This window comes from Phaseolus vulgaris, chromosome 7 (genome assembly GCF_051622355.1).
Source record: "Phaseolus vulgaris cultivar YP4 chromosome 7, ASM5162235v1, whole genome shotgun sequence".
Lineage (NCBI taxonomy): Eukaryota > Viridiplantae > Streptophyta > Magnoliopsida > Fabales > Fabaceae > Phaseolus > Phaseolus vulgaris.
Window position 1 is genome coordinate 21,243,071 of NC_143504.1, and position 72,089 is coordinate 21,315,159.

The 72,089-nt window shown below is 42.6% G+C and overlaps 1 protein-coding gene and 1 pseudogene across 2 annotated transcripts; one reads left to right on the forward strand and one right to left on the reverse strand.

Annotated features, from left to right (window-relative positions):
• Nucleotides 1-30,720: 30,720 nt before the first annotated feature.
• LOC137816950 (Glycosyl hydrolase superfamily protein) lies at nt 30,721-37,852 on the reverse strand. 2 transcript variants are annotated; one of them, XM_068620138.2, is made up of 4 exons: nt 37,447-37,752; nt 36,256-37,364; nt 35,288-35,444; nt 30,721-31,273 (listed from the first exon to the last, which is right to left on the reverse strand). In XM_068620138.2, the coding sequence occupies exons 1-3, from the start codon at nt 37,496-37,498 to the stop codon at nt 35,373-35,375; spliced, it is 1,233 nt and encodes a 410-aa protein (XP_068476239.1). In that variant the 5' UTR covers nt 37,499-37,752; the 3' UTR covers nt 30,721-31,273; nt 35,288-35,372. The 2 variants fall into 2 exon arrangements, with proteins under 2 accessions (XP_068476239.1, XP_068476238.1); XM_068620137.2 differs by lacking the exon at nt 30,721-31,273 and adding an exon at nt 34,187-34,398 and having other exon boundaries at nt 37,447-37,852.
• A 3,217-nt stretch (nt 37,853-41,069) lies between these two features.
• Nucleotides 41,070-54,029, forward strand: LOC137816961 (uncharacterized; annotated as a pseudogene).
• Nucleotides 54,030-72,089: the final 18,060 nt, after the last annotated feature.

Genomic DNA, 72,089 nt, shown 5'->3' on the forward strand with positions numbered 1-72,089 from the left:
ATGAGCGAGTTCAGGCGAGTTAAAGACCTTCTCGCCTATGAGCGAGTTCAGGCAAGATAAAATCCTTCTCGTCTCGAACGAGTTCAGGTATGGTGTTAAGGGTGGACGAAGTTTGGAAGGTGGCTAAGGTAGGTTCGAAGAGAGCGCCTAGCCACCCGGTCTTTTGTTCTGAAGTTCAGGAAGGTAGAGAAGGATCCGAAAGACGCCTCTACCCCAGATAAAAGTACAATGGCCAAGGCATGAAGCCAGAAAGAAGTTGATATCGCCAAGAGTCTTTGGCGACCAGGAAAAGTTCAAACAGTGGCGAGAAAGTTAAAGACCCGTTTTGATGAAGCAGATCGGGTGAAGCAATGTTTTAAGCCAGTAGTTGAGTTAAAGTTCGTTGCTTGAAGAGTAATTTTACGCTAAGGTTAATTGCCTTAAGATTACGAGTTGTTAAAGTGATTATTGTTTGAAGTTGAAGTGGCTCGAAGCAGTTAAGTGTATGATTGCGCTCATGAAATTACTAAGTCATTTCTCTGAGGTAGATCGCGCAAGGAAAGTCAAAACAGTTAAAGAAGTCATAAGAGGAAATACACAGACTTTGCCATTGAAATAAGTATCAGTTCAAAAACACATATACAGGAAAATATGAAGTTTTTTTACAGTTACATACAAAGAAAAAGCATAAAGGTGGTGGATGAGGGAAAATTGATCAGTCTTCAGCGGGAACCACTTTCCCATCCACCACCTCATTGTTAAGGGACACCATGCTGAGATCCAGATCAGGGAACAAGCAGGCGAACTGTTCCCGGGCAGCCTCGAATCCAGCAGCCAGAATTTGGGCAGAACTCAGATTAAGTTCTTCAATTTGTTTCTTGAGTTCTTCAGTTTGTTCCTTCAGCCCCTTGTTCTGCTGCTCCAGCTTTTCAGCTTGCTTCTTGAGTTGTTCAATGGTTTCTTGAGCCTGGAGAAGGTCTTCAGCAACCTTCTTGGATTCTGCTTGCACGTGGCCCAATTCAGCAGCGATCTTCCCCTTCTCTTTGTTGGCTTCGGCAAGCTCAGCCATGGCGTCGTCCCTCGCCTTTTCCACCTTTCCCAGGAAGATCTCCCGATCAGCTGACCTCTGCTCCAGTTTCTTCACCTTGGCGGCGTCAGTCTTTATTAAGGCCTCTAGGTCAGCCACCTTAACGCGATAAGGTACAATCTTGCTTTCCAGCTCAATCTTCTCTTGAGCCAGAAGCTGCACCTTGTGGCGTAGATCGGTGGCCTCCTTGCGCGCCAACCGGAGCTCGGTGCTCATCGCATCTTCTACTCGGGAGTGTTCAATCTCCGCGAGTGTCAGATTGAAGGACAACTTCTCCACCTCAACCCTCATAGTGCCATTTTCAGTTCGAAGGTTGAAGAGGTCATCCTGGAGCTTCCTGGTGGAGCTCTCCACAGCTCTAGTTATAATGGTGGGGATGTCCTCTGCCATCATCTTCAGTTTGGCCGAGAAAGGCTCCCACACCCTTGTGACCTCGAGAGAGAGGCTTGCTGGTGGAGGCACCGGGTGGGCCTGTTGTTGGCTCTCGCCGCCACCTTCTTTAGTTGGTTGTTCAGCAGGTGCTTCTTGGCGCGGTGGCGACGTCGGGGATTCAGTAATCAGAATTGGAGAGTTATGGGCAACTTCATCCCCGATTGGAGCAACGTCTGCGGCTGAGGCATTTGAAGGGAGACCCCCTCCAGCTGTTGCACAAGGCGTGGAGGCGCTCGGGGGGTCCTCCATGAAATTTGGCTCGGGGGCTTCAACCGCAGGTGGCACAGTTGCCAGTGGGATTGCTTGGACTGGTGAGGCAGGAGCTGGCGGAGGAGGCAGTGTTGGAGGTGGAGCAGGCGTGGATGGCGGTGTTGATGTTGGAAGAGGGGGTGGAGCAGGTGGTGAAGAAGGTGCCACCCTCTTCCTCTTCGTAACCAGGCCATCTTCAGTGACCTCGTCGTCTTCCTCCTCCTCCTCGTGGACTACTTGGGGAGCTTTCCTCTTGGGTTTTCTGAGGACAAGCTTCTTGCGTTGAGTGGCGGGTTGGACATCGGGAGGCGAGGGACCCTTGGGTGGCGATCGGCCCTGTGCGGCGGCGATCTCCACCACCGAGTTTGGCACGGTTTGTGAACCCGTTGCCAACCCGTGGGTTCGGGCGAGCGCCCTCAATTCAGCGAGCTTGCCCTGGCCCAACATATTATCTGCATGGAGCAAAAATGCATGGGTTAGTTCAGAGAGAAAATAAATGCATAAGGCAATATGCAGCGAAGTAGATAAAGGGTGCAGAAAAATAAAACCAAAAGTCTTGCGCACAACGCACAAGACGCCCAGAAACAGTTAACAGAAGTAGTATTAGAACAAGAACTTAAATGTTCTAACCTATTCGAACTTCGAGTTGGTCCTCGAAGAACTCGAAGCAGATGAGTGTGGTGGTGAGGAAGGTGATGTTGGCGTCCGCCACACTCTTCCAGAAGAAACAGAGATCTCTGTCCAAAGCGCCCATGCTATCAGGACTCCTGGGTCTCCTGAAGCTGCTTTTTGACTCTTTGTTCCCCTTGTTTACCCAGTACAAGGGGAAACCGTCGAGCAAGGAAGCATCCTTGTCGTTGGGGCGTATCTGGACAAATTTGCCCTTCCAGTCTTTATAGGATTGCTGGAAGATGGAGAGGATTGACCTCCCAGCAATCCCATTCAAGCTTACCCACAGGCGGTCTCCTGGGTGCTTGGCTTCAAAGAGAAACAAGAAGACATCCACAGATGCTGGCAACCCCAGGTGGTCGCACATGACTTGGAATGCCCGCACAAACGCCCAACTGTTGGGATGAAGCTGGGCGGCGGCGATGTTGAGCTCGGTGAGAATCTCCCTCTCAAAGCGAGTGAAGGGAAACCTGAGTTTCACCTTCTTGAACAAAGTTGTGTAGACGAAACAGAAGGGTCAATCATTGTTTGCCTTGTCGTCAGCGCAAACTGGCAGGTCGGAGGGGCAAGGTAGCACCGTCATTTTCTCGTCGTGCTCCTTGTGGAATGATTGGTAATGCTCATCCCCCTTCGTCAATCGCAAAACTGCCCCAGCAATATTCACAGAAGATGTTTCCCTCAACAGGGTCGAGTTGGCCCAGGGATAGAGTTTTTTGAAGTCTGGTGGGGGGACGGAGGCTCCTCCGGTGACAGGCGGAGTCGCCTGGGCCAGGTTGGGGCGGGAAGGTGCAGGCCTCTCAGCCTGAGAAGACGAAGCGCCGCGTGCTCGCGGTGGGTCGTGTGCTTGTAAGGAGAGGTTTCGTGATGAAGGAGGAGGATTTGGGGTGATCTTTGAGCGAGTCATTGTTGAAGCTGCAAAGGAAGAAGAAAAGGAAAAATGATCAGGGTTCGCAGAGGCTGACTCGATCATGGGAGAAGGGTGAAAAACGAACGAACGTAGGTTCGTTGCAACGATTGACGAAGCCCTAAGTTACGAGAAAGGAGAAATGGAAAAAACAACCCACAACGTATGCACCAGACAGTTACAGGATGATGCGAATCGGTTAAAATGCAGGAAAAACCAGCAGAAGAAGGAAAGGAAGTACCTTTTTATGATCAGGAAGGCGATGGAGAATGTTGGTGATTCAGGAAGTTGAAGAACGTTGAGAGCTTTTTTGCAGAGGAAAGTTGGAGCGTTTGAGAATACGAAGAAAAGTGATTTTACAGTGGAGCGAAAATGGGTTTAAGGGTTTTTCGAAATGGGTTCGGGAAGCGCAAACGTTAACTGAAGGTAACCGTTGATGAAGCCACGTGTCGAGCGATGGGTGAGGGGTTTGGTGGAGCGTCAGAGAAGCAGAAAGTACAACCGCTTGAAATTCTGCGTCAGTGCCACGTAGATCGGTGTTGACGTGACTCTTTCAGTCTTTTCGATGGACAAGTCTTCGCTTAAGACTGGGGGGCTTGTGTACCGCCCTGGTAGTCGGAAGTGATGACGTGGCATCAAGCTACAGTGTAGGCGTGTTGACAAGGCGCCAGATTTGCAGAAGGGAAGGAAGTCGGGGGGTTCGTGTAGTCGCCAGTTATTAAGTTGGCGTGTTCCGATCTCCAGCATACCAGGACCGGCGATCGCCCAGTTGAAGGTGAAGTCGCCAGATGTAAACTCAGGCGACCAAGTGATCGGAGATCGCCAGAGCAAGCACATCGCCAGAGATGAAGGTGGTGCAGATTATGAAGGCGGCCGACGAGACCACAGGGAAGGTGTACGAGAGCACCCTAACTCGCCAATTCCAGTAGAGATCGCGCTCCCAAGTTAGCTATGCACTGGGCAGTACCATGCATAAGTAACTTAGCCAAAAAGAGAGTCAGAAGCAGCGCCCAAGTCAAGGAGGCTCCAGATGATGGCACGTGTACGACTGGGTGCGAACCACGTGTCCAGGTCTGTAACTGCCAGGAGAGAGAAAGTGACCAGGTATATAAGAGTTCTCAACGAACTTCTGAGGTAGGCACGTTCAGATTATACTCTTTACGCTTGCGAGTTCTTGAGCATACTGTGAGAGAGAACATTGCACGGTTCCTTGAGAGTTCTTGAGTGTTCTTGCTCTTAGTATTTGGTGGTTCGGTCACTGACTTGGGCGTTGGAGTGTGATCGGCCGCAGCGGCGCCGCTCTGTTCTTTTGCAGGTTCTTGAGGTGGATCGCGACGAAGGACGGAGTTAGAAGCGGTGCACACGTCGATCCAAGTTTGACGAGGCAAGTCCCAACGTTCTGGTCAACAGGCAGGATCACAAAGTGTTGTACCTTATGCGCAGTGATCTGTGCCATTGGTTCTGCCTCTATCCAATTCGTGAAGTACTCGATGACTATCAAATACTTCATCTACCTTATCGCGAGAGGGAAATGCCCCAGAATGTCAATCCCCCACGTGTGCAAAAGGCCACGGGCTGTAAATCGACCTCAGCTCTTCGGGAGGCGCCTTGTGCCAATCAGCATGCATCTGACACTGCTTGCACCACTGGGCATATCTCACACAGTCTTCTCTCACCGATGGCCAACTTGGAAACTAGTGATCTTCCCCCCACGTGGCTTCCGCAAATCCCCTCGTGAAGCTCTGACATGATCCTCGCACACTCGTCGCCACTCACGCATGTCAGAATTGGGTGTGTGAACCCGTGCCTAAACAACACTCCATCCACGAGAGTATACCTTGCAGAGTTCTTCTTTATCCTCTTTCCCTCCCCAGGCTATGCTGGGAGAATTCCATCTGCAATGTATCGCCTGTACGGCGTCATCCACGTGTCGCCTTCCTCCAAGGCACATACTTGCACACACTTCTCTCCTTCGGGCGAGGCCGCATAGGTGCTGATGCGGGGTGTCCTCGTCGTATCTTGAATCAAAGAGCGATGGCTCCTTGGTTTTCCTCTTGCCCCACTGATGTGAAGAACATCCACCCTATTGTCTGCCATGAACTTTCGCGGCGTTTTGAGCGTCTCCTGGATGACTGTTCTGCCTTCCCCCATTGCTTGAGCTGGTCAGCTTGGCGAGCAGGTCAGCTCTGGCATTTTGCTCCCTTGGGACATGCACCTGCTCAAAAGCGGCGAAGGCTCCCTTCAACACCTCGACGTACCTCAGGTACGCAGCCATCTGAGGATCCTTTGCTTGGTACTCCCCTGTTACTTGCCCTGTGACCAACTGGGAATCACTCTTTTCCAAGAGGCTCTGAGTGCCCATTTTCTTGGCCAAGAGCATTCCAGCAATCAGCGCCTCGTACTCAGCTTGGTTATTGCTTGCCTTGAAGGTGAAACGTAAGGGTTGCTCGATCAACACCTCGTTAGGTCCCTCCAAAACTATTCCCGTGCCACTCCCCTGTTGATTGGAGGACCCATCCACTGAGAGCATCCACTGTGATCCTAACTCCACCTCTTGAGGGCCTCCTCCTGGTGAGAGCTCTATGAAGAAATCTGCGTAGACTTGCCCTTTGATGGATCCTCTGGGTTCGTACTGGATATCAAACTCTGACAGCTCCACCGCCCAGCGAACAATCCTTCCAGCTACATCTAGCTTCTGAAGTACTTTCTGAATGAGGAGGTTCGTCATCACCACCATTGTGAAGCTGTGAAAATAGTGGCGGAGCCTCCTGGCCGAGAACACTACTGCCAATGCCGTCTTCTCCAACGACTGGTATCTCGACTCTGGGCCTTGCAAAGCCTTGCTTACAAAGTAGATGGGCCTCTGCACTTGATCCTGCTCCTGGACCAGCACAACACTGATAGCCCACTCAGTCACAGCGAAGTACAAACGAAGGGGGACGCCTGCCCGTGGCTTGCAATGCACAGGCGGCGTCGCCAAGTACTCCTTTAACTTGAGGAATGCTGCTTCGCACTCATCTGTCCACGCAAAACGGCTATTCCTCTTGAGGCATTGAAAGTAGGGGTGGCCCTTCTCACCTCCAAAAGATACGAACCTTGACAAAGCTGCCATCCGCCCAGTCAGCTGCTGCGCTTCTTTCACTGAAGTTGGGCTCCTTATGGCAATGATGGCTGCACATTTATCAGGGTTCGCCTCTATTCCCCTTTCTGTGAGCATAAAGCCTAAGAACTTACGCGCCTCAACCCCGAAGACGCACTTCTCAGGGTTCAGCTTGAGGCAGTACTTTGATATGGTGGCAAACAGCTCTTCCAGATCCGCTGTGTGCCGCCCCCTCTCCTGCGAGGTCACCACCATGTCGTCTATGTAGGCTTGCACGTTCCTACCTAGCATGGGTGCAAGGACCTTGTCCATTAGTCTTTGGTAGGTGGCACCTACGTTCTTCAGCCCAAACGGCATCACCTTGTAACAGTAACTGCATGTTTCCGTCATGAACGCCGTTTTGCTCTCGTCCTTTGGATGCATTTTTATCTGATTGTACCCCGAGAACGTGTCTAAGAAGCACAACATCTTGCACCCTGAGGCGCTATCCACCAATGTGTCGATGCTAGGTAAGGGGTACGAATCTTTAGGGCACGCCTTGTTTATGTCCGTGAAGTCGACGAACATTCTCCACTTTCCATTCGCCTTCTTCACCAAGACGATGTTGGCCAGCCACTCAGGGTATTGTATCTCCCTGATGTGCCCAACACTTAGCAATTTCTGCGTTTCTTCCTTTACGACAAGGCGTCTCTCTTCGTTGAATTTCCTCCTCCTCTGTCGTACAGGGCAAACCTTGGCGTCCATGGTGAGGTGGTGGCACAAAAAATCTGGGTCGGTTCCTGGCATGTCCGAGGCGGTCCATGCGAATGCATCTAAGTGGCGCGAGATCACTGCTGCCACTTCGTCTTGTTCTTCCTGGCTCAACAAACGCTCCAGCTAGAATGTCTTGCCACCAATCTGTCTCTCCACCACGTTGTCTACTGGTTGGGATCGCCTATCCCGCACGCTCTCTGCACGAGAATTGTTTATGCGATCTTCTCCTATAGGCGTCGCCTCATCGAATTTTCCTGTGGGCGAGGCCCCTCCGGATACCTCTTCCATGGGCGAGGCCTCCCCATGTGTTTTTTCTAGGCGCACATCTCCACTTGGCGTCGCCTCCGCGGGTGAGGCCTCGACAGGCGTCTCCACCACAAAAGTCGCCTATTCTAGGGACTCCACCTCCATCGGCGTAGCTGAGACGGGCGATCATTTAAGAACCATGAACACGCCTCTCTTTGTTTTTAAGCTATTTTATAGCATCTCCGAGCGTCCTCTTGATCAGATTTGATCACAATGCCCCTGCCACTAAGATCTGGCAACTTCATCTTCATGTGGCGCGTGGACGCCACCGCCCTTAGTCTATTCATCGCTGGCCTTCCCAACAAGATGTTGTAAGTTGAATTAGCATTCACGACTAGGTACCGGATGCTCTCGGTACGCGACGCCGTTCCATCAGTAAACGTCGTCCTCAGCTCCAGGTAGCCACGCACCTCAACTTGGTCCCCTGTGAACCCATACAAGCATCCAGTGTAGAGCCTCAGCAAGTCAGGGGACAACTGCAACTTATTGAACGTCGACCAAAACATGACATCTACAGAACTGCCCTGGTCGACGAGAACCCTATGCACCTTTCTCCCAGCTGTGACAACCGAAATGACCACGAGGTCATTGTCATGTGGGACAATATCTCGTAGGTCAACCCTTGTGAACACAAGGTCTGATTCCCACTGATCATCCGAACCCTCCTCAGCAACTGAGTTCACTGCCCTCACATACCTTTTGCGCTGAGATGCTGTTGGTCCTCCTCCAGAAAAGCCACCAAAGATGGTGTGCACTTCTCCATGGATTGGCATTTCATGCACTTGATCTTTCTCTGACGCTGTTAGGGCTGTGGTCATGGCAGGACCAACAAGATAATCCTTCAGAAATCCATTCTTTACGAGCTCATCCAACTGATGGCCCAGCGTCAAGTAGTTGTTGATATGGTGCCCAAACGCCTCGTGGAACTCGCACCATGAGTCTTTACGAGGTCCTAACACCTTGTCAGACTTCACTGGTGGCCTCAACCTGTCAGTTATGTTGGGCACAACAATAAGATCCTTCAGCTCCATCACGAAATTGTGCCTTAATGGCCTATTTCCTTTCCTCACCTGCATGTCCCACTCTACTGTCCCCCTTGCCTGAGGCCTCCTCGCCTCGTATGGGCGCTTCCTGTCTTGGTTCTTCCTTTCCGTCGTGGCCTTGTTGACCCTGGCGGGTTGTGCGCGCGACTGCGCTCTTGGGCGTGCGGGTGCGACACTTGTGTGCTTCTCGCACACCTCGCCTTCGGAGGTGATGTGTTCCACCACGCGACGCCTTATATCAACAAAGGTCTTGGTGCAGCTTCGTATGATCGATTCATAGAAGGGTCCAGGGCACATTCCTTTCCTGAATGTGTAGACGATCATAGGCTCCTCTGTGGTGCCAACCTTCACCACCTGCGCTCCAAAGCGATTGATGTATTCCTTGAGGGTCTCACCCTGATACTGCTTTACATCGAACAAGTCGTACGAGACCGGTGGTGGAGCCCTGTTTGCTAGATACTGCTCCCTGAACAGCTGAGGGAGCTGTGCAAAGGAGGTGATATGGCCATTCGGAAGGCTAATAAACCAGTCCATGGCCATCCTAGTCAAAGTGCTCATGAAGAGCTTGCATCTTACAGCGTCGGAGTCGCCTACCAGCATCATTTGCGTGTGGAACGCAGTGAGATGTGCTTCGGGGTCTTCCATCCCTGTGAAGGTTACCTTGGGCCCCACAAATGTGTTGGGGATCACCGTCTCCAGTATCGGCTGCGAGAACGGTGTAGAGAACTCCCTTGGGGGAGTGGAACCCTTGGGCTCATCCCCGTCGCGTAGCCCTGAGTTGTTGCGCCACCGGCGGCGCAACTCCTCATTCATGAGACAGAGCTCCTCATTTCTCGCCTGAGACGCCGCGAGATCCTCCTGCATGCGCTCTTGCTCAACCTTCGACGTTGTCATTGCCTCCTGCAGTCCCTGCACCATATCCATTACCTGCTGCATGGTCAGGTCTTCGCACTCAGCGCGCGTTGAACCTTGCCTCGTGGACCTCATCTTAGCGGTTTTCAGGAGCTTTTTCTAGCGGTCGTGCAACTCCAAGGGATGAAGAAAGTGTGCGGAACTCGAACTCAAACGAACACGATCAGACAGCGAACTGAACCGAAGGCAATCGGCGAAACTGCACCAATTTCCCAACGAACGGGGGATCTTGGTAAAATCTCGAAAGAACTGAATCGGAAACTGCAACTGGATAACTGAACACTTGCGGTGGGATTGGTGTTTTAGAACGAGCCCCACGGTGGGTGCCAAATGTTCTCACCGGTTGACTGGGAACGTCTTCGTGCGTAGCTAAGACTCGCGTATCAAGGACTCCTTCGTCTTTGTTCCAAATTCCCACCCTTAGCCGCCGTGAGTACCTGAAACAGAGAGAACAAAGGGGCGCCCTCGTGGCCGTTTGCACTTCGACGATCAAGTCAGCAAGCGAGAAACATCAAAAGACACACCTCCGTTTCGGAACACCGTGAATGGATGCTCTGAAGGTGGTAAAATAACTGAGTAACTAATTTCCCTCCAATTGCTTGTGCGTACAGTGGGTCAGCGAGCAAGCAACTAGAGAGTGTGTGTAAACTGATTCTCCCCCTGTCTCAAACGTCTAAAGCCCCCTTTTAAACGTCTAAAGCATTTAAAGCGTCTTAAAGCGTATTTAAAGCGTTTAAAAACGTTCAACGCGTTTAAAACGTTCAAAGCATTTAAAGCGTTTAAAGTGCTTTTAAAGCGTTCAAAACGTAAACGGAATAAAAACGTACCTTAGCAAACTTTCAGGGAAACTTATACACTTTGATGTTTCAGTACTTACTGCCATGTGTTCTTCTCACTTGATCGCTATTCTACGTGGAGAGCCTTATAGTGCTGTAACCCAACTTAGGGATATTCCATCGTGTAAGTCTTCCTTCCTCGAAGTGCATCTAGCGCAAGGGGTGAATTTCTGGGTGCCAACTCATGCGCCCCAGCCTCTAGTCACTCGCCCTGGGAGTGTATGATGTGAATGCAATAACAAGAATACATGATTCTTTGACATTCTTAGGAGCAACTTGAGTTGGTCATGAAATGGCACTTTACTTAGAATTGGATCAATGTTCTAATTCAAGAACTCACCAAGACTTTGCACCAAACCAAAGCTCATATGGAAGTCCATATATTGTCAAATGGAATCAAACAACAAGAATTGAAGAACAACAAATGGAAACCGAACAGAAATTGAAAAGAATGCTACTGCATCGAACAGAATTGGAAACTAAGTTAGAAAACACAAATTTAATCGGTGAAAATGAAAGGAAACACTAAGCATTAAGCAACTATCGAATGAAATTGACAAGGAATGAAAGAAAGAACACTTATGGAGTGAAGCTTGCTGGATTTGAGACTTGGAAAAAGCAGTCACACCACTTGGAGCCTTGTTCTAAGATAAGTGAAGGAATGCCGCCACTTGAAGCTCACCATTGGCACACAAGATAAGGCAAAGGCAGAAGAAGACAACAAGACTCACAATTTCTCTCTAAATTTGAGTATAGTCTCTTTACTTCTAATTTCCAAAATCTGATTTGTACAAGGGCAACACCTTTATTTATAGCCTATAAGGTGCTGAAACGCAAAGCCAAATGTGCCTCAAATGACACTCAAATTCGGCGCCAACTAGTGCATGAAAGAAGTGTGACTTTCCTTCCTAGTTTGGCACTTCCTAACTCCTATCTACACTCCCCCTAGCATCCCTTACTACTTACACACCTATTTATTACATCTGCACCCCTACTCTATAAAAGAAATAAGAAGAGCCATCTTTTGATACTCTTGTCCCAAAGCTCTTGCCATGCTCTTAGTGATTCATTGGGCTTGGGCCCCTTGTTGGGCTTGGGCTTCATGGGCTTGAGCATCCTGTACTTGGTTTCCATCAGTGTACCTACCTTCTTCTCGTACTACGCACATGGTTCGCCCCTGGGCGTGGCCCTTTCATGGGTCGTATCTATCCCGGGGGTCTCCCAGAGGTGGCGTGGGTACTTCACGAGTCAGGTTACCCCCTACTGGCACTAAAACCATGGCCACCTTTCTCTTATTGTTCTGAGGTACCGGGGCCCCTCGGGGTGTCGCCCCCTCCACGGTCTTTCCTACCCGTGGGTATCAGGGGGCGACATCGTCGACGCCTTAACCTGGCGACGCCTCATCCTGGCGACGCCTTAACTTGGCGACGCCTTAAGCGGTCAACCTGTTGACTTTCCTCCCTGGGCTCCCTGGACGAGTCCCACCATATGTTTGACTTTGGATTTGACTTTGACTTTGACTTTGGTCAACGCCCGGGGACGGGACGGTACAAGTGAGATAAAGGAGAAGCTCACCAACGACGCTGCTGGAGCCTATGGTGTTGGGTTTGAGGATGCCATGGCATAGGTTTCCTGTGTGCATCCTGGGGTGGACCTCTTCCAAACGGGCCTGAGCAAGAGAATCATTGTTGTGCAGCTGGTCGACGCCCAGGAGTAGCTCCTTCATTATTGTAACTTAACTATTTAACGAATAATTTCAGTAACCTGTGTACATACTCTTTCATTTATGAAACTTGCTGTATTTTTAACTTGCTCCTTTTTCGTTGTTAACTGCCTTGTCTGACTTTCTTAGCCTAACAACACTTTAGGGCCTTTACGAGTTAGGTAGCAGTTTTTTTACTGCTTGTTGACTTTAATCTTTGTAGAGCAATGCTTACCCAAGTTCTCACTTCACCCTAACCTTTGCCAAATAAAGGTAAGGGAAATGTCGCTCTCGACCTTGGCTCATAGGTCAAGGAAGATCTTTAACTAGGTATCGCACCACTCTCAACCTTGTCTCACAAGACAAGGGAGACTTTTGACTGGAGACCATGTTGTTCTCGACCTTGCCTTACGGGAGGTCTGCACTTAGCTGGACTCGACCTTCCTATACAAGGACAAGGGAGACATGTAACTAGCACCCATACTAGCCTTGCCTTACTATACAAGGAAGTGGTCTTTCTTTCTGACCTCGCCCTAACCGTGTAGAGGCAGGGGAGGATTTTAACTGGCAACTATTTTGTTCTCGACCTTGGCGTTCCCACACAAGAGGGAGGCTTACTAAGAACCATGCTCTTCGCAGTCTTGGTGTTTCTAACCCGAGGGAGATGGTCGTTTTACTGACCTCATCCTTGCCGCACAAGGGCAAGGGAGGATTTCTCTGGTGAACCATACTATTCTCAGCCTTGGTGAACTCACACAAGAGGGAGGCTCACGAAGAGCCATACTATTCCCAATCTTGACGTATGAAACCAATAGGAGAGATTCATTTTACTGACCTTGCCCTATCTGTACAAAGGTAGAGGAGGATTTTAACTTTAACTGACCTCGTCCTTACTGTATAAAGTTAAGGGACGATTTTAATAACTGACCTCATCCTTGCTATATGAAGTCAATGGAGGATTTTAACGGTTGAACCATACTATTCTCAGCTTTGGTGAACTCACATAAGAGGGAGGCTCACTAAGAACCATACTACTCCCGATCTTGGTGTATCAAACCAAGGGAGAAGTTCGTTAACTGCACTGTACAAAATATTTAACTGAATAACTGAAATCTTTATTGGGCGTTCTCATTAAAAAACCTTTATGAAGGAAAAAGAGTGTCCCCTAAAACTGTGTACAATGCAATAATCTTAACTGAAATAAAACTTGATCCGGTCGGTCATCGGTAGTCGGTGACGTCAGCAATAGATAGCCACGTGGACTGTTCTTAGTGGGACACGTGGGCCAGGGAAGCAGATGTGTCTTTGAGAGGGTCACCCAAGGGGTGATCGGTGATCAGGGGGTGATCGGTGGTCCTAGAGGATGCGCGATCAGCACCTAGGTAAGCGCCATGAGGTAGAAGGCGTGGTGCCATGATGCACCGATCGGTCGTCTGGGGTGAGTGATGGTCGTCGGGTCTTCGTGTTACGCGCGGTTAAACTGGGACTGAGGGGTGATTCCCAGCGAGAGCGTTGTATACGAGCCTTGTGTGGTAGAGTATCAGAGAAAGGAGAAGTTAAGTGTTTAGTAGTATCGCGCACGAGAGTGGCCTAAGGGAGCTAGTAAGCCAGTCGGTGATTGGTGTTCTCTTAACCCATAACGTGCATGGTGCAAAGTAGAGGTGATCGTTCACACAATAGGTGATGCCTAGTACGTGCGCTTAGCCAAGCCACACCTGGTATTCGCGCTGAGGATGCACGAGACACCTAGTAAAGAAACGCGCTAAGTTACTTCATACACGAATAACTTAGGCGCGCAACAGAGTATATAAAGGCATTCCGCGCTCAAGCAAAGGAGGCAAGATTCATTCTTGCAAGATACTAGTTTACACATAGAGAGAGAATCACATAGTGCTCACGAGTCTCGCTGAGATTCTTAGTTCTTAGTTCTTTGGTGGTTTTGCAAGGCTGACTTGAGCGTCGGAGTGCAATCGGCCGCTAGAGGCGCCGTTTGTTGTGTTTCGCAGGTTTGCTTGGAGTTCTTGTGGAGTGCTTGGAGCGTTCTTGCGGAAGACAGAGTTTGACGTGGCAAATCCTTCGACGTTTGAATCCCCTGCGAGATCAAAACTTAAGGTTGGTCATGTTCCACGTACGAGGGATTGCTCCACCTTCTAGAGTTTCGAGCTTGTATGGTCCGTTCCCAAGGGCCTTTGTCATGCGGAAGGGACCAATCCACTTGGGAGACAACTTGTTTTCTAGTTGGTGTGGGTGGTCTTCTCGCATCACCAGGCCGGTGACCTGGAACTGCCGACCCCGATCTCCCTCTCCAGAACCTCTTCTACAGGCTCGGGTTGTTGCTCCCGGGTGACCTCTTCTTCCCTTGGAGGTTAAGTGGTGACTGAGCACACTCCTCTCTTTGTTTTAAGGCTATTCTCATAGCACCTATTGGCCTCCTTCTGATCAGACTTCATGGTGATCACGATTCTTTCAAGGGAAGGCAACTTCATCTTCATATGGCCACTGCTCTTATCTTGTTTAAAGCAGGTCTGCCCAAAAGAATGTTGTACGCTGAAGGAGCGTTAACGACAAGGTACCTGATGTTGGCAGTGCGAGAGATTCCATCGTCAGTGAAGGTTGTCCACAACTCTATGTGCCCCCGCACTTCCATCTAGTCTCCTGCAAAGCCGTACAGACGTCCAACGTAAGGCCTCAGCTGGTCAGGAGACCGTTGCAACTTGTTGAAGGTTGACCAAAACATCACATCGGCCGAGCTTCCTTGATCAACTAGGACACGGTGCACCTTTCTGCGTACTGTCACCACTGAGATCACCACGGGATCATTATTGTGAGGGACCACGTCCTGCAGGTCAGTCTTGGTGAAGAAAAGGTCGGGCTCGAGCGTCAGGTCTGACCCCTGAGCTTCCACTGTCATCACTCCCCTGGCGTACTTGTTGCGTTGGGAGGCAGTACACCCTTCTCTAGATAATCCTCTTGCAATGGTGTTAATTTACCCATGGATGGGCACCTCGTGCCCCTGATCTCTTGTTGGGGCCGCTGTTGTCAGGGCCCCCTGCGGCTCTTGCTGGTAATCTTTCAAGAAGCCGCCTCTCACCAGTTCATCTAATTGGAAACCCAACGCCAAATAGCTGCGTAGGTTATAGCCAATAGCTTGGTGGAACTCACACCAAGCAGTTTTACTGGGCCCTAGCCTCTTATCAGTCTTTGGCGGGGGCTTTAGTTTGCTGGCCATGTCAGGGATGGCGATCAGCTCTTTAAGGTCTACCCAAAAATTGTGTCTGGGTGGAGTGTTTTCTCTCGTGCATCCCCTGGTTTGGGGCTTCCTTGCTTCGTACGACGACTGTGCTCTTGGGGCCTTTGTTTCCGTCGTGGCCTTAAGTACCATCATGGGCTGAGGACAGCCTGTTCCCCAAGGTCGGATAGAGCCAACGCTATTGCGTTTTTCTGTGACCGGATCCTCTGCGACGATTTATGCCATGGCCCGATGCCTGATCTCGCAAAACATCTCTGGGCAGTATTTGATCAGCGAGTCGCTGAAGGGTCCTGGTAGCACTCCTTCAGTGAAGGCGTGCACCGTCATGGCTTCATCCTTGGTGTGTAGCCTTACCACTTGTACCCCAAACTTGTTTAAGAACTCTTTCAAGAACTCTCCTTTGTAATGCTTTACGTCAAAGAGATCGTAAGAGATCGGAGTGGGAGCCTTGTTGACAATATATTGTTCTCTGAACATCGTTGAGAATTGGTCGAATGAAGTAATGTGTTCGTCAGGGAGACTGACGAACCAGTCCAACGCTGCGTCTGCCAGCGTACTCATGAATAGCTTACAGTACACGACATCAGAACCTTCTGAAAGCATCATCTGGGTGTAGAACACTGTGATATGTGCCTCTCGGTCCTCTACACCTGTGAAGGTGACATTTGGGCCCATGGACGTGGCTGGTATCATAGTGTCCATGATCTCTTGAGAGAACGGCATGGGGGGAGCCTTAACTAGCAGCGGCGGGGCTCGCTCATCCACAATACATTCTCCTACATTCTGCAAATTTTTACGCAGTTCCTCATTGGTTTTGCGCAGCTCTTCATTGTTTGCTTGCGATCTAGCCAGATCAACCTGGAAACGATCTTGGTCGACTCTAGACGCTACTACCGCCTTCTGAAGGGCGCGTATGGTCTCCATGAGCTGTTGCATGGAGACGTTGTCCCCTCCTGAGAGCGCATCAGATCCTTGTCTCGTGCTTCTCATGTTGCTGGTGGCTCCCAACAAGATTGTGAATGAGACCTAGTTTTATTGGGCCCCACGGTGGGTGCCAAATGTTCTCGTCGGTTGACTTGATTGCCAGTTGACTCGAACGGCAGTCTCTGGCCCGCCTGTCTCCATCTGAGAATCGAATTCCTTGGGTTGAAGAACGCTTTCCTGCAAAGACAAAGGGCACCCTAGCGGTCGTTTGCACTCCGACGCTCAAGTTAGTAAGGGGTAAAGAAACAGTAATGTGTATAAGCAGTTCCAGTCTTAGAAACGACGTACCTTGATAGTTCTTACCACCCTATTCATAGGTTGTAACTAGGGTTACTTCTGCGATGCTCACACGTCTCTTCGTGGACTTAGGGTTCCTTGGAGAATGTCCTTGCGCTGCTATCATACAATCTTAGCATAATCTGGCGCATAGGACTTCCCTTTTCTGGAGTGAAAAGACCTAACAACGTAGCCGCCAAGGTACCTATTCACGTACCAGATCTTGCGACATCATCTGTTTTGCGGGTGCCCTAAGTATTCACCTGTCATGCATACAGTCTTTCCTTGGAAACCCTAACCCTAACGGGCCTTAGCGTCTCCAAGGAACACTTGCTTGTGCCATACCCGAATGTACCATATACACCCTATGCATGATCCTCTCGTGACTTAGGTTTCTTCTAGTATCGGGGTGTTAACCCATGTTAACTCATGCAATTTGTTGGACCCAGCTTACGTGGCCCACCCTTACTATCAGTCCACCGATGTCCGATGTCTTTCTCTCAGGCCGATGACGGAGGTCTGACCTGCACACTAGCCATTTATTTTTTGTTTATTTCTCATTTTCTCTTTGCTTTTATATTTTTCTTGAATTTCCTTTTCTCTCAACTTCTTTTCTTTTATTTATTTTTATCTTAACTCCTTCTCTTTTATTTATTTTTCTCTCAACTCTTTTTGTTTTATTTAATTTTTTCCTTACTCTTTCTATTTTATTTATTTTTCTCTCAACTCCTTCTGTTTTATTTATTTTTCTCATCTCCTTCTCCTTTAATTTTTCTTTCTCTCAACTCATTTTTTTTACTAGCTCTTTTGTTTTTTCTCCATCTCTCTCTCGTCACAATTACAACATGTCTTTTTCAATACTCATCACACATTTTCTCTTCATAACTATACCCTTGCTCTTTATTTTTTTTCCCCTTCTCTCCTTGAATTTCTCTTTTAATTTTCTCTCCATTTGTGACACAACATCATCAATATCAACTTGTAATATGCATTAAGTTGAAGAGCACTTATAGCACAAGTACATGCCATAAGTCCAAATAAAAATAAAAATTGAAAATTAAAAAAATATCTTACTAAATATCAATAGGCGAAACTCCAATACCAATTGACAAGAACTTAGAAGAGGGATCATTATAATATTCATTTTAAAAAAGGATATTGATTCCACTCTCAAGAAAGATGAGGAGGTGAGTAGTAATTCACGAGATTTGATTGTCACAAGTACCCTAGTAAGGTCAATTCCGAGTTCTTATAACTCACAACTCTATAAAGTTCTCATAAAGAGAAACCTAAATTTTCTTTCAAAATTCACATCTCTCTATATTACAAGTGCTTCCTTTTATAGGATGAATTAGATAAATTCTCCTTTCAAAATTCTACATTAATTCTCATTAAATAATCTTTAATATCCACAGTAATTAACTCCTATTAGAGTTACCTTTAATTCCCACTAATTAATACTAATTAATATTTAATATCCACTAGTAATTATATTCCTACTACATGCATAATTATTTCCATCATGAGAAATAATTATTTCCCACCATGAGAAACATGAATGATTTACTTTGATATTTTTATTAATCTTCTCATCTTCTCATCTCACCATTCAACCTTTTAATTAAAAACATAATAAGAATTACGAAGAAAATTCAAAATTATATTCACCCCTCTAGATCATTTCACATAAGACCATCATTTTAAGGCTTTAAGACCATCACTTGTCTCACAATGCTTTAACGGGCTCTTGAGGTTTAGGTACAATGAGATTCGAGGGGTCAATTAATGGAGTACGAGTGCAAATATTACTTGACAGTGGATTTTCAGATAACTTCCTTCAGCCTCGTATTGCTCAAGGGTTGAAATCTCCAGTAGAACCAATTTCCAACCTCCAGGTTTTGGTTGGTGATGCCAGTTCATTAGTTGGAGAAGGATTGATCTTTGAATTGAAGGTGACAGTCCAAGGCCATACTCTTAAGCTGTCGATTTATTTACTTCTAGTCTCAAGTGCTAATTTGGTACTAAGGGCATCTTGGTTATCAACATTGAGCTCACAGTTTTTTTATTACAGTAGCATGACATTGATATTTTATTTGGACACTCAATTTATTACTTTATATGGAGACAAACCAGCTTTGCCACAACATGCTTACTTTAATCACATGTGGAGAATGCTACATACTTATGCCATTGATGAGCTTTTCACCTTCTAGTTTTCTATGTTGGATGGGCCCCATGATCAAATTTTAGCCTTGACATCTATGGAACCAAAAACTATGCTATTATATACTTATAAAACGGTTTTTGATGTCCCTACAGGGTTGCCTCCAAACCACTCTCAAAATCATTCAATAACACTAGTAGAAGGAGATAGCCCAGTAAAGATGCAACCTAATAGATACCCACGTAGCAGGAGGAATCAAATTGAAGTGATGATAACTGACATGCTCAAGGAAGGGCTCATTGTTCCCAACAAGAGCCCATTTCATTCTCCAATTTTTCTGGTAAAATAGAAATTTGGTACTTGCAGATTTTGCACCGATTGTAGGGCATTGAATGCCATTATAGTCAAGGATAGTTTCCTATTCCCATTGTTGATGAGTTAATTGATGCACACAAAAAATCAATATTATTTATGGATTTTTATATATAAATTTTAATTCGTAGGTAAATTCAGCATTACCTACGGATATTATTTACGGACAACATTATCTACGGATATTAAATTCATCATTACCTACCAACTATTACTCACGGATCTTATTACTTAGGAATTTTTATCCATGAATCTCTATTACCTACCGACTATTACCCACATATCTCTATTACCTATCAACTAATATCATAATAATTATATACATAATATTAAAAATATTATTATAATATAATTAATTATAAAATCATAAATAATATTCATAAATAATAATAATAAAAAATAATAATCATAACTAATAAGTATAACATATTATTAATATTATAAAATTAATAATATTTATATAATAATATAATTAGTATTATATTAATAATAATAATAATATTAATGATATTTAATAATATTACTGATATTTAATAATATTAATAATATTAATAATATTAATAATATTAAGAATATTAAGAATATTTATTAATATTAATAATATTTAATAATATTAATCGCACACCGGTGCTTGATAGTGGAAGTGAGCCACGTAAGGCGGGCCCCAGACACACCTATCAGGGATTGGTCAGTCATCGGACATCGGTACCGTAGACCTCGACGTTAAAAGGAGAGATCGGACCTCGCCAACAGAGGGAGAGATCAGACGTCGACGATCTGAACGTTTGTATTGGGCCACGTAAGGTGGGCCCTAGAATCATACTAGGTTATCAGCTAAAACATCATATATGAGGGAAGCCTAAGTCACGAGGGATCCATGCACATGGTGTGTATAGCGCATACAAGCACGACACGAGAAAGTAATCCTTGGAGGCGCTAAGGCCCATTAGGGTTAGGGTTTCCAAGGGAAGCTGCATGCATGGCACATGAATACTTAGGGCACCCGCAGAAACAGATGGCGCCAGAGATTAGGTGCACAAGTTGGTACCCAGGCGACCACTCTGTTAGTTGTTGCAAACCAGTTAAGGGAAGTTCTATGTTCCAGATACACTGAGATTATGTAAATAGCGACACAATGACGTTCCCCAAGGAACCCTAGACAAGGGTAACAACACAGAGGTAAATCCTAGTTTCAACCTATATAAAGGGTGCTAAGAGCCCTAACAAGGTACACAGTTGGTAAGACTGAAACTACTTTATACACTTGGTGTTTCTTTGCCCTTATACTGACTTGAGCGTCGGAGTGCAAACGGCCGTCAAGGCGCCCTTTGTCTTTGCAGGTGAGAGATTCTTTGATCAAGGAAGAGCGATTCTCAAGCGGAGATAGGAGGGCCAAAGGCTGCCGTTCGAGTCAACCGACGAAGCGAGTCAACCGACGAAGCAAGTCAACCGGTTGGAACAATATTGATAATCTTACTAATAAGTACAATTATTGTACCGACCCATCTTCGGGCGTTGACCAAAGTCAAACATACGGTGGGACCCACCAAGGGGCTCCAAGGAGGAAAGTGAGTGTGTTGACCGCTTTGGGCGTCGCCAGGTGTGGGTGTCGCCTAGTTTAAGCGTCTCCCACCTTAAAGGCGTGACTTGTTGTCCTAAGAGCGTGCTTTGGCCCAGATGGTGCCACCCCCCCGATACCCACGGGTAGGGAAGACCGTGGAGGGGGCAGCATGGTAAGAGGCCACGGTACGAGCGTGGAGGCCTCGGGCCCTGGTACCTCAGAACAGTAATAAAGAGAAGAGAAAAGTGGCTTCAAGGCCATATTTCCAGTACCAGCAGGGAGTGACCTAACTCGCGAAGTACCCACGCCACCTTTGGATAACCCCTGGGACAAACACGACCCGGGAGAGGGCCACGTCCCAGGGATAATCTACGTGCATGGTACGAGAGGAAGGCTGAGATACTCCTAGGGCGAGTGACTAAGGGCTGGGGTGCATGAGTTGGCACCCAGGTAATCACCCCCTACGCCAGATGCACTTCGAGGAGGGAAGACTTACGCGTTGGGATTTCCCTAAGTTGGGTTACAGTGTCGTAAGGCCTTCCACGTGGAGTTGCGCTTAAGTCATAAGTGACACGTGGCAGCAACACTGAAACCCAAGGTATATCAGCTTTTCTGAAAGCTTAGTGAGGTACGTTTTACATTCTGACATTCTTACACACACTTGAATCATTTGTGAGCCTACTCACTGTACGCACGAGTGATTTGAGCACCAGAGAGAAGTTTGTTAGAATACAGTTACGCACCTTCAGCGCACCACAGTTGCGGTGTTCCGATACGGAGGTGCATAGTGTTTTCTGCCTACTGACTTTAGCGTCGGAGTGCAAACGACCGCTAGGGTGCCCTTTGTTCTTCTCTATTTCAGGTACTCACGGCGGTGTAGGGTGAATATCTGGAATCAAGAACGAGGGAGTCTTTGATACGCGAGTCGCAGCTACGGACCAACCACAATTTGGTCAACCGGCAAGAACATTTGACGCCCACCATGGGGCCTGATTTAAAACATCAGTCCCACCGCAAGTTGTTGAAGGTTCAGTAGCAGATTTTGAGAGAGTTTTCCAAGAAACTTGCAAGATTCACCGTTCATCTTGAAGGTTACGCAGTTTCACCGATTGTTTTCAGTCTCTTTCAGTTTTCACCATTCATCTTTGGAGTTTCGCTCAGTTCCACCATTTGTTCGTGGTTTTGCTCAGTTTCACCGATCGTTTTCCAGTTTGGCTCAGTTTCTACCGTTTCTTTTCGATCTTGATCAGTTCCAACCGTTCGTTTGCGTTTCCGCTCGGTTTTCACCGAAGGATTTTCAAGAATCACCGTCACAGTTCAAAGTTCTTCAAGAAACTGCAAGAAATGAGTACAACAAAGCAAAGTTCGACGCGCGCTGAGAGTGATGACATGACCATGCAACAGGTCATGGAGATGATGCAAGGCCTGCAGGAAGCGATGACGGCATCAAAGGCTGAGCAAGAGCGTATACAGGCGGATCTGGCGGCGTCGCAGGCAAGGAATGAAGAGTTATGTCGCGTGAACAAGGAGTTGCGCCGCGGGTTGCGCAACCACCCTGGGAGTCGTGAAGCAGAAGACCGCGAGTGTTACACGCCACCTAGGGAGTTCCCCATGCCGTTCTCGCAGTTGATCATGGAGGCGATAATTCCTCACACGTTCGTAGGTCCGAAGGTAACGTTCACGGGGATAGAGGACCCCGAGGCACACCTCACTGCGTTCCACACGCAAATGATGTTAGTTGGCGGCCATGGATTGGTTTATCAGCCTTCCAGATGGCCACATAACCTCCTTCGCACAGCTGTTCCAAGAGCAGTACATTGCGAACCGGGCCCCTCCACCGGTGTTGTATGATCTTTTTGACGTGAAACAGTATCAAGGCGAGACCTTGAAAGAGTATATCAACCACTTTGGGGTGCGTTCAGGAAGGGGATGTGCCCCGAACCTTTGCAGAAATCAGGCGTTGCGCGATGGAGCACATCGCAACAGAAGGCGAGGTGTGCGAGAAGCGCACGAGTGTTGCACCAACACGCCCAAGAGCGCCGTCGCGTGCACAGCCTGCCAGGGTGAACGAGGCCGCGACTGGAAGGAAAGGTCAGGAGAGGAAGCGCCCGTACGAGGCGAGGAGGCCTCAGGCGAGGGGGCGAGCGGAAGGGAATAGGCCGATGAGGCATAATTTTGTGGTAGAGTTGAAAGACTTGATTGTCGTGCCCAATATAACAGACAGGTTGAGGGCCCCAACGAAGATTGACAAAGTGCTAGGACCTCACAAGGACGCATGGTGCGAGTTCCATCAAGTGTTCGGGCATCACATCAACAACTGTTTGGCGTTGGGCCATCAGTTGGACGAGTTGTTAAAGAGTGGGTTCCTGAAGGACTATCTGGCTGGGTCTTCTACGGCCGCGGCCCTGGCAGTACAAGAGGAGGATCAGGCACACGAGATGCCGATCCATGGGGAAGTGCACACCATTTATGGTGGCTTCTCATGAGGAGGATGCACTGCCTCCCAGTGCAAGAGGTATGTGCGATCGGTGAACTCAGTAGCTGAAGAAGGAATGGATGACCCGTGGGAGGCAGACCTTGTGTTTACAAAGGTTGACCTACGCGATGTCGTCCCCCATATAATGAACTTGTGGTCATTTTGGTCGTCATCGCTGGGAGAAGAGTACACCGAGTCCTCGTGGACCAGGGAAGCTCCGCAGACATCATGTTCTGGACCACATTTAACAAGCTACAGTTGTCCCCTGATCTACTGAGGCCATACACGGGATGTCTGTATGGGTTCGCAGGGGACCAAGTGGAGGTACGTGGCTACCTGGAGATGAGGACGACGTTTACAAATGGAACGACGTCACGTACCGAGAGCATCCGATACCTAGTTGTGAACGCCAATTCAGCCTACAACATTTTGTTGGGAAGGCCTGCGTTGAATAGGATAAGGGCAGTGGCTTCCACACGCCACATGAAGATGAAGTTGCCAGATCTTAGTGGCCGGGTGATCATGATCAAGTCAGATCAGGAGGAGGCCCGGAAGTGCTATGAGAATAGCCTAAAAACAAAAAGGGGAGTGGTTATGGTGATGGAACGCCCGCCCATTGCAAATACGCCTATGGAGGTGGAGCCTTTGGAGGAGGCGGTACCCGCGGGGGAGACGCCTGCCGAGGCCGTGCCTGCAGAGGAAGTGCCCAGGGAGGCCGCACCCTTAGAAGGAGCACATGGGGAGGCCTCGTCCATGGAAGAGGTATCCGTGGAGGCCTCGCCCATGGAAGAAGTATTCGGGGAGGCCACACCCACGGAGGAAGTGCTCGCTGAGGCGACGCTTAGAAGAGAAGGCCGCGTAAGTGAGTCTCGCGCAGAGAGCGCTCGAGATAGGCGACCCGAGCTTGTGGAGAATGTGGTTGAGAGGCAAATTGGGGGTAAGATCTTCAAGCTGGGGCGACTGCTGAGCCAAGAGGAGCAGAATGAGGTGGCAACGGTAATCTCGCGTCACCTGGACGCATTCGCATGGTCCGCCTCGGACATGCCAGGCATCGACCCCGACTTTCTGTGCCACCGTCTCACCATGGACCCCAAGGTCCGCCCTGTGCGACAGAGGAAAAGGAAGTTCAATGAGGAGAGGCGCCTCGTCATACAGGAAGAGACCAAGAAGTTGTTTATTGCTGGACACATAAGGGAGATTCAGTAGCCTGAGTGGCTGGCCAATGTGGTATTGGTGAAGAAGGCGAATGGAAAGTGAAGGATGTGCGTAGACTTCAAAGACCTGAACAAGGCGTGCCCCAAGGATTCGTATCCTTTGCCCAACATCGACGCGTTAGTGGACAGCGCCTCGGGCTGTAAAATGCTGAGTTTCTTGGATGCATTCTCGGGGTACAATCAGATCAAGATGCATCCACGTGATGAGAGCAAAACAACGTTCATGATCGAGACGTGTAGCTACTGCTACAAGGTCATGCCGTTTGGGTTGAAGAATGCAGGCGCCACCTACCAGAGATTGATGGATAGGATCCATGCACCTATGCTGGGCAGAAACGTGCAGGCCTATGTTGATGACATGGTGGTGACCTCCCAAGAGAGAGGGCGACACACAGCTGACCTCGAAGAGCTGTTTGCCACAATAGCTAAGTACCGCCTCAAGATGAACCCAGAGAAGTGCGTTTTTGGGGTCGAGGCAGGAAAATTTGTAGGTTTTATGCTCATTGAGCGGGGAATAGAGGCGAACCCCCTTAAGTGCGCAACAATCATCTCCATAAGAAGCCCAGCCTCAGTAAAAGAAGTGCAGTAGTTGACGGGGCGCATGGCGGTCCTGTCAAGGTTCGTATCAGCTGGTGGAGATAAGGGCCACCCATATTTTCAATGCCTGAAAAGGAACAGCTGTTTCGTGTGGACAACAAAGTGTGAGACAGCTTTTCTCGGGTTGAAGGAGTACCTGGCGACGCTTCCTTTGTTGTGCAAGCCACAGGCAGGCGTGCCCATCCGTTTGTATTTCGCAGTGACGGAATGGGCCATCAGCTCTGTGCTGGTTCAAGAGCAGGATTAGGTGCAGAAGCCTATATACTTCGTGAGCAAGGCCTTGCAGGGCCCAGAGACGAGGTATCAATCTTTGGAGAAAGTGGCCCTAGCAGTAGTATTCTCTGCTAGGAGGCTCCACCACTATTTCCATAGTTTTACGGTTGGTGATGACGATCTCCCCATCCAGAAGGTGTTGCAGCCAGATGTCGCTGGAAGGATGGTTCGCTGAGCGGTGGAGCTTTCAGAGTTTGATATAGTATACATGATGGCAAATTCATGAAGCTCTTCTTAGAATCATGTGAAAGATGGTGCGGAAGCCATGGTTGTAAATGTGCAAGATCCTCCTAGGAGCTATGGTGATCTTGAAGGTGCATGATATGTATGGAAGTAGGGAGGTTCGGCCAACCCTATGATAAGTGAGGAAGATGAAGATTAGAGCCTAGAAACTAGGTAGAAGCAAAGCATGGCACAATGTTGGCAGCATAACTTTACTCTCATTAATCTTGCAAAATACAAGAGATGGCCTTCCCTTTTATAGGCTAATGGGCCGTAAAAGCTAAGCTAATTACACATGAAATGTGAGCAAAAAGAAATGCAAATGAGAGGACACATGGCACATGGACCACATGGCCGGTCATGTGTGCTAAGGTTCTAGAATATGCACAAAATCTAGGGTAAATCACATATAAGACAAGTTTGTGCTTTCTAACACTACACTAATTACTAAGCCACCCCTAATGGGCCTCCATGTAACATGTATAAGGCCTTCTCTCTTCCATCCGTGGCTGCATCCATTTGGGCGTGAATGTGCTTAGCCATTGACCTTGTAATAGGGCCTAGACGGTCTAGGTCTCCTCCTAGACGCTCCATGTGTAGCCTTCCCTCATCATGTCCTAGACGCTCCCTTCTTGAGTCTAGACGCTCATCACGGTCTAGTTTTGGGTTTTGGCTTCCATGGTGAGGTGTGCTTGGCCCTCCTCCATCATCCCCTCTGATGGCAAATTTCATGAAGGTCTTCTTGAATCATGTAAGATATGGTGCGGAAGCTATGTATGTGTGTGTGCAAGATACTCCTAAGAGTGATGTTGATCTTGAAGGTGCATGATAGGTATGAACATAGGGAGGTTCGGCTAGCCCAAGGAGAGGTGAAGGATGTGAAGTTTCGAGCCTAGAATTCTAGGGAGAAGCAAAGCTTGGCACAAAATGGGAGCATAACTTTACTCACAATAAACTTGAAAATACAAGGTGTAGGCTCCTCTTTTTATAGGCTAAAGAGGACCATAATGCAACCCTAATGCTAATCAAAATGAAATGCAAATTTACATCACATGGAGCACATGGCCATGTGGAGAATCCTTCTAAAAAGTGACCAAATCTTTAGCAAATCTAGGTCAAGTCTCATGGAATCAAGTTTATGCTATTTACACCACAACTAATACTAAACTACCCCTAATGGGCCTTCATGTAGCATAAACAAATCTGCATGGATTCGCTTGGCCGTGGGCTTAGCAATTTGGTCCTAGACGCTCCTTTCATTGGCCTAGACGCTCTCCACCTTGAGCTAGACGCTCCTCCCCTTTGGCCTAGACGCTCCTCCCTTAGCCTTAGACGCTCTTGGTTTGGCTTTGGATGTTCATGTCTTGGCTTTTGTCTTTCTTGTGAAGTTGTGCTTGGCCCTCTTCCATCATCCCCTCCCTCTTGAAAAGGATTTGTCCTCAAATCCAAAGCTTTTTCTTCAACTAGGGGGATGAGTGTGGCTGGATGGTGTCCATCATCTCCTCCTTCTTGAGAAGATCTATCCTTAGATCTACAGACTTGATCTCGGATAGCAGCCTCTTGCTTCGCCAAAGCTTGTCCTCCTGGATCAAACGTCCACCTATAGAAATCATCAAATAAAGCATAGGTGTTAGTTTGAAAATCAATTTTACTATGTTGCCATTTTTGTTTTTCTTTTGGTTTTGGCAACTTTGGACAATGTTTCTCTTTTGATTGTTGTATGTGTTCTCTAATCATCTTATGCATTTTGAAATGTGCATTTGTGGTTACTTTATCTTTAGGCATAAATCCTATAGGAGATGGTAACAACTTAAAAGGAGAAAGATGATTTAGCCCACATATAACCTTAAAAGTAGAAATATAAGTAGTTTTGTGAACTACTTTATGGTATGTATGCTCAACTCTAGAGTTGTGTGTGCAGTTCATGATTATTCTAGGCATAGTAGAAAGAGCTAGATTTTCAAATGTATTTTGACCATGCGTTTGAGGATGATAAGAATTTAAAGTGTGTAACTTAGTTGCAAGTTTTCCAAAGGAAATCCTCAAATCATGGTTTGCGAAATTTGGAGCTTTATTCAACACTATGTTTGAGGATAAACCATGAAGATGTATCACTTCTCTAGAGAAGAGTTTATCCATAACCATGAAGATTGAATCAAAACCTTTTGTTGTCCTAGGGAGTTTTAATATGAAATTTATATCTTCCCAAGGATCATTTGCAAAAGGTGAAGGAGTATAGAGTTTATGAGACATTGCCTTGGGCGTAGTTTGAAAACAAGAATTGTACCTAAGGTAATGTCTCTGAACTTCTTTCTCATGGGGGACAAAAGTTTTCCTTTTAAAAGCTCTAGAGTTTTATCAACTCTAATTTGTCCCATGAGTTCTCCTTCATGAAGACTTTTTCTCTTATGTGTAAGGATAGTCTCGTTGTGACAACCATTGTTTATAAGGATTTGTACACTTTGCAATGGTTGTCTTAATAAGACATGACAAGTTTCTTTAGGCACTACTTCACATAAAAAATTGTTTTTGAAGATGCTTATAAAAAACTTGACATTCACTTGGTGATATCCTAGCACATATGAGAAATAATCTATTTCATTTTTATCTATGCAAGCTTCTTTTAAAGACTCTTCTTTTTCACTTAGGCTTGCAAGTGTTCCTTTACAAAAGGTAAGGCTTTGAGGTTGTTCAACAAGACACATATTTTCAAAGGTATTTTTAAATCTTTGGTCTTGTTGAATGACCTTGTGGGAAGGAACACTCTTCTCCCACGCCTTTTGTTCTTCAAGGGTCTTCTCATGCTTTTCTTTTTCTTCTTTTTCTTTAGCTTCCCTTTCGACTTCCCCTTTCTTCTTTTGTGTTTTTCTTTCCTTTCTTTCTTTGTGGGAAGCAAACAATTTTTCTACCCTCATTTCCCAATCTAGGCAAGCTTTTATATTTTCTTTTCCATGGAAATGGGGTTGGTCTACCCTAACCTCTCTTGGGTTTTCTTGTTCTTTTCTATCTCTTCTATGTCTTCTAGGGGGTGCTTGATAATAAACGTTTACTCTATTGCTTCCCTCCCCAAAAGAATCATGATCTTTAGAGATATATGCATGAGAAGGTAATTTTTTTAGAATGTGAGACTTCTCATCCTTTGCTTTAGTCAAACCGTTAAGTTTAGTCTCACTCTCCAATTGTCTATATGCAATTGATTGCACAGTTTGTGAAACTTCTTTCAAAAGAGTTTTTAAAGATTTTAATTCACTTCCAATAGACTTTGTAGAATGAGAAGAAGAAGACATGGCTAAAGCTTTGTGTATACAAGTATTTTACCTTGAGAGAAAATTTAGGAAAGTCAAAGAAGGTAGTTTTCCAGGTAAGGGAGGTGAGTCACAAAGGACTACTTAAGTACCAAGCCTTTGCCTTAGCCAAAAACTATCCCTCAATGTCTTCACACAAAACTTTCTCTTAGTAAATCACTTAAACACAATTAAGTTGGAGAAATCAAAATTTTGATGCAAGAAAGCAATGCAACTAGCTAATTAACCAAGCAAGACAAATTAACAAAGCTTATACAAGGCAACACAAATGGAAAGCGTAGCTAATTAAGCAAGGAAAGCAATTAAAGACAATTAACAATTTGCTAATTATAAACTCTACACTAGTCGGCCCTAGGTGAGGCTTCTTGGACACTTTGAGCCCTTGAAGACACACTCACCGTCTAAATCGTAATTAAGAGGTAATTAACACACATTAAGTTGCAAGGAAATTAAGAAAACTCCCTTTGTTGATCCTCTTTTTGCTAAATGCACTTCCTTGTTGTCTTTGCTTGTTGGCCCTCCAAGTGTTTGTAGTGTTTTTCAAGAAAGCTTGATTCGGCCTTGGCTTTGTTTCCCCTTAGAATGAAGGTCTTAATTCTCCAATTCCAGCACCTATCAAAAGACTAGACCTTACCCAAGTCAAGTTTCCATTCAATTAAGCACCCAAAGGAGAAATAAATTCCAGCACCAAATTAGAGGTCAAAGAACAAAAGCAAGAAACAATTTAATTGAATAAAACAGTACCACCAAAAGGAGTTAGATTATGACAACTAGAAAGAGGTTCAAGAAATATTAAGCAATCAAATAGAAGGTACCAAAATAAAGGTAGGCACACAAAAGAATCCTAAGAATATCACTAGAATTAGATGACCAAATAAAAAAACAGCACCACTGGAAAATGTTGTGGGCCAGAGACGTGTTTTTCCCCAATATATGCTGAGCTGTGTTTTTAAGATATGATTCTGAAATTTGATATGCAAGATATTCAAGATCTTAGCTAAAATCTGGCTTTGGAATCACTCAAAACTCATGTACCAATTTTTTTTAATAAATTTTGCAATTTTGGTGTTCAGTTACGCCAGCTGTAGCGCCTCAGATTTGCACACTGATTTTAAAAGATTTATCATTTTTTTTTCTGTTGATTCTTTTGAACTAATTCTTTTTTTGTCCTTTCTATAACACTTCAAACTTGCATATTCCAGAGAATCAAAATTTTCCTATGAGTGAAAATATTTTTCTGGAACAAAACAGCCAGCACAGAAAATGTGAAACAGGGGATTCTGGAAACTGGAAACTGGAAACAAAAAACAGCAAGATACCAAAATTTAAACACAATAAAATTTGTGAAATAGAATTTGTGTAGGATCTAAACACAAATAGGAACTCAAACTAAAATTAAAAAGGCACCAAAAGATCAAAGAACAGCAGATTCAAAGCAATTAAAGATACCCAAAATCAAGAAACAATCAAGCCAAATAAAGGACTACTAAGAATTGTTGACATTGTGGATGAACATGACTTGACAAAACATATATGGATTCAGAAATTAAAGACTCAAAAGCATAATATGAACCAAATTAAAAGTGCAATAAAGACTCAAAAGCCTAAAAGAAAAATAGCAACTCAAAGGTGTATGGAATCCTATCACAATTTGCACAAGAAATTGTTCAAGATCAATTGAACAAAAGTGCTTCAGTTGGATCTTCCAAAATAGCACACCAAAACAAATTAAAATGCAAAAAAAACAGCAAGACAATTATGGAAATAAGATGAACAACATGAAATAAAGAAGAACTAGAAATGAAAAGACCAAAAGCAACCCATCTTGAAGAACCCAAGCTCATGATACCAAATGATGGCAAATTTCATGAAGGTCTTCTTGAATCATGTAAGATATGGTGCGGAAGCTATGTATGTGTGTGTGCAAGATCCTCCTAAGAGTGATGTTGATCTTGAAGGTGCATGATAGGTATGAACATAGGGAGGTTCGGCCAGCCCAAGGAGAGGTGAAAGATGTGAAGTTTAGAGCCTAGAATTCTAGGGAGAAGCAAAGCTTGGCACAAAATGGCAGCATAACTTTACTCACAATAAACTTGAAAATACAAGGTGTAGGCTCCTCTTTTTATAGGCTAAAGAGGACCATAATGCAACCCTAATGCTAATTAAAATGAAATGCAAATTTACATCACATGGAGCACATGGCCATGTGGAGAATCCTTCTAGAAAGTGACCAAATCTTTAGCAAATCTAGGTCAAGTCTCATGGAATCAAGTTTATGCTATTTACACCACAACTAATACTAAACTACCCCTAATGGGCCTTCATGTAGCATAAACAAATCTGCATGGATTCGCTTGGCCGTGGGCTTAGCAATTTGGTCCTAGACGCTCCTTTCATTGGCCTAGACGCTCTCCACCTTGAGCTAGACGCTCCTCCCCTTTGGCCTAGACGCTCCTCCCTTAGCCCTAGACGCTCTTGGTTTGGCTTTGGATGCTCATGTCTTGGCTTTTGTCTTTCTTGTGAAGTTGTGCTTGGCCCTCTTCCATCACCCTCCCCCTTTGAAAGGATTTGTCCTCAAATCCAGCACATCCTCGTCGTCATTGGTACCTACAAATGGAGAAAGATCAATTACATTAAAAGTGTCATGTACTCCATATTCAAGAGGTAGGTCCAATATGTATGCATTGTTATTGACTCGCTTGAGGACTTGAAAGGGTCCATCACCTCGGGAACTTAGTTTGGACTTCCTTTGAGTTGGAAATCGATCTTTGAGAAGGTGATGCCAAACTAAGTCTCCTTCCTCAAAAATTATTTCTTTCTTCCCTTTATTGTTGTATTTGGTGTACTTCTCATTTTGTTGTTGTATTTGGATTTTAATCTTCTCATGCATTTTCTTTATAAAATCGGCTATGATTACTCCTTCCTTATGCACAAATTCTTGTGGATTAGGGATAGGTAACAAATCCATAGGTGTGAGAGGATTAAATCCATATACTACTTCAAAAGGAGAAGCATTAGTAGTCTTGTGGACTACTCGGTTGTAAGCAAACTCAATGTGGGGAAGATACTCATCCCAAGATTTATGGTTTCCCTTCATGATAGCCCTAAGCATAGTCCCAAGAGATCGGTTGACTACTTCAGTTTGGCCATCCGTTTGAGGATGACAAGAAGTTGAAAATTGTAGTCTTGTTCCAAGTTTGCCCCAAAGAGTTTTCCAAAAGTGGCTTATGAACTTGGGATCTCTATCGGATACTATACTTCTAGGGAGACCATGAAGTCTCACCACTTCTCTAAAGAAGAGTCTAGAAATATTTTGAGCACCATCTACCTTGTGGCAAGGAATAAAATGGGACATCTTGCTAAAACGGTCCACTACCACAAAGATAGAGTCATGGCCTCTTGCAGTCCTAGGGAGTCCTAAAATGAAATCCATGCTAATGTCTTCCCAAGGAGCATTTGCAATCGGCAAAGGGGTGTAGAGTCCATGAGGCATTGTTCTAGACTTTGCTTTTAAACATGATATGCATCTAGAACAATGTCTTTGGACATCTTTTCTCATGTGTGGCCAACAAAATTTTGCTTTCAAAAGGTCTAGAGTCTTATCAACTCCAAAATGGCCCATGAGTCCCCCCTCATGTGATTCCTTGACAAGGAGTTTCCTATGTGTGCCTTGGGGAATGCAAAGTTATCCTTCTTTAAAAAGATATCCCTCAGCCACATAGTACCCTCCTTGCGCTCTATGTTGACATTGGGCATAGATGGATGAAAGTTCTTGATCCTCTTGGTAAAGCTCTCTTATGTGATCAAATCCAAGAATTTGGGCACCCAATTTTGAAAAGAGTGTATGCCGTCTTGAAAGAGCATCAACCACTATATTGGTGCTTCCTTTCTTGTATTTGATTAGATAAGGAAATTGTTCAAGAAACTCCATCCATTTAGCATGTCTCTTGTTGAGCTTGTGTTGGCCCTTTAAATATTTTAAAGACTCGTGATCACTATGGATGACAAATTCTTTGGACACAAGGTAGTGTTCCCAAGTCTTTAGGGCTCGCACAAGAGCATAGAGCTCTTTGTCATAGGTGGGATAGTTGAGGGTGGCACCATGGAGTTTTTCACTAAAATATGCAATGGGGTGTCCACCTTGCAACAATACCGCACCTATGCCTACTCCCGATGCATCACATTCTATCTCAAAAGTTTTGGAAAAATTTGGAAGAGTTAGAATTGGTGCATTGGTGAGTTGAGCCTTTAGCCTTTGGAAGGCTTGCTCATGCTTATCATTCCAACAAAATGCAACATCTTTTTTTACAAGTTCATTCAAAGGAGAAGCTAGACTTGAAAAATTAGGCACAAACCTTCTATAGAAGCTAGCTAACCCATGAAAACTCCTTACATCACTTACATTTTGTGGAGTGGGCCACTCTCGAATGCCTTTGATTTTCTCGGGGTCAACATGCACCCCCCTTTTGTTGACAATGAAACCTAAGAAAACTACACTATCTACACAAAAAGTGCACTTATCCCTATTGGCAAAAAGACTATTTTTCCTAAGCACTAGAATAACTTCCCTAAGGTGACTTAGATGGTCTTCTAGGATTTTACTATACACTAGGATATCATCAAAATAAACTACTACATATTTACCAATAAGTCGTCCGGTCATGCCAGTATAAAGAGAAAAAGAGAAAATTGCTAAAAAAAGGAGGTGAAGAACATGTAAAGGAAGATAAGTTGAGGTCAGGAGGGACTCTAGGCCATAACAACTAATATCAAGCTTAATGATTACCGTTGGCTCAAAGAATAGTACGAAAGAGAAAATTAAATGAGAGATTATATGGAGAATTTGAATCATGATCCTTTCTCTCCGAATCTCATGTTTTTCCATTAAACTATTACAGCTTCTGCATAATCGTTATTGTTGCGTATTCTTATAAGTGCATCTTTCCTAGTATTGTATCATAATTCTGTAATTGGATGCTTCTATAATGGATCAGGATCCATAAGTTTGTTTACCTCCCTCCAACTTTAGGGTTTTGTAACTCCTATGAATGTTAATAAAGAGGATTAATTGTGGTTTATTTGAGCTAATTTTGAAAAAATTTATGAGAATAGTTTTGTGGGCTCCATTAGTTGCTATTTCCACGTAGACGATGAGAAAGAAAGAATAAAAGTGCGTGTTTTTAAGTACTTTTATGTACAGAATCAATTCTGAAAATATTCATAATCAGGTCTATTATTTTACTTTTTATAATGTATAATAAAAAAATAATATTAAAAATTATAAATAATTATATGTAAAACTATCATATTTTTTACTCTCTTTTTTCAATCAAACAATATTTTTTTTTTCATTTGTTTCTTACTTCTTTCCTTTTCTTTTTTTCTTCTTTTCTACTTATTCTTTTTCTTTCAATAAAGTGGAGCATTATCACTTACGTCCTATTCCATCAAAAGCTGTACTGTTCTTATGTTTTACTTAAGGAATTGAAAATAAGGAGATGGATGTGTATTAGAATTGAATACTGGAAATGCAAAATGGGACATTATTATGAAAGAATGTCTGATAAAAATAGCAATAAAATTGCATGTATTCCTACTATAACGAAATAAATAATAATAATAATAAATTAGTCTCAGGGGTGGGGAGTGACAAGGCAAGCCTCCTCAACTTCTCAACTATCTTTCCTTCCTTCCTACACATCTCATCCCACTGCAAACGCCACGTCTACCCCCTGAAAAAAATTAAAAAAACGCAACAAAAGGCAACACAAAAGGGTTAACTTTCTTTCTGCTGCCAACTACCAAACGCCAGCCAACAAAAATGTGCCTAATGCTCATGCTCATGCTGTCTGTTTCCTAACTACTACCTTTTTCACAGGTCTCATTTTTCCCTCACAACGGTGCCAATAATAACTATGTTACCAACAACAAACTATTAAACAGATTACTCCTACACCTACTACTTACTTAACCATCTTTCTCAATGCTAACCTAATCCAATCTTAATGATCATTAGGGTAACCAATTATTGCAACCAATTACTAGTCAGAAACTTACAAAAATTATCTTCAACATAATGTCTCTTGCTGTTCAGTCTATAGTAAAAAAGCACATAGCTGTCATATTGCATAAATTTACAATTACAACATTTCTTGGGATGTTTTTCTAAGTTTCTGAAATGATTGCATGTACACAGTCTTTACCTTTATATAGTACACAGTATTTTTAAAGAACTTTTGCAAATAGTCTGCATAGTAAAAGATATAGATATAAAATTGTGAAGTAAAACTAAAGTTTATATTAGGCAGAAAATTTATACTAAAATTTCCATAAACTAGCTTTCAAAGACAAAAACAAATTCAAATATAAATTAATTCATTTTAAAGGAAAATAAGTTTGATTTAAAATCAATTTTACTCGCACCAAAAAGGCACACTACTACATCCAAATGTAACTCAACTATACACCTCAATGGCAAATTTAAAAAATTTGAATGGACACAATGGGTTTGATATGCTCTTTATGAGGAGGGCGACAATAATTCCAATAGTAAGAGACAAGCAAAGTGAAACATATATATAAATCTATTAATAATAACTTAGCTTGTGTTTTGGGGTTTACCTTTACTCCCTTCTCACTCTGCCTTTGTTCTTCTCCCCATTGCCATGCCCCCCTGTCTTTCTTTGGATTCTGCGCTTAAATATCCTCAAAACTTCAAAATAATCGACACCACCGTCACCAGAAACCATAACGAAGGCCCTACTAAAGAATATCTCTCCTGTCCCAAACCAAACCAAACCAAACATCAACGTTATTACAGTAACGGCTATATTGTTAGTTGAGAAGTTCAAAAAACAAAGGTGTCATTAAAAAATATTATAATGTATCCTTACAATTATTAAAATATTCCAAAAATTAAGCAAATAAAGAAAAAAGTAGACCACACAAACTAGGGACTTCATCTAAAAATGTATAAACCTGAACGGAGTTATAGATTTATAAACATCGAATATATAACTTCGAAATAATTATCTTTTTCCTTTCTATCACAAATCAAACATACGATAAGTCGATAAAAAAAGATACGATAAATTTATTGCTAAAATTTTATTTTTATAGTATTTAATTTTAAAATTATTGCATAAATAACTTTTTATTCATTGTCAATATAAAATTCTTTTCCATTATTCAACCCTTTTCTATACCCACCTAACAACTAACAATAATATTATTTTAATAAATTTTTTATATTATTTATTTATAAATTTATGTGATGTCAAATTATAGTTTTCGAAAAAGAAAAACAGTTCGAACAAAAACTAAAATAAAAAAAGGAAAAAACTAATTTTACAGCTCACATTTTCTCTTATTTCCATTTACCAACTCCATAGGTTAATAAAATATTAAATTAAGATTCAGATTTTGATCGCTGTCGATATCTCAATAAAAAAATTGTCACCTATAAGAAGCAAAGAATTAATTAAAATAAAGTTAAATAAGGAATCAAATTGGCACCTATTATGGTATTTATAGCTTGATAACATTATTTATAATAAGTAGAAAGCAGTAGTGGAGTTAGTGTAACTAACCAGAGAGGAAGCAGAGGAAATGGACAAATATCCGGTGGAGGAGGTGGGTGGCCGCGGCGGCGTCCCAGTACCGGTACTGTTATTGATGGCGTCGTTTGGCACAGAAGCCAGAGAGAAGCCGAGAGGGTACGCAGGGGTTCCATCGGGCTTAAAAAGCCCATAATTGCGCTCGGAAGTTGGGCCGGGCTTCATGTTCTCATTAAACAGAGCGAAAACGTAAATGTTCAAATCGGAGTTGGGCCTGGAAGGTGTGCCCTTCTTGCTGCTACTGATAGCCATCTTAATGAGATTCCCATTATACTTCTTTGCGTTCTCCAGGTTTGCACCGGCTTCGTCTTCATCCCCCTTCGAAGGCCAACCGGTTTCCGAAATGTGAACCGGCAACTTCCCGTAGCCCAAAGAGGCCAAAGCGGAATACACCGCGTCGATCTGCGCGAAAAGCATGTTATCGTAGTGGAGGTTACTGGAGGGATCCACCATCCCTTGGTTGGGTTGGAAGAGCACGAAGTCCAAGGGAACCTGTTTGGGGTTGGCCTTGTAGGCGAAGTAAGGGTATGCGTTGATGAGGAAGGGAGATCCGGTTTTCGCTTGGAAGCTCAGGATGGGAGCCAGGCAAGGAGCCAGGTCCGAACGGAAGGCTCCGGCCGAAGGAGGATACGAGGTTTGGAGCACGGCTAGGGAGTGCGTGGTGGTTACAGTTATTTGTTTGTCGAGGGCGAGGTTGACGAGCGCCGTGTGCACGCTCTGCATGGCTGGGAGGAGGTTGGAGGTCAGGGAAGTGTCGTTGAAGGTGAGAACCTCATTCCCGACGAATATTGAGGTGATTTTAGTGGCTGGGAGGTAGGGTTGTAGGTTGGCTTTGATCCATGCCTGCGCCTTCGTTGGATCTTTCATTCTGGACATGTACTCGTTGCCCAGACCTACCATTACTTCCACTCCGGTGTTGGCGAACGCTTTCAGAACCCGTGGATCTGCGTCGTAGAGCTTCACTTTAGTTGCTCCGATGCATTTCACCAAAGCCACTGCGTCGTCCGGTGAGGGAAGATTGTTCGCAATTTGACCGTAGTTTACCCCAATCGACACAACGCTGGTTGCAAGATGTGTTACAGCTATATAACAACAGCATTGTCAGTTTTCATTCCGATGAAAAAGTAAAAAAATGGTTGAATTGGCGTTAGTTAATTAACTTACTGGTAATGAAGAAGATGAAGAAGAAGCGAGGGAATGCGGAATGGTCCTCCATGGATCTTTGGTTAACTTAGGAATGTGAAGAGAATTAGTTTGTGCGCTTAAAGTGAACTGAGTTGAAGAGAAGTACTGTTTTGGTGTGAGTGAGAGGAGTCTCTCGAGAGGGTAGAGTAGATTGCGGAAGAAGACAGAGATAGAGAGAGAGAGGAGGTGATAGATATTTTAATTTAGATAGAAAATGGAAATAAAGAAAATGATGATAGATAAAGGAAAAAGATTCCCTGGAAAAGTATGGGAAGGGAGACACGCGGAAAGATGGTTTCAACAAATTCGCTTATTTAGAAAGGAGAGGAACATGATGCTTCCTCGTGGAATCCTCCTCCTCTTCTATGTACGCTTGCTTTTTCATAACCAAGGGAGATAAATGATGATACTTTTTTGGATTTATAGGTTAGAAATTAATCTCATAACAAGCATAAAACCAATAAATGTTAATTATTTTTACAATACATGACCATATGATACCAAAGTTAAGCTCGATCATGTCGAGAATTAAAACAATTAATTAGTTTAAATAATTATTAGAAACTAATTAATGTTCTAATTAGATTGTATTTGTTATGATTAAGCGAGATTAATATAAAAAGTCAGAATAAGTTTTTTGTTTACATCTATAAGCTATAAATGAGTGATGACCATTTATTGAAATTTTTGTTTTTCTATTATATTAATAGTTTTGATTTATGAATATTGACTTGAGTGTCAAAAAATATTTTATAGGTAAATCTCATATATCAATCAAGATTACACAAACGATTGAAATTTGAGATGTGATCAAGATCAGATTTCTAAGAATGACTAAAACTATAAGTCATATTTTCGGTACATACAAGAACATTATGTCTACCGTGGGATCGAGAAGGAACGATACATAAAAACTTGATGATATCTACAATAAATATGACCAACGATGAAAGGACAACATGTCCAAGATTTGTTGAAATTGAATACATGACTCTCATTTTGTCTCTTCAGAGGGATATGACCGAGATGAAACAAAGAAGTATTTAAGAAATTTGTATTCTTAGACAAAAGAATGAGGAAATGAGAAGGAGGTCGGAGGAGGCAGACCCATCCCATCCCCAACATACCATCGCCCTAAGCAACCTGGATCCGAGGATAAACGATGATTGAGTGGAACCCGGAGAGAACGTTGCCCCATTATAATTACAAGATGAGAACCATTATACCCGGATTGAGACTTTACTAAGCACATAAAATATTGAGAAGATACAAATGTTGACATGTTCGTCTGGACTGCGACTGATATGTTAGGAGTAAGCCTTAACGTCATCTCACGCAAACTATCAATTTATAAAGAAGTTAGGTCGACATCTCAAAAGAAAAAGAAAGTTAGGGGAAGAAAAAAATATGTGCAACCAAAATAGAAACCGAGAAGTTACTCGAAGAAGGGTTCACCAAAGTGGCCCAATATATCACATGAATTGCAAATGTGGTTATGGTGAAAAAGCCAAACGACAAGTGAAATATGTGAATGAACTATACTTATTTAAATAAAGTGTGTCCAAAAAGACAATTACCCTTTGTCGAGTAGAAACCTACTTGTAGATGGAGCAGCCGATCATCAACTTTTGAGCTTTCTTTATGCATACTTTAGATACAATCAATTTTTCATGCATTCAAGAGACAAAGAGAAGACGAATTTCATGACATATGATGTAATATTTTATTATGAGGTCATGCCCTTTGGCAGCAAAAATGCCAAGACCATTTATTAGAGGTTATTGAACAAAGTCTTTAGAGACTTGATTAGATGAAACATCAAGGTGTATGTGGACGACATGGTTGTTAATTCCAAGTCATGTGAGAAACATGTGGAAGATCTCAACGAAATGTTCGTTGAACTTAGAAAGAATAATATGAGGCTAAACCTCGAGAAATGTGTTTTCAGGGTAGAAGGTGGAAAATTCTTGGGCTTTAAGCTTACTCATAGAGGCATCAAAGCTAACATGGCAAATGTGGAGCTATCATTAAGATATGAAGCCCCAGAAATGTGAAGGAGGTCTAAAGGTTGGTAGGCCGACTTAGTACATTGTTTTGATTCCTACCAAAATTGGTCAACAAAACAAAACCAATAACCTAGTTGTTAAAAAAATCTGCTAGGTTCCAATGGAGCCCACAATGCAAAGAGATATTCACACAAATAAAAGTTTTTTGGATTCACCTCCAATTTACAAAGAACGACCACCTCTTAACCCATCATTATGTACCTTTCGGTCTCAGAAGAAGCCATTTGTGCAACACTCATACAATAAGTTAACAATGAGTAGATACCAATATATTTTGTTAGTTGAACACTAGAAAGAGCCAAGACCCGGTACCAGATGGTTGAAAAAGTTACTCTTGCTCTTATAACCATGACCAGGAGAATGAGACCTTACTTTCAAAACCACCATGTAAAAGAAATTGTACATGTAAAAGAAGTCTAACAAGTGACTCTCTCCGTCATGACATACATTGTTAATGTCGATACAGCTCTTGATGCAGACATCCTCCAAGGTCTTTCTCAAGAAGGAGGGAATGATGCGGACATCCAAGCCCAAGGACCACGGACAACAAGATTAGAATATTAAAATAAAATAATATTATTTTATTTGGAGTTAGGATTTGAACTCAAGACCAAGTACAGAGTATCAACCTAACGACTGGGACAAATGATCATTCTTGAAATATAAGGATTATAGTATGGTCTTATTTTCTTACAAACAAGAAAAGACCTTTGTAATTCATACACTGTTGAAACTCAGAATAGGGACGAATATTTTGATAATTTTAGAGAGTGTTTCTCTGCTAGGGTTTTTCCCTGTATCTTGCGATCTTATCAAGAATCCACCAATTCTTGTGGCGATCATCCTTAGGCTTATCAAACTTTGTTTGTGGCGCCTTCCTTTATCCAGGTTTTTATTGTTACTGTTTTGAATTTATTCCGTTTCGTAATCCTAAATTCCCATTTTTATTATCATGTCTATTTGGATTCATAGCAGTTGGTATTCAGAGCAAAGGTTTGAGTCATAATATAATTGTGCATCCTGAAATTTTTTTTCCCCTCATTACTGTTCACGACACTGTTCACGTGTACTGTTCACGGTACTGTTCATTTTTTATTTTTTTTTAAAAAAAGCAGAAACAAAAAAAAAGAAGAAGAAATAGAAAAAAGAAAAGAAGAAAAAAAAAGAAAGAAGAAGAGGAAAACAGAAATAGAAAAAAAAAGAACAAGAGGAAAACAGAAAAAAAAATAGTTCTTATTCAGTGCATACTTGGTGTTTGTTAAAAATTCTAAAAGTGTCCTGTCTACATATTTTCTTTTCTCTATATATTGTTTTTGCTTGCTGTTTTTTAATTGTCTTGCTTGTTTGTTGATAGTGAAATTGTTCTTCACTATTTTGTTCTTTACTATTATTTTTAATTGATTCTGATTGCTACTTTTGAAAGTGATTCTGGATTATTGATTGCTTGATTCTTGTAAGAACCTTAAGTAGAGAAAGAGTGGTAAAAGGCAGTGTGATCATTAGAAAAAAAAGCCTTATTGTGTGAAACACGAGTGTTGAGTGTAAACACGTGAGAAAGTGGTGTGAGGCCCAAACTTATTGTTATTTGTAATCTGTTTACTTGAGCATGGCAGGGGAACCGTCAGATAGTGGACTGTCTCAACTACAGATGCAAGCCTTAACACAACACTTGGAAAGGATAATGAAACAACAAAGTGATGGACTCCATGAGAGGTTGGATCAAATGGAGCAAGCACAACAAGTAAATCCAGAAAGTAGAGGAGGAGATAGGAGGAGGAGAAGAGAAAATGATGGAGAACAAAGAACTCTGAGAATTGATGGAATAAAATTAAATATTCCCACATTCAATGGGAAAAGTGATCCTGATGCTTACTTGGAGTGGGAAATTAAAGTAGAGCATGTGTTTGCTTGCAATGAGTATAATGAGGAGCAGAAGATGAAGTTGCAGCAGCTGAATTTTCACATTATGCCTTAACTTGGTGGAATAAATACCAAAGGGAGAGAATTAGATATGAGGAACCCATGGTGAATACTTGGACAGAAATGAAAAGGATAATGAGGAAGAGATATATTCCAACAAGCTACAATAGGGATTTGCAACTCAAACTTCAAAGAATGACTCAAGGGAATAGAAGTGTGGAGGAGTATTTTAAAGAGATGGAGGTGACCATGATTAGAGTTGGAAAGAATGAAGAAAATGAAGCAATAATGGCAAGATTTTTGAATGGATTGAATCATGATATTAGGGATGTTGTGGAGCTGCAAGAGTATGTTGACATGAAAGAGTTGTTGCCCAAGGCTGACCAAGTAGAACAACAATTCAAGAGGAAGGGAATCATGAGGAGTTCTAACAATAATAAAAATTTCAATTGGAAGGATAAGGCGATGAAGGATAAAGGAGTTCCCTCAAGTTCAGTCACATCTTCAAGTGGGAAGTCACCTCATAGATATAGTAACTCACCATCTAAAAGGAAAACAAGTGAGGTAAAATGTTTCAAATGCTTGGGAAGAGGACATTATGCTTCAGAATGTCCAACAAAAAAGAATATGATCAGTTTATCAAAGACACAAATAGTCAGTGAACCTTCAAGTGAAGAAGAGAAGGAAGAGGTAGAGGTGGAGTTGGATGCATTGGAGGGTGATTTATTGATGATTCGGTCGGTCATCGGTTTGGGATGGCCACGTGGGCTGTTCTTAGTGGGATAGGTGGGCCAAGGAAGTTGATGTGTCTTGAAGAGGGTGATCAGGCGGAGATCAGAGATCGAAGAGGTTATGCGTTCTACGGTACCATGCATGAGAGTGGTCTAAGGGAGCTAGCATTTGGTCGGTGATTGAACCTCTCTCGGCCCGTAACATGCATGGGGCAGAACAGAGGTGATCGTCCATGCGTTAGGTAATACCTGGTATGCGCGCTTGCCCAAGTCGCACCTGGTACCTACGCAGAGGTTGCACGAGACATCCAATGGAAGAAACACGCTAAGTTACTTCGTGCACGAACAACGTGGGAGCGCAGCAGATTATATAAAGGCATTCCGCGTTCATTACAGGGGTACGCTTTCATACGAACAAGTGTCTAGTTTTCGCACAAAGAGGAAAGAGAGAATCACAGAGTGCACGAGTCTCACAGAGATTCAGAGTACACGATTCTTTGGTGGTCTTGTTCACTGACTTGCGGAAGGTGGAGTTAGATGTAGCGGGACCTTCAACAATCAAGTCACCGGTAAGATCATTTGGCGCCCACCGTGGGGCCCGTGTGAAATTGTGATCCCATCCACTGTGCTGCCAGATTTCGTGTGTTCTTAAGATTCTTTGTCGCAAGAATGAGGAAGACAAGGCAAACTACACCCACGCCATCCGTCGAAGAAGGAGCTGTGACGATGGTGCAAGTCTTGGAGATAATGCGCGCGCTACAAGATGATGTGGCGACGTCAAGAATGGCGCAAGAAAGGATGCAAGCGGACTTGGCTACATCGCAAGGCAGGATCGAAGATTTGAACCGAGTTAACGAAGAATTGCACCAGTCTTTACAGGCACATAAAGAGAGGGTGGCGGAGGAAGGAGTGGCACCACCACCATCTCCCCCCAGGACCTTCCCCATGCCATTCTCGTCTGAGATAATGGGTGCAGTTGTGCCACCAGGCTTGGTGGGGGTGAAGGCCTCATTCACAGGGGTAGAGGATCCAGAAGCACACCTGACAGCGTTCCACACTCAGATGATGCTTTCTGGAGGCTCAGATGTCGTATACTGCAAGGTATTCATGAGCACCCTGAGCGGGATTACGCTAGAGTGGTTCGTGAGCCTGCCAGACGGCCACATCACTTCGTTTCAACAATTCTCAAAGTTGTTCAGGGAGCAGTATATCGTGAACAGGGCACTCCCAGTGGTGTCGTACGATCTCTTCGATGTGCGCCAGAACCAAGGTGAGTCCCTCCGGGATTACCTTAGCCGTTTTGGGGCGCAGGTGGTGAGGCTGCCCAGCAAAGATGAAGATATGCTGGTGCACGCGTTCAAGAAAGGGGTTCTTGCAGGCCCCTTTAGTGAGTCTTTGATCAAGCATCGCCCCAGCACTTTCGCGGAGATTAGGCGTCGTGCTGTGGCGCACATTACTGCAGAAACAGCGGTTTTTGAGAAAAGGGAAAGCGCGATCCCTAACAAGTCGCGCGCATGACCAAGCAGGACTCAGCAGCCGATGAGGGTGCACGAGGCCAAAGAGGGAAAGAGGGCTCAGGGAAAACCTCGCCCTTACGAGCCTCGAAGGGACCAGAATGGGGGGCGCACGAGGGAGAGTAACGCACCCCCCCAGGTTTGATTTTGTGGTGGAGCTGGCGGAGTTGATCGCCATTCCAGCCATAACAGCAAGGCTGCGAGCACCGGAGAAGACCGACAGGGTGCTGGGGCGAAAGAAAGACGTATGGTGTGAGTTCCATCAGGCTTATGGCCACCCACTCCGCGCGTGCTTGGCGTTGAGACACCAACTCGCGGAGTTGGTAAAAAACGGTTTTCTAAGTGATTACTTGCGAGAGCTGCATGGTGATCAGGTATCGGGGGCCCCAGCAGGGGATCCGCAGCACGAAGTACCGGTGCACGGGGAGGTGCACATGATCGCGGGAGGTTTCTCTGGGGGAGGATGTACGGCCTCTCAGAGAAAGAAGTACGCGCGGTCGGTGTTGGCAGTCGACTCGGCGGAGGAGGATCACTCCCCCGACGTTGACATCGTCTTTACCAAAGCTGATCTCCGGGACGTTGTGCCTCACGACAACGACCCAATAGTTATCTCCCTTGTCACGGCAGGGAGGAAGGTGCACAGGGTCCTCATGGACCACGGAAGCTCGGCAGACGTGATGTTCTGGCCGACGTTCAGCAAACTGCAGCTGTCCCATGACCATTTGAAGCCATACCCGGGGTGTTTGTATGGTTTCGCAGGGGACCAGATAAAGGTGCGGGGCTTTGTGGAGCTGAGGACCACATTCACGGATGGTGCCACAGCCCGCACTGAGAAAATTAAGTACTTGGTGGTCAATGCTCCGTCCGCTTACAACATACTGTTGGGAAGACCGACGCTCAACAGGTTAGGAGTCGTACCATCGACAAGGCACATGAAGGTAAAGATGCCTTCGATGGAGGGGGTAATGGTTACCATTAAATCGGACCAAAAGGAAGCCCGTCGCTGCTACGAAAATAGTTTCAAGCAGCGGAGAAGCGTGTGCCATGTTACCACGACGCCGCCACCAAGGTTGGACGAGGGAAGAGCGGAAGTCGCGACGTTGGTAAGAGGCACGCACGACGACGTGGAGATGGAAGAAGCGATGCTTGGGGGCATGGGAAGTGCCCAGGATGAAGCTGAGAGGGCGAGAGGGATCACGCCTCGCGAGTCTGGGATAGCGAGGGCGGTCATCGCCAGAGAGAGAAGACCCCACCTGGCCGAGGGGTGGGTGGAGGCGGAGATCGGGGGAAGAGGGTTCAAGCTGGGAGGACAGCTCGACGAGGACACGCGACGACAAATCTCCGGGGTAATTGAGAAGAACATGGGCGCATTTGCGTGGTCAGCCTCGGACATGCCGGGCATTGACCCGGACTTCCTCTGCGATCGCCTCGCAATGGATCCCCAGGTCCGACCGGTGCGCCAAAGGATGAGGAAGTACAATGAGGAAAAGAGGCAGGTGATTCACGAGGAAACCCACAAACTCTTGGCCGCGAGGCATATCAGGGAAATCCAGTACCCAGAGTGGCTGTCCAATGTGGTGCTGGTGAAGAAGTCAAATGGCAAGTGGAGGATGTGCGTGGATTTCATCGACCTCAACAAAGCATGCCCCAACGACTCCTATCCCCTGCCTAGCATTGACGCCCTGGTGGATAGTGCGTCAAGATGCCAGCTGATGAGTTTCTTGGACGCTTTTTCGAGTTACAACCAGATCAGGATGCACCCGTCGGATGAGTGCAAGACCGCGTTCATGACCGAGCGATCTTGCTACTGTTATAAGGTAATGCCGTTCGGTTTGAAGAATGCGGGGGCCACCCGCCAAGTACGGGTTGAAGCTCAACCGAGAGAAATGTATCTTTGGTGTGGAAGCGGGGAAGTTTCTAGGCTTCCTCTTAACAGAACGAGGGATTAAGGCGAATCCCGAGAAATGTGCGGCGATCATGGCAATGAGGAGCCCAGCGTCGGTGAAGGAGGTGCAGCAACTCACCGGTCGGCTGGCGGCATTGTCGCGATTCATGTCCGCCGGAGGGGAGAAGGGCCATCCTTACTTCCAATGTCTCAAGCGAAACAGCAGGTTCGTTTGGATCGAAGAATGTGAGGAGGCATTTGTTAAGCTTAAAGAATATTTGGCAAGCCCGCCAGTGCTGTGCAAGCCACAGACGGGCGCCCCTCTTCGTTTATACTTTGTTGTAACAGAGAGGGCGGTCAGTTCGGTTCTGGTCCAAGAGCAGGAACAGGTCCAGAGACCTATCTATTTTGTGAGCAAGGTGTTGTAGGGCCCTGAAGTAAGATATCAGGCTCTGGAGAAGGCAGCTTTGGCGGTGGTGTTCTCGGCAAGAAGGCTACGTCACTACTTTCACAGCTTCACGGTTGTAGTGATGACTGATCTTCCCATCCAAAAGGTGCTGAAAAAGCCGGATGTAGCCGGAAGAATGGTAAAGTGGGCCGTAGAATTATCTGAGTTTGATATCAGATACGAACCCCGAGGACCGATCAAGGGGAAGGTGTTCGCGGATTTCGTCGTTGAGTTGTCATCGGGCGACGCACCGCTAGAGGGCTCGTTTTTCCGATGGGTCTTATCGGTGGACGGATCCTCAAACTAACAGGGGAGTGGCGCGGGGGTCATCCTAGAAGGCCCGAACGGTGTACTGATCGAGCAGTCCCTGCGTTTCGCCTTCAAAGCCAGCAACAACCAGGCGGAGTACAAGGCCCTAATCGTCGGAATGCTGTTGGCAAAGGAGATGGGAGCGAGAAGGTTAATGGCCAAAACCGATTCCCTGTTGGTCACTGGGTAGGTAACGGGGGAATTCCAGGCCAAAGACCCACAGATGGCTGCATACCTCGAGTATGTGCGCACCTTGAAGGTGTCCTTTACAGCGTTTGAATTGATCCACGTACCAAGGGAACAAAATGCTAGAGCCGACTTGCTCGCCAAGCTAGCCAGCTCGGGCAAGGGGGAAGGCTGAGGACCGTCATCCAGGAGACGCTGAAGGTACCTCGCGCGTTCGTAACAGACAACCAAGTGCTGCAGGTGTGCTATTCTCGCGAGCGTGCCACGATCGGTCATCGGTCTCTCACCCAGGAAACCTTGAGAGCACCGGGAGTGAGAGCGCGACCGACGAGATCCAACGAGGTGATGGAGCTTGACGCCGCTGGAAGGGTTGACACGTGGATGACACCATACCAGCGGTATTTGGCAGATGGGGTGCTTCCGCTGGAGCCGGTGGAGGCAAAGAGAATAAAGAAGAGCTCGAGCAAGTTCACTCTCATCGATGGGGACCTCTTCAGATTCGGGTTCACCCATCCGGTGTTAGTATGCGTGCACGGGGAGCAGTGCACGAGGCTTATGTCAGAGCTCCACGAGGGAATATGTGGGAGCCACGTCGGTGGTCGTGCCCTGGCGGGTAGAGTTCTCCGTGCAGGGTACTACTGGCCAACGCTGAGGGAAGATTGCGTGGGTTATGCTCAGCGATGCAAGCAGTGCCAGCAACATGCAGACTGGCACAAGGCGCCCCCCGAAGAACTGAGGTCGATTCACAGCCCCTGGCCATTCCACACGTGGGGAATCGACATTTTGGGACCTTTCCCCCTGGCGATCAAGCAGATGAAGTTCCTGATTGTCGCCATCGAGTATTTCACGAAGTGGGTGGAGGCAGAGCCAGTCGCGCAGATCACCGCTCACAAGGTTCAACAGTTCGTGTGGAAAAATATCGTGTGCCGTTTCAGAGTACCTAAGCGTCTGGTTTCCGACAATGGCACCCAGTTTACGAGTCATCATCTGAGAAACCTATGCGAGGAGGTGGGAATACAACAGGTGTTCGCCTCGGTAGAACACCCTCAAACAAACAGGCAGGTGGAATCGGCCAACCGAGTGCTGCTCAGAGGGCTGAAGAGAAGGATAGAAAGGGCCAAAGGAACATGGGCGGAAGAAGTTCCCAGGAACGTATGGGCCTATCACACCACTCCGCAATCCAGCACCCATGAGACACCTTTCAGCTTGGTCTATGGGTCAGACGCTATGATTCCCGTGGAGATACAAGAAAATTCACCAAGATTTCTGAATTTCGTGGCCGAGAAGTCCAACGAGGAGAGAAAGGTGAACCTAGACCTTTTGGACGAGATACGAGAAGAAGCCAGGGTCAGCGTTGAAGCTATAAAGAGAAGGGTGGAGCGAAGGCAGAACTCCAAGGTGAGGCAAAGGCAGTTCCAGGAGGGAAATCTGGTTATGAGGAAAGCACATCAGCACGAGTTAGAAAATAAGTTGTCTCCCAAGTGGACCGGCCCGTTCAGAGTGGTGGAGGCATTGGAGAACGGCGCTTACCGGCTGGAGACCTTGGATGGGGGGGCGATCCCCCGGACATGGAACGCCACGCATTTAAAATTCTACTTTAGTTAAAATGTTGTAGTGAAGCCGCGCTTTTGCGCCAGGGCAAACAATGTGAACAAGTTCAAGGGAAAGCCCTTTTCCCAGGAATAAAAAGGGTTATCAGTATAAAGTTTGTGAAGTTTTGAATTTAAAATCCTCCTCGCCCCAGGCGCGAGCGTAGGTGATCAGTTAGGCCTCCCTCGCCCCAAGCGCGAGTGTGGGCAACCGATTCAAATCCTCCTCACCCTAGGCGTGAGTGCAGGCAGTTAGGTTCGAAACGCCAGGGGCGCTAGTAAGCCCAAAAAAGGGAAAGGAAGGATTCGAGAAACGCCTTTACCCAAGTGGCATAGCGTCAATATTGGCTCGGTAGAACTCTTAGTCAAATCCCTTCTCACCCAAGGAGTGAGAAGATGGTAGTACCACCCGAAGCTCTGAGGAGCGATGGCCTTGGGGCAGGTAAGAGAGGTTGTCGAGAAACAGTCTTCCTCCCAAAGCAAGGCATCATCCTAGACCGATCGGTGTGGAAGTCCTCTATGCACTTAGCGCTGGAGCGACAGAGCAATCTAGAAAGGTATAAGGCGGAAGCGAAGGCGCGATGACCGATGAGAAGGTGGTTGCAGTGGTTGAATCCGATCATTGTTGGTTGAAGCATTGCTTAAAAAGTTTCAGACAAAGTTCTTACGCCAGATCAGTTATCAAGGGTTGCTCGTTGTGATCGAGGTTATAGATAAAAGAAGTTCAAATACAGTTAAGGTTTGATACCAAGCTCGCGTAGGTAAACAGTTAATCGCGCATGACAAGAGATAAAGGCAAGGAGGTACACAACCAAACAAGCAGTAACAGGAAAGAGGAATTTAATATCTACAGTCTGAGTTTTCACAAGACAAATGTTATGAGCAAAATAAAGAAAGCCACATCAAAGGCAATCAAGGACGGACGACCTTGCCATCCACCACCTCAAATTCTATGGATAGTTGGGAGCGGTCGACCTCTGGGAAGGCGCACTTGAGTTGCTCAAGAGCGAAGTCAAAACCCTCAGCGAAGGTGTCGGCCGCCTCTTCCCATAGCTTGTCCTTCTCGGCCTCGAACCCAGCTTTGTCGGTCTCGAGCGCAACCTTCTCGGTGGTCAGGGTGGCAATGGTCGACTCGGCTTCTTTGAGCTTTCGATCGCTCGCGGCAAGAGCCTCCGTCAAGTTCGCATTCTGTTGACGCATGTAGGCGGTTTCGGCCTCGAGTTGGATGGCCTTACCCGTAGTTTCCAGCAGCTGAAAATCAAGGGCGGCGACGGCATCCCCCATCAGCATCTCAGTCTTGATGGTCTCTTGGACTTGTTGGACGCATGCCATTTTGGATTCCTCCAGCATGCCCCTCAGCATGCCATTAGTATCTTGCAAAGCCTCATAGTCACTTTGCAGTGACTCCTGTTGGCCAAGCAGCTCCTTCACCTTACCCTCTAGCTTTTCGAGGCGGCGGTGTTGCGTGGAAAACTCCAAGGAGAGCACCATCTGACGGGCCAGATGGAGGTCCACCTCACTCGAGCTCCACTTGACCACCTCTTGATTTTGCAGTAGCTGCTTGGTCAGGCGGAGAACCTTGGGGAGTCCCTCGGAGTTGGGGCTCGTCGCTTGGAAGGAACTCTCACCACCACCCTCAGTGGTGGTGGCAGAGTCTTGGGGGTGCGGTGATAGCAAGGGGCGAGGGGTTCCCTCCGAGCGCGCGATCCCACTCCCAGCTGCTTGAGTCGGAGGGGGTGACTTTGCTGGGGTGGGGAGGAAAGGGGGGCTGGTGATGGAGGGCGCTCGGGGGAGGCATGAGCCTGAGGAAGCGGGTTGACATCATCCTCGGGGCCCTCAGTTCCCCTCCTTTTTTGTTGGACCAAAGGGGACCTAGAGCTTTCCTCCTCAACAGTTATAACGGTGGTAGGGGCCTTTCCCAACCGTTTTCTCTTCTTGTCGCCCCTGGTCTCACGCCCTTCAGCTGGCGCGACCGAGATGGGGGGAGCGCGAATGGGTTCGGCGATCGCCTCCACCTCAGAAGGGGTCTCAGCAGCCCGTCGGCTCCTGGCAAGAGCAAGCAGCCTTTGCCGCCTTTCCTTGTCGGAAGTCATATCTGCATCAATTCAACATAACGAAGGGTTAGCATACCAAGGCTCAAGAAAGCAAGCAGTTCAAACACAGAAAGGTAGTTAGCAGGTGTATGCATGAGGGGCATGTTGGGAAATAACGAATGGAAAGCCCTGGAGAGTGGCAGGTAGAAGAGGAAAAGAGGAAACAAACCGATGTATCTTTCGATCTTTTCAGCATCGAACTCATGCTTGATAATGGTGGAAGAACCAAACTTGGCGCCTAAGCCGGAGAGGAGGCCGCACAGCTTGCGCTCGTAGGGGGCCATGGTCTCCAAGCCTCGGGGTTTCCTAAACTGCACCTTAGGAACCCAGTAGAGGGGAAATCCCTCGAGAAGGGAGGGGCTGTGTCTGTTGGAAATGATCATGTAAAATCTGCCTTTCCAATCCTTGAAAGACTGCTGGTACAGACCCAAGATCACCCTCCCTGTCACACCGTTTAAGCTGACCCACGATCTATCACCCGGGTTCTTAGCCTCGAAGAAGTAGAGGAAGACGTCGGTCGATGGAGGGTGCCCAAAGTGGTTGCATAGGATTTCGAACGCCTGGATGAAGCCCCAAGCGTTCGGATGAAGTTGGCAAGGGGCAACGTTTAGTTCAGTGAGGAGCTCCTTCATGAAGAAGGTGAAGGGTAGGCGGAGGCGCAACCTCTTAAAGATAGTCGAGTAGATGAATGTAAAGGGCATCCCGTTGGTGGCCCTATCATCTACGCAAATGGGCATGCCTTGGGGGGGAATGTGCACGCCCAGATTTCGGTCGTCCTCCCTGTCGATGGTGCATGAAGGCTCATCCTCAACACCTTTCAGCAGGGTGGCGAGGTGATCGGCTGGGAGCTGGCTGGATGTTTCGGCGAGTAAGTGGAGGGGAGCCCACTTGTACGCTTGCGCGTAGTCTTGTGGGGCGAGCGTCGCCCTGGGTTGTGTACTTGCCGAGGGAGTTGCGCTTGTTGAGGGCGACGAAGGTGCACTGGTGGAAGGCTGTGCACCGGAAGACGAGGCAAGGCGCGCGGTGGTTTTTGTGCGAGCCATTGTCCGTAACTACAAGGGAGAAGGAAAAAGGTGAGGAATCAATAAAAAAACTAGAGAAAGATGAAGGGAGCAAATGCTATGGTTCGAAGGGGTAGAGAAATGACAGCGATGAAGAGAAAGAAGAAGCGGAACACAGAAAAACCAGAAGAGGTCTTAGTACAGTACAGAAGAGGGAAAGGTGACCCATGATGCATACATGATGAAGTTTTTGAGCAATACAATCGGTAGAAAATGTTCAAATACGCCATAGAGAAAGAAAGGGAGTACCTTTTTGTGATCGCTGATGATTTCTAGAAGCCTGAGAATGGAGAAAATGAATCGCAGAAGGAGGGTTCGAGAGGTTGCAGAGAAACGTGTTGGGGAAGATAATGGAACAGTAGAGGCGCGTAAGTTTTTGAATAAGGGAACTGCAAACGACGCTTCACGCTGGCCGTTGATGCGCACACGTGTTGCGAGATTAGGGAAGGAAAGCGTAACGTCACTTAACGCAGCACGTGATGTGGCACGTGACGTGGCGTCACTTGCCACGTGGCCACCGAGAACGAGCACTTAGCCTTTTCGCTGAGAACGAGTACGCAGCTCAAGACTGGGGGGCTTGTGATTCGGTCGGTCATCGGTTTGGGATGACGTCAGCGACTGATGGCCACGTGGGCCGTTCTTAGTGGGACAGGTGGGCCAAGGAAGCTGATGTGTCTTGAAGAGGGTGATCAGGCGGAGATCGGTGGTCAGGCGGAGATAAGAGATCGGAGAGGTTATGCGTTCTACGGTACCATGCATGAGAGTGGTCTAAGGGAGCTAGCATTTGGTCGGTGATTGAACCTCTCTCGGCCCGTAACATGCATGGGGCAGAACAGAGGTGATCGTCCATGCGTTAGGTAATACCTGGTATGCGCGCTTGCCCAAGTCGCACCTGGTACCTACGCAGAGGTTGCACGAGACATCCAATGGAAGAAGCACGCTAAGTTACTTCGTGCACGAACAACGTGGGAGCGCAGCAGATTATATAAAGGCATTCCGCGTTCATTACAGGGGTACGCTTTCATACGAACAAGTGTCTAGTTTTCGCACAAAGAGGAAAGAGAGAATCACAAAGTGCACGAGTCTCACAGAGATTCAAAGTACACGATTCTTTGGTGGTCTTGTTCACTGATTTGCGGAAGGTGGAGTTAGACGTAGCGGGACCTTCAACAATCAAGTCATCGGCAAGATCAGTTGATGATTCGAAGGCTTATGGGAAGCAAAATGCAAGCTTTGGACCAAACCCAAAGGGAAAATATTTTCCATACTAGATGTTCCATTCAAGGGAAAATATGTTCACTCATAGTTGATGGAGGAAGTTGCACCAATGTAGCTAGCTCAAGACTAGTTACCAAATTGAATTTGGAGACAAAACCGCACCCAAGGCCATACAAGCTTCAATGGCTTAGTGAAGATGGAGAGATGACAGTGAGTAAGCAAGTGGAGGTGCACCTATGCATAGGACAACATAATGACAATGTCTTGTGTGATGTGGTTCCAATGGAGGCAACTCACATTTTGTTAGGGAGGTCGTGGCAGTTTGACACCAAGGCTATTCATGATGGTTTCACCAATAAAATCTCTTTCATGCAGAATAATAAGAAGATCATTCTCAAACCCCTATCTCCTAGAGAGGTGTGTGAGGATCTAATCAAATTGAGAGAAAAGAGAGTCCAAGAGAAAAGAGAGATTAGTGAAACACCTAAACAGAGCAAGAGTGAAACACTTAAAAAGAGAGAAACACATGAGAGAAAAATGAGTGGATTACTGAAAGTGAATGAAGTGAAGAAGTTGCTACTTTCTAGCAAACCTCTTTATTTACCTTATTGCAAAAACAACACTTTGGTTGCTGACCATTCTAACCAAATTAATTTTCTTCCTAGTGTTGATTTTGTTTTGCAGGAAATCCAAACTCAAGTTGAAGAATTGATGAACAAAGGATGGGTACAAGAGACCATGAGCCCATGTGTTGTTCCAGTAATTTTGGTGCCTAAAAATGATGGTTATTGGAGGATGTGCACAGATTGTAGAGCACTCAATAACATTACCATTAAGTATAAACACCATATTCCCAGGTTAGATGATTTAATGGATGAATTGTATGGTGGTTGTATATTTTCAAAAATTGACTTAACAAGTGGTTGCCATCAAATTAGGATTAGGAATGGGAATAAATGGAAAACTGCCTTTACAACAAAATATGGATTGTATGACTGACGTGTATTGCTATTTGGGCTAACAAATGCCTCAAGCACTTATATGAGATTAATAAACTATGTTTTGAGAGAATTTTTGGACAAATTTGGTGTGGTGTATTTTGATGACATCTTGATCTATAACACTAGTTTGGAATTACATGAGGAACATTTGTGTGTTGTTTTAAATGTTCTTGGAACAGAAAAGTTGTATGCTAATCTTGAGAAATGCACATTTTGTACGGAACAAATTGCATTCTTGTGTTTTGTGGTAAGTTCCAAAGGAATTCATGTAGATTATGAAAAGGTGACGGCTATCCAAGAATTATGTTTACATCATGTTGAGTTTGCTTACAATATGGTTGTTGACAACACATCGAATTGTGATCCATTTGAAATTTTGTATGGATTAAATCCTTTAACTCCAATAGATTTGTTAACTATGCCTAACATTTCTGTTTTAAAGCATAAAGATACACAGGCTAAGGTTGACTATGTGAGAAAGCAACATAAAAAGGTTGAAGAACAAGTTGAAGGTCTCGAGATGGGGTATGGGTACACATGAGGAAAGAAATGTTAACTACAAGTGTTAGAAATGATTAATGATGAAGCTTTGGATTTAACTTCAAGTCTTTTTCAAGAGGAAGGGAATGATGCGGACATCCTCCAAGGTCTTTCTCAAGAAGGAGGGAATGATGCGGACATCCAAGCCCAAGGGCCACGGACAACAAGATTAGAATATTAAAATAAAATAATATTATTTTATTTGGAGTTAGGATTTTGAACTCAAGACCAAGTACAGAGTATTAACCTAACCACTAGGACAAATGATCATTCTTGAAATATAAGGATTGTAGTATCGTCTTATTTTCTTACAAACAAGAAAAGACCTTTGTAATTTATACACTGTTGAAACTCAGAATAGGGACGAATATTTTGATAATTTTAGAGAGTGTTTCTCTGCTAGGGTTTTTCCCTGTATCTTGCGATCTTATCAAGAATCCAACAATTCTTGTGGCGATCATCCTTAGGCTTATCAAACTTTGTTTGTGGCGCCTTCCTTTATCCAGGTTTTTATTGTTACTGTTTTGAATTTATTCCGTTCTGTAACCCTAAATTCCCAATTTTATTGTCATGTCTATTTGGATTCATATCACCTCTCAAGGAACATTATGTCCATCTCAACATCTTTCATGAGCATTGAGACACTTGAGGCATACGACTTAATCATAAATGACCAACAATACTTGTAAAATTCTTGAGTCACCCTGCTATATACCCATTCATACGTTAATCGATGTGGGAGATCGCTCTCGGTTATCTCAATCGTGAGGTTCACAACCCTACCAAGAGCATCACATGAATATAATTTTATTCACATTTTAAAGTTTTAATCATAGATTCTTGGACTATAATCATGAATAAATCCACTATTTTTTATTGAGATTCATCTAATTGGATTTATTTTGATCTTAACTGTTATTTATGATAATCTTATGTTTTAGTCGCAATAAACGGTCTAATATTTCTTAGAGGAAGCAATTTGCTTAGATGGTCAGACTTAAGCGTCTATCAATGCGAGTAAGCCGAATCATGTAAAAATCCAAGTTGCTTCCTTGAATCAAAATGGGAAACAAAATCTGAGTTAAATAATTAAAGAATAAAATCTTTAATATCTCATAAACAGAATTGGAAGCAAATCTTCTGTAGGGATATTCTCTCGAATTTAAGAAATTAAAAATCCCCTTTTTAACAAACCAAAATTAGAACAAATCTCCTTTGAATATATTGTTCAAGTAAATCTTCTACAAATAGCATTAGGTTCAATTATATAATCAATGCGCAAATCTGAACAGAGTTTGGAAACAAAATATTTGGAAGAGAAGAAAGAACGATATCTAGAACTAATTGGGAAAGAAGATATCTACTTGATAAATTGAAACAAAGAAAAGAAATATTTGATGATTGGTAAAAAATATCTTGAGACCAATTTGAAATTCAATTTTGTGCCAAAGAATAAATAATATAAAAAAAAAACTTGAGTTTGACAGTGGCGGGGGGAAGGCGACAAAGCGTTAGTTTTTTCATAGTTTTTATTTTCTTTATTGTAATCCTTTCATTTTGACTCCATATGGAGTGTTAAACTCCTTAGTATTGACTCTCTTGTCATTTTAGAATGAATTTTGAGGTTTTTGTTCAAAAAAAATTTATTCTTAAATTTTCTATAACAGATTGTAATTTATTGTTGGTCTTTTTGAAATCTGGTTTCTGTCAAAAGAATTGTTTTTGAATGCTTGTTGAGATTCAGTTCTTTTCTTTAACTCAAGTTCTTGATTAATTCACTTTATCTTAATCAATCTCTTGTTTACTTAATTCAAGAGGTAAAAGATAAACATCTCATGATTGGAACTATGTTTTGCTGAGAAGATTCTGTTGAATTTGTTTGACGTTTGTTTAATTAAGTTTGGCAATGTGTGAGGATTGAAAGAGTAAAAATCTTAAGAAAAATGATGAATTCGTTGTCGAATAAACTTGAGAGTAAACTTGTTTCCTTTTACCATTTTATAATCTCTACTTTATTTTTCTGCTCAACAACCCCAACCCCCTTTTACTTTTGATATTGCTTGCATATGAAGTATGAACATTGATTTACTGATTTTAGCATTGGATTTGTTAGGAAACGACTTGAGGTCATCTGACATTCTCTATACTATCATCTCTTTGGTGTTAGACAATATAGCACTGCGTTAGATGGTCTCCATTGAAATAATCTTAATTTGACTGCTAAATGATAACTATCATTTCACCTCGGCAATTTCCCATTTCAGAGGCCAAACTCTCACACACAATGGCCACTAATAGACGTAAACCCACAAGAAATACCCATCCGCAGAATATGACACACTCGATGAGGAAGACATGACTAAAATTATATATCTCATTTCTTCAAACTAGGACACAAAGAAAAAAACTATAGACATTTAAGATTAAGGAGTCACCTTTATTTATAGGCTGCAAATGGTGATACCCAATCGTCGCACCTCTTCGCCTCCCAACCCTTAGATCTTTCTACCAACAACGGTCACGATTATACTACACAGGAACCGCAGGGGCAACAACCTTTGATCCTTCCCAAGAAATCTACAATCCACGTGGCCTCGAACCTAGGGAGCTACAAGCAATAATTGACAACAGCTAATAGGAAGACAAGAAAACGATGAAGGGAGGGGAAGGATAAAATAGCCTATATTATATATATATATATATGTATATATATGTCTATATATGTATATATATATATATATATATATATATATATAACACATACACATCATTCCGATAACATCTCCAAAGACTAAGCTCTCAAGGTTGAGGTCTATCAAGCCTAGGGCCCTAGTGTGTTGTACATGGCCGAGACGTACGACCAAGATGTACTATATTAGATTGAGTTATATATATATATATATATATATATGTATGTATGTATGTATATATATGTATATATGTTCTCGCCGGCTCGAGGTCGGTCGACATCTGGATGACCTTCTAGTGGTCTCCTTTCAAGATCTAGCGATTCAACCTCTAGAGAATGAGGGAGACTCCTCTTGCGATGACACTCTAACGCTCAAGTTAGTAAGAGTGCAAAATATTGTGTATGTAAGTGAATATAGTGCATATATGTGAGTTGAGATACTCCTTATGAGTGGTAATCTATTTATAAGCCTTCATGGGCTTGGATCTTTGACACTGCTTTCTCCAGGTTTTAATGTGGCATATTATGGTGTATTTTCAAAAAATATGAATATCATGTATATAAATAAGATTATTTTTATTTTGTAATATAATTGGAACATTTATGTAATATAATAAGAGATATTGAGTAAGTAAATTAGAGCATTCAAAGAGGTCAGGATATTGTGCATCAAAATCACGTTAATTGTGCATTAATAAGATTGATTCCCATAATATATTTATCTAAATTAATTTTATTACACTTAAATAATTATGTGGGGATTTATAATAATAGTCCCAAAAATCACGGTAACCTTGGCCTTGGGCCACCTGGCGGGTCAGACTAATCGGTACATGATCAACCAAAACCCGGAACGGTACAAAGCCCCCCAACCTTGAGCTGAGCGAGCGAGACGAAAATGCTTGTAAAAAACATTTGCGACTAAGTCAAACTGTTAAATACATTTATCTTGAAAAGTAAAATAAATTTTATGCAATAATAATAAGTTAAAACCGAACATGATCAACACATGGCATAGGTAGTTGTCAAAGTTGTTTGTGGCTAAGTCTGATCGCTTGTTGGATCAATATTTGAAAAACAATATATTTTTAAGCAATAAATCAAGTTTAAAGTCAAACCTTTTAGGCCCACATATTCGATCTGATTTGGTTTTGGTCGGACTGCTCGGGTCCGAGTTGGAGGCAACTAGATTCAAAACTCTAGGTTGTATTTGATCGAACTACTCAGGTCCGAAGTGATGGCATCTAGATTTAAAACTCTGAGTTGTCGTTGATCGCAGACTCCTCGTGTCCAACTGGAGACAACCAAATTAAAAACATTAGATTATTTTTAATCGAACTACTTAGGTTTGAAGTAATGGAAATCAGATTAAAAACTCAATGGTAAGCCTTTAGGAGGATCTTAAAACACATCTTCATATTCCTTTACCAAATGGTCCAAACATGTGGGACTATCCTTAGCCGACTTACATTCAATAGGTATAGGAATAGCTAAAAAAATAGGCTTGTGAGTAACTATTACCTTTTTAACTTGTTGGGTAGATATGAGAAGACTTCTCTTGGAACTTTGTTTATCATTTTCTTTCTCTCTCTTTTCTCTCATTTTGACTTGGTCCTCATGCACTTCCTTTGGAGAGAGAGACTTAAGAATGACTTTGTGCCCATGGAAGTTAAAAGAAATTTTGTTGGTAAAGCCATCATGAAAATTTTTTCTATCAAATTGCCATGGCCTACCTAAAAGTATATGAGTAGCTTCCATTGGAACAACATCACACAAGAACTCATCTTTATATTTGCCAATGGAAAATGTAATGAGGACTTGCTTTTCACCACTAACTCACCCACCTCACTCAACCATTGTAACTTGTAGGGCTTGGCATGAGAGATGGTAGGCAATCCAAGTTTGTCTACCACTCTTGTGCTTGCCACATTAGCACAACTCCCCCCATCCACAATTAAAGAGCATACCCTATCATTAATAAGACACCTTGAATGAAAAATATTTACTCTTTGAGTTTCGTCAAAAGGTTTTAAAACTTGGCCAAGCATGTGTCTTATTACTAATAGGTCATCCTCATGTGGGCTTTCACTCTCACTCTCACTTGGGGATCTAGAAGGTGAGGAATGTCTAGAAGATTCGGACTCATGCTCACTACCACCTACCCCATCATGCATATACATAGTTCGTTTAGTAGGGCAATTAGAAGCAATATGTCCATAGCTTAAGCATTTAAAACACTTCTTACTAGACGATTTAGGTGGTGATTTAGGCCTAGAATTGGAAGTGGAAGGCTTAGACTCTCTAGGTTTGAAAGTAGAGTCCTTAGAAGGGATAGTTGAAAAAGAGTTATTTTTATTTTTCCAAGAAGAGTGGTAGTAGTTATCTTTAGAAGAATTTTTGAAAGCATTTTTCCTTGCAAGTTGATTTTCAATTTTACTAGCAAGGTGCACCACATTTTCCAAAGAAGAATATTCTTGTAACTCTACCACGTCTTGAATGTCCCTTCGAAGGCCACTCACAAACCTAGCTATCTTAGCTTCCTCACTCTCATCCATATTAACTCGAATTAAAAGCATGTCTAGTTGTTTAAAGTAATCATCCACACTTAGCGTGCCTTGATGAAACCGTTGGAGTTTCAACATTAGGTCTTTCCTAAAGTGTGGGGGTACGAATCTAGCGCGTAAACATGCTTTCAAATCGTTCCAAGAGACCATCGGCGGCCTCTTGTGTAGGTCAATGTCCATGAGATATTGATGCCACCATTGCATGGCATAGTCCAAAAATTCTAAAGAAGCTAATCTAACCCTATGCTCATCTCTAACCCCATTTACATCAAAAATTTGGTCAACCTTAGCCTCCCATCCTAAGTATACATTGGGATCACTTTCACCACTAAAACTAGGAAGTTTTACATTAGGAGAACAAAGGCCAGCCACATGTTGGCGCCTCTCTTCATGGTGATGATGCCTTGGCCGTGCATTGTCTTCATAAAAACCATGAGAAGAATGAGAATGTCTTGAAGAATGCTGAAGAGGAGGATGAGGTCTTCTCTCCCTATTTTGATGGATTTCTTCACGGCTTAACTCCAAACTTTGGAGCCTTGCCTCCATTTGTCTAATCACATCAAGATAATGAGCATTGGATTGCTTGGCATTTTTTAAGTCTTCAAAAAGGGCTGGCTTTTGTGGGGAGCAAGGTTTGGAGGATTCTCCACTAGAAAAATGAGTCATGATAAAAAAATACAAAAAACAGAAACAAACAGTGAAAGAAACTTGTTAGACAAATAAAATGAGATATAGGCTGCTGGAAAAAAATGCCCAAGAAAGTATTTTGTCCTCAACCAAGCCTTTCTTGTGGAATGGAGGAGCTTCAAATGAAACAATGTCACAGCAAACCAACTTACTTAAGAACAAATCTTCCACAAAACTTTTAGAGAACAAAAGGACAAGCAAGAAAAGGTATAAACAAGAAAAGCTAAACCAAAAACAGAAAGCAATGTATGACAAACTGGAAAAGAATATGAATGAAAGACAAGCAAGAAAAAAAAAGGAACTCAATGAATAAAGAAGGCACACTAAAAGAGTCCTAAAGAAAAGTGTTAGAGTAGATTGAAGAAAACAGAAAACAGCTACTGGAAAAAAAAATTTAAATGCAAACTGTGCTATGTTTACAGATTTAACTGGAATGTGAAAAATTAACCTCAGAAACTTCAATGTCTTAACTCAATAATGGCACTGGAATGAGGAAAAAAAAGTAAGCCAATTGAGAGAAATAAATTTTTCAAAATTGCTGCCCAATTACCGTATTCTTTTCGGCAGTATTGTACACTTTCCGTATTTTATTTATTATTTTTTGTGTACTTGGAATTTTTGAGTAATTCTTTTTTCTATGCTTTTGTAACACTTTGAAGAATGTAAATCCAAATTTTCAAAAATTTCCAGTGAGCCAATTAATTGCAGTAAATTGAAAACAGTAGCACGTTTGTAAGAAAACAGAGTATCCTATTTAGGAATGAAAAACAGTATGATGAACTAGCAAAGACATAATGTAATTTGTGTAAAGGAACTTGTATAGAATGAAGATACAAGCATGAACTCAAATCTAAAAATGAAAATGCACAAAGGATCAAGCAATAAACTCAAAAAATAGAAAGTAAACCAAAGCAAGAAACAATCAAAGCAATAAAAGTACTACAAGAAGTAATGACAATTATGGAATAACATGACTAAGACAAAACTTGACATGATTACAAAATTAAAAGACATATCACAAGATATAACAACAAGTGAAAGGAAGCTTAAGGTCAGCTCTAGGAAGGAGAGTGCCATTCCAAAAGAGCAGCCATACTCATATGAACAATGAGTGCCATAATCCTTTTCACAAACACTTGGTGTAACACAAGAAAAACAGCAAGAAAACTCAAAATAAATCCTAAAACAGAATGGTAAACAACTTGAATTAAAGAGCTCTTGAAAGTAAAGTGCATTACAACTCAAAATTTAAGCAAGAAACAAGCCTAGACTCTAGATACCACATGATGTGAATGCAATAACAAGAATACATGATTCTTTGACATTCTTAGGAGCAACTTGAGTTGGTCATGAAATGGCACTTTACTTAGAATTGGATCAATGTTCTAATTCAAGAACTCACCAAGACTTTGCACCAAACCAAAGCTCATATGGAAGTCCATATATTGTCAAATGGAATCAACAACAAAGAATGAAGAACAGAATTAAAACAACCGAAGAGAAATGAAAGGAATGCTACTGCACCGAACAGAAATGGAAACTAAGCTAAAAAACACAACTTTAATCGGTGAAAATGAAAGGAAACACTAAGCATTAAGCATCTACCGAATGAAAATGACAAGGAATGAAGAAGGAACACTTATGGAGTGAAGCTTGCTGGATTTGAGACTTGGAAGATGCAATCACGCCACTTGGAGCCTTGTTCCAAGATAAGTGAAGGAATGCCGCCACTTGAAGCTCACCATTGGCACACAAGATAAGGCAAAGGAAGAAGAAGACACAAGACTCACAATTTCTCTCTAAATTTGAGTATAGTCTCTCTACTTCTAAATTCCAAATCTGAATTGTACAAGGGCAGCACCTTTATTTATAGCCTATAAGGTGCTGAAATGCAAAGCCAAATGTGCCTCAAATGAGACTCAAATTCGGCGCCAACTAGTCGATGAAGGAAGTGTGACTTTCCTTCCTAGTTTGGCACCTCCTAACTCCTATCTACACTCCCCCTAGCATCCCTCACTACTTACACACCTATTTATTACATCCGCACCCCTACTCTACAAAAGAAATAAGAAGAGCCATCTTTTGATACTCTTGTCCCAAAGCTCTTGCCATGCTCCTAGTGATTCGTTGGGCTTGGGCCCCTTGTTGGGCTTGGGCTTCATGGGCTTGAGCATCCTCTACTTGGTTTCCATCAACAACTTTGATGTTTCAAATCCATGATGAAGCTTAAACTTTGATTGTGACATTCCCTAACAATTTTTTGAAACTGCTTTGGGTGTGATCAAAACTGCTTTGGCTCATTAATGTTGCCTAAAACGACTAGCTTTTGAGTGATATAAATGCAGCCTTTGTTTCAAAACAAAATACACAAGTTTTTACACAGTTTGAAATCAAAGTGAGATTGACATTAGTTTTGAAAGAAGTTTTCAAAAGTTTGCAAGGTTGTTGTTTAGCTTTGCACTGGTATAAGATCTGATCATAGGACTTCCTGGTTTTTGTAATCTCAGGTGTTTTCTATTCCTTTCATGATTCTTTTAATTATACTTTCATAAACTTGTAAGTGTGTGTGAAATCCTGCAAAGTCAGAGGGTGTTCTGACTTGAGGTGTGTGGTTGCAAAGAGGGTGAGTAGGTCTTGGTTTTCAAGGTCACCTCTTTGTGGTTGTGTTGTTGTAATCTATAAGTGATTACTAGTGGTACCCATTGGTTGTTATGGGAACTGGATGTAGCTCAAGGTTGAGTGAACCAGTATAAAATTGGTTATGTAAATCTTTCTCTCTCTCTAACTCCTTACAACTGTTTGCTTTAATTATGCTTTTGTTGCTGATATAAACAACGGGTTAAAACGTAATTTTAATCGATTAAAATTCTATAACCAGTTTCTGAATCATTGTTTGATTGCTTTCCTTAATTGCTTATCTGTGATTATTTGTTAAAGGTTCAATCTTTGTGAAAATCTTTGATAAACAATTCACCCCCCTCTCCCCCTCTTGTTTAAGCCATCAATTCTTACAAAAACTAGATAAAAAAACTATGAGTTGTTTTTAATCGAACTACTCAGGTTCAAAGTAATGACAATCAGATTAAAAACTCTAAGTTGTTGGTGATCGCGGACTTCTCATGTCCAACTGGAGACAATTTGATACAAACCACGCTAACAAGGAGATGACCAAGGAGGCACATTATTATTCAAACCATGAAAAGCCATCTCAACAATCAAGTGAAGACCTCATCAAGGATTTAGCAAACCTCACCAGAGGGAGAAATGGAGAAAAACCAAAGCATCTAATGTTCTTCCTGCTAGTCTTATTAAGAATTAAACAACTTGTAAATAAATTGGGTTCACTATAGGGGTCGAAATAGCAAGATAGGTTAGAGTAGGTTCATGTAGCATAATAGGGGAGGTGTGCTTATCATTTTAGCTTGTTTTTGACCTAGTTTCTAGAAGAACAAGCCTAAGGTGTGGTTTGACTTAGTCAAACCCTGAAGGCAACCCCATTTTTAGGTTTTCCATCCCACCTTTGCTTCTTTTTTTCCAAGGCACCATCTCCTATAAATAGAGTGTCATACTCCTTTGTATTTTTCATGTTGAATTTGAATAGAAAAGTTACTCTGCGCAAATTGTTTGAGGTGTTTGTAAGGCTTGTTTCCTCTTAGCATTAGGTCTCATCTTGAGTGATTGGAGAGCTCTCAAGTGGCGGCTATCAACACTTATCTTGGAGGAAAACCACACTTCAAGTGGCGTGATTAACTCTCTTCCACAACATAAGCATTTCCTTCCTTCATCTCTTCCATTTTTCCATTTTTTCCATTGCTCAATTTATCTTTGTGTTCTTATGTTCTTATATATTTTCCTCCATTGTCAATTTGGTTTCCATCATGAAAGGATCTAATCTCTAATCGATGTGGGATCTCCAACACACACCCCCTCACGCCGAGACTGTCAACTCGTGCGTGGGACTATATATTATGGGTGGTCCGATAGCGGCCCGATAGCGGGTGGCATGATAAACCCAACAAATACCCATTAGGATAGGCTCGAAATGACTCTAATACCATATAACGAAGTGGACTTTAAGCCTAACTCAACCCCATAAAACCGGCTCATAGGGTTGAGGTTTGCACCCACTTATATACAATGAAAGGCTCTAATCTCTAGTCGATGTGGGATCTCCAACACACCCCCCTCACGCCGAGACTGTCAACTTGTGCGTGGGACTATATATTATGGGTGGTCCGATAGCGGCCCGATAGCGGGTGGCACGATAGGCCCAACACAAACACTCACTAGGATAGGCTCGAAATGGCTCTGATACCATATTACGAAGTGGACTTTAAGCCTAACTCAACCCCATAAAATCGGCTCAATGGGGTGAGGTTTGCACCCACTTATATACTATGAAAGGCTCTAATCTCTAGTCGATGTGGGATCTCCAACACACCCCCTCACGCCGAGACTGCCAACTCGTGCGTGGGACTATATATTATGGGTGGTCCGATAGCGGCCCGATAGCGGGTGGCCCGATAAGCCCAACAAATACTCGCTAGGATAGGCTCGAAATGGCTCTGATACCATATTACGAAGTGGACTTTAAGCCTAACTCAACCCCATAAAACCGGCTCATAGGGTTGAGGTTTGCACCCACTTATATACAATGAAAGGCTCTAATCTCTAATCGATGTGGGATCTCCAACACAGCCCCTTCACGCCGAGACTGTCAACTCGTGCGTGGAACTACATATTATGGGTGGTCCGATAGCGGTCTGATAGCAGGTGGCATGATAAACCCAACAAATACTCATTAGGATAGGCTCGAAATGGCTCTGATACCATATAACGAAGTGGACTGTAAGCCTAACTCAACCCCATAAAACCGGCTCATAGGGTTGAGGTTTGCACCCACTTATATACAATGAAAGGCTCTAATCTCTAGTCGATGTGGGATCTCCAACAAAATCTAAAATCAACTCACATCACAATTGGACCAATCGTTGTCGGCATCTCCCAGACTCTTCACCCGAGTGAGAATTTTTAAATTGAAGCAATCGTGCTCCTACAAATTTCAAACTTGTACACCATGTAGTATACTGAATAAACAATCAATCTTATTTTCAATAAACATCAATTTTAAATAAATTAAATTGTACCAAATACAAATCAACAAAAATTTCACAAATATTTAATTAATACTTAAGTAAAATAAGATGCTTATAAATCATTATCACATTAATATTTCATTAACTAAATTAATTCTTAATATTTTAAAATAGAGAATAATCAAAACAAAACACCAATTACATAAACTCATAACAATTATTTATTTCTTTGAGATTTTGTCACATATGAATGTGAAACATCATGATCTTTTATTTTATTCCCCTAAAAATTAGTAATGATGTATTTTATCAAAATATCTAATTCTTTCACATGTATTGAATTACTAATCATATTAAAAATCATATCCACATTGAAACTGACTTTTCTAATACTTTTTCTTGATTATCTTTTAAACATATATTAAAATGTTGAAATAATATTTTATTTTTATAAAACAATATATTATGGGAGGAAAGTAAATAATAATTTCATTGTAGTGCATGAATATAGTATAGATAGAATGAAGTTAAGACATAATAAAAATGCATTCCTCTTTGTAATTTTTTTTTTCTAAACAGATTTTTGATACTTAAAAAAAAATACGACGTTCACTGATATATAAAAAAAGTTAAATTATTAAACAACCGAAATCCAAGGACAAAAACTATTTGACTTATGCTATTCATTTTTTATGCATGCTTAAGAACCATTTTCATGTTCAATTATTTTTAAATTCCACGCTCCTTTCCTGTTATTACATTCACACCTCTTCTACTTTCAAAATAAACATCTCTTTATATTTCTAACAGGATGACAGGTTAGCATTACGAAAACTAAAAATAAACTTTTTAAAATATAACAATAAAATAAAATTATTGTTTTGTTTAATTAGATTAACATTATGTGTCTTCACTCTTTTCTTTTCTTTTCATTTTTTTTTCAAAATTAATAGTTAAATTTGTAATAAAAATTATATCTTAAAAGTAAAATCAATATTAAAATAATATATTCTAAGCGAGTGGTGGTAGTAGGAATAGTTTTACCGACCTCATGGTTTGCGTCAAATGTTCTCGCCAACTCGATGTCAGTTTGTATCTGGATGAGTTTCTGGCGGTCTCGATTTAGCGATTCAACCTCCAGAGACAAGGGGTTTTTTCTGCGATGACACTCCGACGCTAAAGTCAGTAAGAGCACAAAATAATGTGTATGTAAGTGAATATAGTGCAAATATGTGAGTTAATATACTCCTTGTGAATGGTCATCTATTTATAAGCCTTTATGGTTTGGATCTTTGACATTGGTTTCTCCAGGTTTTAATGTGACATATTATGGTATCTTTTTCATAAAATCTGAATATCATGTATATAAATCGGAGTATTTTATTATATAATCGGAACACTTATGTAATATAATAAGAGATATTGAGCAAGTAAATTAGAGCATTCAAAGACATCGGAATATTATGCATTAAAATCACATTAATTGTGCATCAATAAGATTGATTCTCATAATATATTTATCTAAAATAATGTTATTACACTTACATAATTATGTGGGGATTTATAATAATAGTCCCAAAAATCACGGTGACCATAGCCTTGGACCACTTGGCGGGTCAGACTAATTAGTAGATGATCGATCGACCAAAACCTAAGAATATATATATATATATATATATATATATATATATATATATAATTGCGAGAGCATATCCAAACACTTAGGTTCTCAAGGTCGAAACCTATCAAACCTTGGGACCAGTAGAGATAGCCAATCGAGATCATGTTAAGATCGACATCATGTTAGGAACTTAAAACGCCTAACTAGTCTAAATAATAATTATAAACTAATTATTATTTTAATAATATTGTATTGTTAGGATGAAGTGAGATTAACCTAAAAAGTTGTAATAATATAAGTATAATATGAACACTACTCTTACTTACCTCTATAAATGTGTTGGTCACTTTAAAAAATATATGTTTTTCTACAATTTACTGATCTAATATTTAAATATTGAGCTGAGTTTACAATTATTTTTCTCATCTCAATCAAAATTACATAAACAACCAAAATGTGAAACATGAAGAAGACCCGAGATCTTAACCAAAAAAAAATTAAAAGGAGAAGACACTTTCCCAATCCATCCCTTATTTATTTATTAACATCTTGCTAATTAAGTCTTAGGTTTTAGGTGGGTGAAATGTTCACGGGTTATGTTTATAAACCTAATTAATTATGTAAGACAAGTTAAAGCACTTAATACCTAACTAACAATGGTATGATCAATTATATTTAAGATATAATACATTTTACATATTAAATTGAGATTGGTTTATGCAATGATATGCAAAGCATAAAGGGGAAAAATAAAGCACAAAAGCTTTTTTTTTTACATGTATCCCGGGTATCCTTTATAGGGCCCATACCCGAATGGCTGGAAATAGCTTTTGCTCGACATATTTTGATTAAACTATATATATATATATATATATATATATCATAATATAATTTTCTTAATGTAAATAAATATCATATAATAATACTAAGCAGATATTTTATTTTCAAAATTTTATTGAAATTAATATTATGGTGTACAATTAGCATATACATTCATTATATAATTTAATTAATTAAATAAATAATTTAAATCATGTTTGTGAGATTTTCTTTCTATAGTGAGAATAACATGACTTCTAATACACTATAAACACTAATGTTCAAGATTATTCACCTATGTTATTTTTAAAATTTTAGATTTTATTTTTCACATTACTTGCTTAATCCTACTTAACATTAGGTGTTCCACACCCAACCTAAAGTTCACATTTAAGCACAAACCTTTCGTTAATAGAGAAAAAAAAGTTAGTAAACAGTGTTATGTGACTTGGAAGTTAGGTCTAACTTTATAATAGTTTGACATAACATCAAATTCATTAATATGAATGAATAAATTCACAATAAAGTCACACTCATAGATTTATGACGAGGATGAGTCTGGAAATAAGTTTTACTTTCACATTTACGTGATCAACATTTCCCACACCCAACCTCTGGGAAACTGGAAACTGACGCCTTTCGTGTTTGATGCATAACTTTACAACCACGATTCTATGAGACTTAATCTACACTCTTCCTTTTATTATTAGAAAACAGAAAAGGCCTACCCTTATTTGTCTCCTATTGCACAAAAGAAATAAACGAATCAGAAAATTTTAAAAAATAAAAAAGTGACCAGGAAAGATATATTAGCGTATGATTAAAAATAAATAAATAAAGGAAGAATAAAATATCATTGTTACTATTACTTTTTTAATATGCTTCATCATTTCGCCATTATTACTCTAGTCTTATAATATAATGATCAAATCTGGCCTTCGGAATTAGACAGAGACAAATCCACTTATGTTATCTGCAGATTGTGGTCATAGATGTTTTCTTATGTTATCATATGTCCCGATTTTTTTACAACTCTAAATGAATTGCTCCACTATACAATTGTCAATGTGGCACAAAAAATATTATTTTATTTAGGTTGTGGGGTTCACGTAAAAGTTGAACATTTAGTATTTGGTGCTTCAGAATGTGAAATTAGGTTTTAAGAGAATTTGGGATTGAATTTACGTTTCTGCTTGTCCTCCACATCCTCTTCCAGTTCTCCGTAAGGTATTTCTTTCAAGTTCTCTACAACGTTTTTCTGCAGCGGCATTCGTCGTCGTCCTGGTGCATATGTTTTCAGGGTGGTTTGGTGGCGGTGTCGTCTTCGACATCCTCCTTTCACGGTGGTTGGGTGGCGGTCTCATTTTCGCATCCTGTTTTCACGGTGGTTGGGTGGTGTTTTCCTCTTGGACATCCTCTTTTCAAAGGTAATACATTTATTTTTTTCATTTGTTTAGGGTTTAGGGTAACATTGATCTTGTGTGATTTTTGTTGTTAGGTCATTCATGTTATTTGTTTCGTGGTGACCCAAAGCTAATTTTTTGCACACTGTTAAGATAAATGTATATTCGTATTTCACGTTGGGTTTACTTTGTGGGTATGTATTTGACTAATATTGTAGTATTTTATTTCATAGTAGCATGTTAGGATACACAAAGAAAAGGGATTGGTGGAGCAACTTATTTAGAGTTGTCCAAAAATCGGGACCCATTTTTCTTGAGTATGACTTAATTTTTGTGTGGAAAATATTGTTCTTGGAAATATGTGTCTTGGTGTATAAATAATGTAGATTGTTTGTTTAGAATGTTAGGTTGATGAGGTACCAAAATTTTTAAGGAAATTTTGTAATGTTGACATGGATAAGAAAGGTAAAAGGAAAGTGTTAGTGTTAATGTTGATATTAGTTGGGGAGGGGCAGAAGGTGGGGAGAAAGTGGGTTAAATCAATTTTTTATAGGCCATCAAAGTAGGACCGTGTGAAGTAACGACATTGTTCAATGAATTTAGAGGGTTGCAGTATGTAGTGACCCTAGTAGGAGTATGTGGTGACCCACTTTACACTTCATACACACGTGCAATGAAACTTTTTATGGAAATATGAAGTGAGTGTTGATGTTTGTTGGGATGGGCATGATGTGGGGAGAAAGTGTGTTAGATCAGGTCTTTAGAGGGCATGAGTGCAAAGCACTGTCAAGTGAACAATAATTCAGTCAACTTAGAGGGTTGCAGTATGTGGTGACCCACATTACACTTCATGCACAGACCCAACAATAATTGGGGAGGTTTAGGTTATGACTTTTTGGTTCACAGTTTGTGTTCAGCTTCAATGTGTATGAGGAGGAAAACTAATGCTACATATATCCATGTTCGTGGTTGTGTGTACTTGATGCATGTAATTTAAAATGTTTACTTCGTATGTAATGACTTCCCATACATTTTCTGGTTAGTGGCATTAATTTGACATGAGTTGTGTAGATATGGGCTCTTGAACATTTGTTCTCTTACAAGTGGCAAGTTCCGAGGATTGGAAATAGATATCCTCGTATCACACATTGGATAAATGTTAGGCTGGGTGACATTGAAATTGCATCTGGACAGCAACAAAATGTGGTGTGTAGAATACATTGATTTTTTTTAAATGTACACTACTTAGTTTTTTTGGTCACTATGTTGGTATTTGTTGTGTGCATGAACAGGTTATTATGGACTTATCTGCGTCCAATGAAGAGTTACAAAATGAATTCGTTGTACAAGCATTTGAGGTAGTTCAACGTGGATTTACAACTAACATGTAAAAAAAAAGGACTATGGTAAAATGAAGGTGAAAGTAGTTGATATGCTTCGCCAAGCGAAGGAACAACAGGTTGTCATCAACAATTTGGAGAAGGAGTTGAAAGAGTTACAAAAATTTTTAAGTGCATGTGCAAAATCTTATGTGCGTGATAGTCCTTCTGTAGATGATGACGAACATCTGCAGACATCTTACGTTGATGATAAAGATGTACCCGATGAGCAAGGCATACCCGAAGAGCAAGGCATACCCGATGAGCAAGGCATACCCGAAGAGCAAGACGAACCCGAAGAGCAAGATATACCCGAATAGCCAGACGTACCCGAACAACAAGACGTACCCTAAGAGCAAGACGTACCCCAAGAGCAAGACATACCCGAAGACCAAGATGGGAGAGAAGAAAAGAGTAACATATTCACTCGAGTCAAGCATAGAGGAAGGAAATGTGTGAAGTCGGTTGTGATGAAATCACCATGGACTAGGTATGGAAGGGGAAAAAATGATTTTGTTAGTCATAATTGAAAGGGATCGTACATGACGTGTTTAGTACTTAAGTATGTTTATTGTGAAGTAGTTGTTAGGAATGGTACATGTTTATTTCATGGGGTGTAATGTGGTTAGCGAATTTAAGACATGTATTTAACAACTGCTAATTTTACTAACTGTAAATTGGTTGGACTTTTTGAAGTGTTTTTAAATTTTAATTGTCTTCCATTTATGTGGTTGAAGTGAACATAATTTTTAAATTTGAATGTATGGCAGTGTCAACACACAGAAACTAAGTTCATACAAACTAAGAAAGACAAGTAACCAAAAAAATTAAGTTAAGACATGTAATAAGCATTGTTCACACATGTGCTTATAAATTATAAATACAATTTTGTATACTCAATTATACAATAATAGTCTTTATTGTGCATATAGGCATGTTTGTAAGATGTGGAAGTTTAAACCATACTTGAACTTCAGATTCTGTCTTCCTCCATCTTATTCAATAACTCCAATTGCTTTGCATCTGAATATATGTCAAATTTTAAAACCTATAGGCATGAATATTGTAAGGAAAAGCACACTTGTTTGTACTATAGTTATAATGAAAACCACATAACTTAACAATGTTATTTAGGTTATATTAAGGTAGAATGCTCTTTAATTCAGAGTAAATATGGCTACCTATAACAACATTAATGCTTTCATGAAATATGATATGGAGTTATTTGAAAAAAGAGTTTTATGGAAGATAAATACATTCTTTAGCACTAAAACTAATCCTACTGCAATTTGTGATCCAAAATCCGGATCTTTTAACACCTTTGCGTGTACACTCGCTCTAACTGTTCCTGTTGGATCCTGTAATAAAGAGGTGTATAATAGTCATTTTTGTGTTGCATAAACTGAAAGGATCTAAAGAGTACATAAGCCATATATTACCTTAATAGTTATTAACATGTCTCCTAAACCATTTGGTTGACATTCTTTGACATTACTTCTATTTAAGCGAAAACGGTCCAGTGCTGAAGGGGTCCAATTTAGCTTGCACAAAAAAATTTGGATTAAGCGAAAACGGTCCAGTGTTGAAGGGGTCCAGTCTAGGTTGCACCAAAAAACTTTGTTTGAGCAAAAACGAGGTAGTGCTGAAGGGGTCGATTTTATCTTGCACGAAAATATTTTGATTAAACGAAAATGGGGCACTGCTGAAGGGGTCGATTTTAGCTTACACTAAAATATTTGGATTAAGCGAAAACTGGATAGTGCTGAAGGGATCGAATTTAGCTTGCACGAAAAAATTTGGATT

Excerpts from the sequence above, each read along its gene's own strand:
- LOC137816950 (XM_068620138.2), bottom strand. The coding sequence starts at position 37,498 with ATGGAGGACCATTCCGCATTCCCTCGCTTCTTCTTCATCTTCTTCATT. Across the intron at positions 37,365-37,446 it reads CTTCATCTTCTTCATTACCA|CTGTAACACATCTTGCAACC; the intron begins GTAAGTTAATTA and ends GTTGTTATATAG. Across the intron at positions 35,445-36,255 it reads TTTCCTCTGCTTCCTCTCTG|GAGAGATATTCTTTAGTAGG; the intron begins GTTAGTTACACT and ends GGTTTGGGACAG.